Source organism: Oryx dammah, unplaced genomic scaffold (genome assembly GCF_014754425.2).
Source record: "Oryx dammah isolate SB20612 unplaced genomic scaffold, SCBI_Odam_1.1 HiC_scaffold_21, whole genome shotgun sequence".
Lineage (NCBI taxonomy): Eukaryota > Metazoa > Chordata > Mammalia > Artiodactyla > Bovidae > Oryx > Oryx dammah.
This window is the reverse complement of record NW_024070205.1, coordinates 4932295-5004383: the sequence shown is the minus strand read 5'-3', so window position 1 is coordinate 5004383 and position 72089 is coordinate 4932295. Positions and strand designations below refer to the sequence as shown.

Below are 72089 nucleotides of genomic sequence, written 5' to 3'. Positions count from 1 at the left end.
ACTCCAGTACTCTTGCCTGGAAAATCTCATGGACGGAAGAACCTGGTAGGCTGCAGTCCATAGGGTCGCTGTGGGTCAGACATGACTGAGCGACTTCACTTTCACTTTTCACTTTCATGCATTGGAGAAGGAAATGGCAACCCACTCCAGTGTTCTTGCCTGGAGAATCCCAGGGATGGGGAAGCCTGGTGGGCTGCCGTCTATGGGGTCGCACAGAGTTGGACACGACTGAAGTGACTTAGCAGCAGCAGTCATTCTTTAAATTAGCTTTCACACTCATCTCCCCTTTTCTCCTTCTGAAAACTCAATAGTTCACAAGTTAGTTCTATTGATGCTGCTCCATAGATCATATAGACTTTCTTCATTCTTTTTTTGTTTTTTATTTTTTTGTTGTAGTTGTTTTATTTTCTTTTTATTCTCCTCTGACTGGGTAACTTCAATATGTCATCTATCTCACAGATTATTTCTTATGCTTGTTTCATTCTGTGGTTGATGCTCTCTAAAGCATTTTCATTTCATCGTTGAATCCTTCAGTACCACAATTTCTGGGGGTTTTATATGCTTTGTTTATTTTTATTAAACTGCTCATTTTGTTCATTTATTGTTTTCCTACTTTTGACTGTCTTACTGTATTTTCTTGTAGCACATGGAGTTTTTTAAAACAGCTATTGTTAAATCTTCATTGGGTAAATCACTGGTCTCCAGTCTTTTGGTGGAAATGTGCATGCATGCATGCTAAGTCACTTCAGTTCAGTTCAGTTCAGTTGCTCAGTCATGTCCAACTCTTTGCGACCCCATGAGCTGCAGCATGCCAGGCCTCCCTATCCAACACCAACTCCCAGAGTATACTCCAACTCAGGTCAATTGAGTTGGTGATGACATCCAACCATCTCATCTTCTGTTGTCCCCTTCTCCTCCTGCCCTCAATCTTTCCCAGCATCAGGGTCTTTTCAAATGAGTCAGCTCTTTGCATCAGGTGGCCAAAGTACTGGAGTTTCAACTTCAACATCAGACTTTCCAATGAACACCCAGGACTGATCTCCTTTAGGATGGACTGCTTGGATCTCCTTGCAGTCCAAGGGACTCCCAAAGTCTTCTCCAACACCACAGTTCAAAACCATCAATTCTTCAGCACTCAGCTTTCTTCACAGTCCAACTCTCACATCCATACATGACCACTAGAAAAGCCATAGCCTTGACTAGATGGACTTTTGTTGGCAAAGTAATGTCTCTGCTTTTGAATATGCTATCTAGATTGCTCATATCTTTTCTTCCAAGGAATAAGCGTCTTTTAATTTCTTGGCTGCAGTCACCATTTGCAGTGATTTTGGAGACCCCCAAAAATAAGGTCTGACACAGTTTCCACTGTTTCCCCATCTATTTCCCATGAAGTGATGGGACCAGATGCCATGATCTTCATTTTCTGAATGTTGAGCTTTAAGCCAACTTTTTAACTCTCTACTTTCACTTTCATCAAGAGGCTTTTAGTTCCTCTTCACTTTCTGCCATAGGGTGGTGTCATCTGCATATCTGAAGTTATTGATATTTCTCCCAGCAATCTTGATTCCAGCTTGTGCTTCTTCCAGCCCAGAGTTTCTCATGATGTACTCTGCATAGAAGTTCAATGAACAGGGTGACAATATACAGCCTTGATGTACTCCTTTTCCTATTTGGAACCAGTCTGTTGTTCCATGTCCAGGTGTAACTGTTGCTTCCTGACTAGAGTATGCCAACTCCCATTAGTGTCCTGGGAGAGGTGAGCTAGAAGCCAGAATAGGTGGTAAACCTGGGAACTGGAGGCTATTATTTCATTCACTCTGCACTGAGCTGGTGAGAGGAGCTGTGCAAATGCATGCACCCTCCTTCAAACCTTGTGCTCTTTGAAACCATGATTCAGCTCTCTGTAGTCCCCAGGCACCAAGCAAACTCTGGGCTTCATCAGCTCTCGGGGACGGGTTAGTTAGAAGCCAGTTCCTTGGGCAGTAGCTGAAGAAGACGAGCATCTAGATGTGTGGTGTGACTCTTCCATGAAGAAACTGGGAGCTGCTCTCTCCACATGTAGCTGGGAAATGACTTGTGAGGAGTGCTGGCACAGCCATTCATAACTGCTATTTCATTCTCTGTAATCCCAGGAAACTGGAAATGCTGGGCCTCCCGGAGGCAGGCAAGGAGAAACCAGACCCTGGAATAGCAGCTGCATGGATCTCCTTACGCATATTAGTCATCTGAAGTTTTTATAAATTTTCTTGTCCTAGAATCCCTAGTGCAATGAGTGTAATTATGCTAGTAAGAGAATATAATTAATAGATGAAACCATTTTAATTTGATTAAGATAAAATATTATTTATACTTTTTTTTCATTTCAAGTGAAACCTTGTGATTTTCCAGTAATAAAACATGGAAGGTTATATTATGCATTTAAAGGATACTTTCCAGCAAGTGTAGGTCAACAGTTTTCCTATCGCTGCAATCGGTATTTTGTGACTCCTTCACAAAGTTCCTGGGATTACATGACTTGCACCCTGAAAGGATGGTCCCCAGAAGTGCCCTGCCTCAGTAAGTAAACCTCTTTAATTTTATGTGTATAAATCTTTCAAAGTGTGAAGAGACACTAGTACTCACTAGTAAGTGAGTACAATTAGGTCTTGTATACAACAGGAAGGCTGAGGAACAAGTTCTGTGAGTAAAAAGATCCAAATAGGTCTTCCTTTCATGAGGAGCTCTTCATGGAAGTCACAGGAGAATTATAGAGACCTTACAAGAATATCTGCATCATTTATACGCATTTTAATTATAAAAACTAAAGATAAATGACATGGAGTATTCTTTTTTTTTTCCTTTTTAACAAGTGTGGTAGCAACTTTCATTTTTATTAAGTTACATGATATTTTAGAATACTAATGCATTGTCAGGTAAATACTATAAAGTTAATTTTTACTGTGCTCTTTTACCAAATATATGTTATTTTCCCATTCTATTGCTTTTATGATCCTTAGGACAATGCACTTTCAATTATTTGGAAAATGGATATTACACAAATTCCCAAGAAAAGTATTTACAAGGTAAAACTGTAAGAGTCCGCTGCCATGATGGCTATAGTCTTCACAATAATCAGAACACCATGACTTGCACAGAGAAGGGCTGGTACCCTCCTCCAATATGCATCCGCGTCGGTGAGTAAACTGGGCTCAGACCCCCGTATCTTCATAAGTTTGTAAGACTCAGCTGTATTACCCACTGAAAAATGTTTAGATCAGCCTCTTATTTTGTCAAAGGACCTATTTAATTTTATTGTTTAACAAGCATGTGTGAGTGTACTGATTCCTAGATAAGTGTATAACAAAATAAATGTGACTATTGATGGACATTAGTCAAGAAAATGAGAAGAACCACAAAGAAGAAACGTGTAATAACAGAGTGAAGTTAGAAAGATGGCAGAATAGGAGTTTTACTGTCTCTCCTGATACAAACACAGGCTTTGACAGTCACGCATGAATGAGAGCGTCTTTGTGGGAGGCAAGGAGTCTAGCAGAGAGATTACAGCAGATATTCAAGACCTGGCACCTCACAGAGGCTTAGAGGAACAGCCTCACCTTTTCTGTGTCACCCTCCCCTAAAGTGGCACAGCTTAGTGCCAAGAGAGACCGCGCAGCAGAGGATTTTACCTGTGGGGGAATAAGAGCATCTGACCAAGGGTGGCTTCCTCAGCTTCCAACACTGATGAGAAGGTGCACTTCTCTCCCCCCTTATCCAGGACATGGGGGTCATCTGCATGGCTGAGGGGTGGGGAGAGCCCAGCTGTACAGCATCCAGAGCTAGAACTCATTGAGGGACAGGGATCCCACTGACCATGTTGGAGACACTACCAAGAAGCCCACCCTCTAGGCATTGCAGACACCTTGCTTGTGGGTCCTGCTCACCCATGGGCACCTCAGCACATCCATGTCCCCCTGCCCTAGGGCCAGCTCCCTGTGTAGGTCTTCACGGTGGTGTTCTAAGCCTTTGATCTGTGAGACATCCAGAAGCCAGTCTGACCCCGTGGGACTGAGAGAAAGCACACAAACTCAGTATTCAGCATTGCCCCAGGGAAGCAGCCAGGAAGCTGTCAGCACAGAGACTGGCTTTGCTGGGCTGAAAGAAGCATACGAGCTTCAAAATTCTCTCCCAAGACGAACTGAGATATGTGGCCAGGTGTATCCTTAAAAGAGGTCTGGAAAAGCCTCAAAATCCTATCAGTGACAGAGCAACTTCTCTCCCCAAGGCAAGTCTGTAAAGACTAGAGGAAGTGACTGCTGCTTTAAATGCAAACACAGCATGCTTTAAACACAAAACGAACATGAGACTGTAAGGAACACAAAAATCAAGGACTGTAACACAAACAGAAGAACATAATAATTATACAGTAACTGATATCAAATAATGAAATGATGGATATTCACTAAACTTACTGTTGTAAACATATCATTATATATATAAGTCAAATCGTTACACTGTGCGTGATCAGTCACTTCAGTTGTGTCCGACTCTTTGCGACTCCGAGGACTGTAGCCCACCAGGCTTCTCGGTCCATGGTTCTCAAGGTGGGAATACTGGAGTGGGTTGCCATGCCTTTCTTCAAGGCATCTTCCCAATCCAGAGATCAAACCCACGTCTCCTGCACTGGCAGCTGGTTTCTTTAACACGATCGCCACATTTAACACCCCATAACCTGTGTAGTACATATTAAGATCTACCGTAATTTTTAAAAATGTATCATTTTCCACAGCCCATGAAAATACAGATGATTCAACAGGCAGGAAGAACTTCACCTACTATCTTGAGATGTTTTATTGAAAATTAGTATTTTACATTACTTCTGGAGCCAGTTCATACCTGGTCCCACATAAAGCTATGGACATATTTGTCAGGTGATGAATAAAATAACTTACCATGAAACTACCAACAGAAAACATTTAGGGATAGTGTAAGACATTGAACTTTGATATTTACTAAACGACACATTAACCAGCTTCACTGTAATACACTTAATTTCGGAGTCACATTTGGGAACTGCAAATGAGGCAGATTTTAAACCTCACATGGTGCAACTGGAATATTTGTGTGACTGTACCATCGAGAAAATCTAACATGCTGTTACTAATCAATGTCCTTCTCACTTTGTGGGTTTCCACTGCTTAAAGACAGGGTAAGTTGAAATTGATTCAAACACTCAGTCTTCCTCCTAAATATAATTTTATCTACTTTCATGTGCATATATTTTTGATTGAATCTCCTGGTAGAAACAACCTGCAAGGTGAGATACCTATAAATAATACCTTAATGAAAAAATTAACATGCTTACCTAAGGGGGAAATAAAATGAATTGTTTTCTATATTCTGAGTACTACAGGGCGAAAGGCCACTGAATATTGCTTATGAGGTCATGTGAATATGCTCATGAAAATGTGAATAGAAAATATGTCACAGAAAAGCTAGAGTACGACTCAAACATGTTTGGGGGATTCTTGTTTGTAATATGAAGAAACTTTGGGGAACAATGGTTAATTTCATAATCTTGCATAGGGTGATGATTTTGCAGATTCAAACTTCATCAACTCCTATATTTAAGTATGTTTTGTTGACTATATTTCAAAGTCATTAACAACGCTGTCATGCTAATGTTTTAACAAAATTAGATTTAGGTAACGGGCATATCTCTTTTCACAAAATGTAGAATATATTCTTAATTTTCAGTGTAATATCAGCATATTTAAATGCCAGTTCATTTAAAAATTGTTTTCAGAGAGCATTGAAAACATAAAAAACTGTTCAGTGAAAAACTCTGGGGCTGCAGTCCTGACACTGTCCTAAAGATTGCCAAGGGATTCTGTGCACATTTCAGTCTAGGAGCCATGGCTACAGCCTCTTGTACCTTCAGTTCAGTTCAGTCATTCAGTCGCTCAGTCGTGTCTGACTCTTTGTGACCCCATGAATCGAAGCACGCCAGGCCTCCCTGTCCATCACCAACTCCCGGAGTTTACTCAGACTCATGTCCATCGAGTCAATGATACCATCCAGCCATCTCATCCTCTGTTGTCCCCTTCTCCTCCTGCCCCCAATCCCTCCCAGCATCAGAGACTTTTCCAGTTAATCAACTCTTCGCATGAGGTGGCCAAAGTACTGGAGTTTCAGCTTTAGCATCATTCCTTCCAAAGAAATCCCAGGGCTGATCTCCTTCAGAATGGACTGGTTGGATCTCCTTGCAGTCCAAGGGACTCTCAAGAGTCTTCTCCAACACCACAGTTCAAAAGCATCAATTCTTCGGCACTCAGCTTTCTTCACAGTCCAACTCTCACATCCATACATGACCACTGGAAAAACCATAGCCTTGACTAGATGGACCTTAGTCGGCAAAGTAATGTCTCTGCTTTTGAATATGCTATCTAGGTTGGTCATAACTTTTCTTCCAAGGAGTAAGCGTCTTTTAATTTCATGGCTGCAATCACCATCTGCAGTGATTTTGGAGCCCAAAGAAATAAAGTCTGACACAGTTTCCACTGTTTTCCCATCTATTTCCCATGAAGTGATGGGATGGGATGCCATGATCTTCATTTTCTGAATGTTGAGCTTTAAGCCAACTTTTTCACTCTCCTCTTTCACCTTTCTCAAGAGGCTTTTTAGCTCCTCTTCACTTTCTGCCATAAGGGTGGTGTCATCTGCATATCTGAGGTTATTGATATTTCTCCTGGCAGTCTTGAGTCCAGCTTGTGCTTCTTCCAGCCCAGGGTCTCTCATGATATACTCTGCATATAAGTTAAATAAGCAGGGTGACAATATACAGCCTTGACATACTCCTTTTCCTATTTGGAACCAGTCTGTTGTTCCATGTCCAATTCTAACTGTTGCTTCCTGACCTGCATACAGGTTTCTCAACAGGCAGGTCAGGTGGTTTGGTATTCCCATCTCTTTCAGAATTTTCCACAGTTTATTGTGATCAAAGGCTGTCAAAGGCTTTGGCATAGTCAATAAAGCAGAAATAGATGTTTTTTCTGGAATTCTCTTGCTTTTTCCATGATCCAGCGGATGTTGGCAATTTGATCTCTGGTTCCTCTGCCTTTTCTAAAACCAGCTTGAACATCCGGAATTTCACGATTCACGTATTGCTGAAGCCTGGCTTGGAGAATTTTGAGCATTACTTTACTAGCATGTGACTTACATCCCCTCAGTCTCACTGAGGAATTATACATATCACTTACTGCAGTGTCCTAAAGCATTTGCCCAAAATATCATCAAAGAGTAATTTGTAAATTATGCATTTATTTTTCTGTTATTTTGTCAGATCTTCTGTTTGGATCTTTTGGTCATCTTCTTCCTTCAACTGTGTTATTCTTCAATGTGTGTTAATTCCAGATTTTTAAACTAATGAACTGGCAACAAAGTCATGAGACAGACTCCTTTACTCAGTATATAAAATTTTGTATATATTATAGCACTTATATGTAATTTATATATTAATGCATTTAATTAATTTTTTCATGTTCAAATCATTCTTTTTCTTAATTTCATTGGTTCCATATAGAATCACTTTTAATTTTGGCAATTTTTTTGTGTTGGTGCTGGATGTATAACAAAATTAAAACTTCTTATTCATATCAGTAAATGTATTCATAATTCGACTATTCATAGAAGTTGCAGTGTTTGCATTGCCACCAAGTTTTTTCCCAAAAAATGTCCTCTGTCCTTCCTACAATGTCCCTTCTAATAACTTACAATATTTAACACTCCTTCTAAGATGATGGAATCTCAGTGTGCTTTTCTTTAATTACCCATGACTCGTTAGAGAGCACAGATAGTCTCTTTCATATATTGGTACTTTTGGTTTCAAGTTCTTGCTTATGTGGACAGCTGGACACACATCAGAATGGTGATTTTAGGACACATTTGTGCACTTCTGTGTGATGTCATGTAAACTCCTGTAAAACCATTTATTACTTTCAGTTAAACTATCAAATATGACAAGCAGTACATAAGTTAAATTTCAGAGTTAGTGAAACATAAAATCTCTCTTTCATTTATTCCTAGGTCTTCCCTGTGGACTTCCACCTTCAATTCAGAATGGTGCTGTACGTCACAAGAAAGACAGTTATCAATATGGAGAAAAAGCCACATACACCTGTAACGAAGGATTTAGGATTTATGGATTTGCATCTATAAGATGTTTAGGAGGGAAATGGTCCCGTACACCAAAATGCATAAGTATAGTGCATTTCATTTTATTCTAATGCTGATAAATATCTTTAATTAAGACCATAGATGGTACAAATATGAAACTAAGCAGTAATTCTAGAACTTTACAAGGGATCTTGTGAAAGTTCTGAATTCTAGTAGGGAATTAACAATCCTAGTAATAACAAAAGTTTGAAAACAGGAGCTAAATTATCTCATTTTCACATCAACTTGGGTGCAGTTTGGACATCCTCTGATAAACATTCTCAGATCTGGTCTTTGTTCCACATGACTGTATCACAGTTGACCTCTGCTCATCAGTCTTACCACTACTCAATGTACTGTTAATTTATCAATCGGTTCTTTATAATACACAATTTTCTAAGACATGTGACGTAATTCAAGGTAACAGATTTTGATACAAGAAACAGAAACACGTTTATAACGTAGGCAGCCTGCAATAAGGAAAAAGAATTTAAGTGTGAGAAGTATGCTCTCAAGCACCACATGCAGCCCGATCTCTTTGCATGTCACCATCCCCATGTCGTACTTCTGATGAATATAGAGACGCTCAATGTGACTAGGTCAAGATGGCTGACATTTGTTTTAAGTTATAAGAGAAATTTGTGCAATATTCATTGGTTTGATATGTACATATCTATTTTTTCTGGAATATAATAATTGGTCACTATGTATTTTTAAAGATGGACTAAACTAATATACATTCCCTTTTTTTCAGGCACAGATTGTTTTAACTTGCCCAGCTTTGATGGTGCTGTACTCACAAGCAAGAAGAAGAAATCATATAGGTCAGGAGAAAAAGTGGCTTTTAAATGTCAACCATATTATCAGCTGGATGGATCCAACACGATACAGTGTGTTAAGAGCAAATGGATAGGAAGGCCAGTGTGCAGAGGTACTTTGGTAAAATTTTATTATTTAAGTTTTATTATTTTATTATTTTAAGTTTTATTTATTTTATTTAAATTTTATTATTAAAGTATCTTAAGTAATATAACATTCACCATCATTAAATGGCCATAGATTATTCATTGTTCTTATTGTTGTTCAGTCAATAAGTCGTGTCTGACTCTTTGTGACCCCATGGACTACAGCACACCAGGCTTCCCTGTCCTTCACTATCTCCCAGAGTTTGCTCAGACTCACGTCCATTGAGTCCATCTCATCCTCTGTCATCCCCTTCTCCTGCCTTCAATCTTTCCCAGCATCAGGGTCTTTTCCAGTGAGTTGGCCCTTCACATCAGGTGGCCAGAGTATTAGAGGTTCAGCTTCAGCATCAGTCCTTCCAATGAATATTCAGGGTTGATTTCCTTTACAGTTGACTGGCTTGATATCCTTGCAGTCCAAGGGACTCTCAACAGCAGCACAGCTTGAAACCATCAATTCTTCAGTACTTAGCCTTCTTTACAATGGCACCCCACTCCAGTACTCTTGCCTGGAAAATCCCATGGATGGAAGAGCCTGGTAGGCTGCAGTCCATGGGGTCTCTAAGAGTCAGACATGACTGAGAGACTTCACTTTCACTTTTCACTTTCATGCACTGGAGAAGGAAATGCAACCCACTCCAGTGTTCTTGCCTGGAGAATCCAGGGACGGGGGAGCCTGGTGGGCTGCCGTCTATGGGGTCACAGAGTCAGACGCGACTGAAGCGACAGCATCAGCAGCACCCATCCTTAAACGACTACTGGAAAAACACATAGCTTTGACTATACTGCCCTCTGTAGGCAGTGATGTCTCTACTTTTTAATACGCTATCTAGGTTTGATACAGCTTTCCTCCCAAGAAGCAAGCATCTGTGAATTTCAGGGCTGCACTCACCATCCACATTGATTTTGGAGCCCAAGAAAATCAAATAAGTCACTGCTTCCACTTTTTCCCCTTCTATTTGCCATGAAGTGATGGGACTGGATGCCATGATCTTCGTTTTTTAAACATTGACTTTCAAGCCATCTTTTTCACTCTTCTCTTTCACTCTCGAGACTAGTTCCTCTTTACTCTCAGCCATTAGAGTGGTATCATTTGCATATCTGAGATTGTTGATATTATTCCCAGAAATCTTGATTCCAACTTGTGATTCAGCCAGCCTAGCATTTCACATGATGTACTCTGCATAGAAGTTAAACAAGCAGGGTGATGATATACAGCCTTGTCGTACACCCTTCCCAATTTTGAACCAGACAATTGTTCCATGTCAAGTTCTAACTGTTGCTCCTTGACCCGCATACAGGTCAAAAAAGTTTATGTTTCAACATAAAAAGATATGGGATTGTGTTTTCAGTGTTTAGTGTTGTAGCCCAGTAATTCTAAAAGCACATCCCGGGCACAGCAATCTCAGCATGTTCTGGAAAACTGTAAGATATGCAAGCAGATTTACAGGCTCACTCAGACCTGTTGAATCAAAACCTCTGGGGCTGCAACTCCAACACTGTTTTAAGGAATCCCAAGAGATTCTGTGCACATTTCAGTTTAGGAGTCAAGGCTACAGCCTCTTGTACCTTACATCTCCTGAATATCACTGAGGGATGACCCATCACTCACTGTGGTGTCAAGCATTTTCCAAAAAATATCATCAAAGAATAGTTTTGTTTTCCAGATATGTTTGGATCTTTTAATTAATATTCTTCCTTCAATAATGCTATTCTTCAAAGTGTGCTAATTCTTGATCAAGTTTCTAAAGAAGTATCTACTGTGTTTATTTTTCTAGATGTCTTAAGTTACAGTTAATAAACAGAATGACTGTAAACCAAATCCTGATGATTTAAATCAAATCCATATGATCTTATTATTATGACTTTCTTATGGTTTATAAATTCATTATGAATTTATTTAACACTGATTTTACTAAACTCAGAAAGAGTTGTCCAGAAAAGCTCTCATTTTCACTGGCCTCAAATCATGTATTAACCTGCTAGTGAAGGCTGGGGCAGAGATTTAAGGTAAAAAAGCTTAATTTGCACTGAAAAATATTGCTTTATCTCCTTTCCCTTAATCTTATATGTAAACATTGAATTTAGCAGTCTTTCATGACAGATTACCTATTGAATTTAAGTAACCATGGAATATATTTGACATTCACTCATTGGCTTATTGTTCATAAGGATCATTATCTTAGAAATACTTTTTTTTCAGATGTTTCCTGTGTGAATCCACCCAGAGTGAAAAATGCAGTTATACAAAGTGAGAGGCCTAGGTATCAAAATGGTGAGAGAGTACGTTATGAATGCATTGGAACTTATGACATTTTGGGGGACGTAGATGTGACATGTTTAAATGGAACTTGGACAAAACCACCTCAGTGCAAAGGTACAGTATCTTGTCTACCCACTCCTTGATTTAAGAGAAAGTATTAGGAATAAAATATGTTGATGTAAACAGATATTGAAGAAGTTCTTAGGGAATAATTTTTTGATTAAAAGAAAATGATGGTGCTTAACATCCCAGTTCTTTTGTAGAATGAATAAATAATCTCACATATATGTTTTATGAAATAGTTGACCAGATTTGCACGGTTGGAATCATGGAACATTTCCTGTCTTAAATATTAAGACAGTTATTTCTTGAAGAATAAATGTGTTAAAGATACCATAAGTACATTTGACAGCCCAAGGAATTTCACTTTGAGACATGGAATAGGCAACTGGGACCCGATAACAGAATGTGGTGTCTTTTGGCCATCTTCACATATGGGTGATATTTAAAGATATGAATGAGTTGAACTCATTCAGGGAATTAGTGTACACATAAAAAGAAAATGTCTGAAACTTGGCCTTAGGACAATTCAGTGTTTACAGTTCAGAAAAGAAGGGAATCTAAACAAGAAATTGTAAGTCATGTCCAATTCTTTGCGACCCCACGGACTGCAGCACACCAGGATTAGCTGTCCTTCACTATCTCCGAGTTTGCTCAAACTCACCTCCGTCAAGTCAGTGATGTCATCCAACCATCTTATCTTCTGTCACCTCCCTTCTCCTCCTGTCCTCAATCTTTCCCAGCATTACAGACTTTCCCAATGAGTTGGCTCTTCACATCAGGTGGCCAAAGTACGGGAGCTTTAGCTTCAGCATCAGTCCTTCCAGTGAATATTCAGGGTTGATTTTCTTTGAGATTGACTGGTTTAATCTCCTTGCTGTCCAAGGGACTCTCAAGAGTCTTCTAGTTTATCAAGTTAATTCTTGCCTGGGGTGAATTTTTGGCAAATCCTCCTGAATATGTTTCCATGTTTAAAACAGCACCCAGCTCAGCTTACAGTTTCTGTGTTCACCTACCACTCTGTCTTTAAGCTGAAGTGTTTAGACCATTTACATTTAAAGCAACTACTCTTAGGGACAGTGTCTGCCATTTTACTATTTGTTTTGTGTGTGTTTTCTCTGTTTCTCATCTCTTTTTCTTCACTGTGGAGTTTTGAACACTATAAAATAATTTAACTGATACATCTGCATTGCTTTCGAGTATATGCTTTCTCTGCAGGGCTTTCTTAATAGTTGCTCTAGGTATTAAGGTACACATAGGTAGTTTATCACTCCCTACTGTTGCTGACATTTTATCACCTCAGGTGAAATGTGTAAACTTTATTTCCATTTAGATTTATTTACCCTCCCCACATTTTTAACATAAATTCCTTAAATATTCCCTCAACATATACTGAGCACTATATCAAATGACACAATTTTGCATGACCATGATCTAATAAAATCATTAGGGAAAAGACAGTCTTATTATATTTACCCCTGAATTTTTAAAATCAATTCTATTATTTTTCCTTCCTTCCTGAAGTCTCAATCCCTTTTCTATTTCCCTTTCTATCTTAAGAATTCCTTTAGCAATTCTTTAAGTAGGTCTGCTGGCAACAAATTCTGTTTTCCTTTGTCTCGGAATGTCTTTCTTTCTTCCTTTAATCCTATAGGATGGTATCACTGGATATAGAATTTGGGGTTGACAATTCTTTTCTTCCAGGATTGGAAAAATGATGTCACTTTTTCCTGGCTCTATTGCCATGGATGAGAACTCTACTGATGCTTGGATCCTTTTGCTGTATAAGTATTGCATAATATCTATCTAGCTGCTTTTGAGATTTTTTTTCCTTTGGTTTCCAGCAATTTAGTTATGATGTATCTTGACATTAATTCCTATGGGTTTATACTGTTTGGAATTCTTCAGATGTTTTAATATGTAGACTTGTGCTTTGTGCCCTATTTGGGAAATATTCAGTCATTATAGTTATTTTTTCATCTCAATCCCCTTTCTTTTCACCTTCGGGGTCTCCAATCTTTTACTATCTTCCTATGATTGCCTGAGGCTCTGTCCATCTTTTTTCAGTCTATATTCAAAGTTAGTCTGTAGTTAAGCTTATTTATCCTTCTGTCATCTGCAGTGTATTATTGAGCTTATCCAATGTGTTTTTAAAATTATATGTCTATTTTTTTTAGTTCTATAAATTCAATTCCATTAAGAAAAACCATTTACCAATTATTTCAATATCTGTGTCATCCCAGTGTTGTCTTCTATGGATTTTTTTTTTCTTTTGAGGCTTTCCAGGTCCTTGGTATTATGAATGATCTGTATCCTAGACTTTTGGGGTATTATGATTTTTGAGACCCTAGATTTTATTGGAATCTTTCATTTATCAGGCCTCCATTATTGCCATGCAGGGTGCAAGTCCAGGGTTCCCACCTGGCCTCCACTGACTCAAGGAGAAAGGGCAGAGGTATCTTGCTTCCCAACCATGTGAGTGGAAGTCTGGGCTCCTTGCTTGGCCCCTGCTGATCAAGGCAGGGAAAGTTAGTCTCAGGTTTGCGTTATGGTGTATTTCTAGAGTAAGTCAGTATTATAGAAATTCTTTGTCTCGCTGGCCTGCTTTGTTTCTGGGCTCCCCCAGTGTCTCAGCAGTAAAGAATCCCCCCACGGTGTAGGAGCTGCAGGAGATGGAGGGCTGGTCCCTGGAGGAGGGAGTGGCAACCCACTCCAGTGTTCTCGCCTAGAGAATCCCATGGACAGAGGAGCCTGGCGGATTACAGTCCATAGCGTTGCACAGTTAGACACAACAAGTGACTTAGCAGGCATACACATACCACTTTCTGGGCCTCTGATGAAAAAGATGAAGTATTTCTTGAGAACTTTTTTTTTTTTTTGCTTGAACTTGTTATCATTTCTGGGTGGTTGTCTCAGTGGCTTGACCAAGATACACAGAAAGCAAATTGAAACCCAAGCCACTGTCTGCAGTGTAATTTCTTGAATCTCAAGGTCTCTAATCAGACTGACATCTTCTCTACATCTTTTAAAATTTTCTGTGTTGGTTTTTATAGTATGTCAGGATTTTTAATTAGCAGAAGGAATACTTCACAGATGTAATAAACGTCTCAACGTGTCCAAGAAAGGAAGTCCACTATTCAAATCTGTAATTGCTTGAATTTTACTTAAGGAGTTGATGGAGCTAATTTTTTTTTGTAACAATTTGAAAATCAATAAAAATGACTAGAGATTCAAGACACTGCAGTATGTTGTACATAAGGACAAAAGAAATGTTTTATTTCTCTTCAGTATCCATCTGCCTAGCATACATTCACTAAGAAAATGTATTTTAATACCAGAACCCTGCACAGAAGACATATTTGTGAATGTGTTATGTGTGATTTCAAGTGGGGTAAAAGTAAAACTTAAAAATGTGCCTTTCCTGTTAAGTGATTGGATTTTCTTCAATAAATCATTTCTGTCATCAGAAGTCACAACTCTCGATATTACATAGTAGGCTACATTTTTTTCCTTTATTTTAAACTGTGGGGGGTGGTGGTTTTTCAATAAATCAAACAACACAGATTTTAGACTCTCAAGGAAAATGTGGGCCTCCTCCAACAACAGACAGCAGAGGCCTTACCTCACTCCTCACACCTGTATGTCCTCTCGGTCAATCGTGGGGCATCAGTGCCTGGCCTACTGTGAGCTCCAGGGAAAGAGAAACAGTGTGGGTGAGAATGGAGAGTGGGCTAAGCCACCAAAGTGCTTGGGCAAATGCCCCAGTCTGCTCGTGGATCCTGGGGAAATCTCTGTATTGGGCATGAGGCTTAGCTGTTTATAATAGAGTTTTCATGGACTAACAGACCATTCTGTTGCATGCTTGATTACCAAATATTCCTATGTGTGGACATAAAGTCTGAAAATTTTCTGGTCAGGAACAATAGCAACAAGAAGTTCCTTAATGAAATCTTTCATAAGGGAATTGACATTGTAAGTCTATGATTATAACATTTAATTATTACATTAAATATAGTACCTCATTCTAACATTTAAAATGATGAAACCTGCATAATAGATTTTCAGTGAGTTGGTTTGGAAAAGGTTTTGAGAAGGAATTTTTGGACTAGAGTAGAAGATTCTACTTGAAAGCTTTAAATTCTGTGAAAAATATTTGTTCACTATATAATGTTTTATGTTTATATTTTTATCTTCAGAGGCCTGTGAAATTTCAGAAGAAATGATGGAAAAACATAACATACAGTTAAAATGGACAACTTCAAAAAAACTTTACTCTAAAACACAGGATCGTATTGAATTTATATGTAAACGTGGATATCATCCAGTGACACCATATCGTACATTTCGAACAGCTTGTCAGGAAGGAAAAGTGGAGTATCCTCGCTGTGGGCAAAACACTGGTTAGATGCAGTTGTATGTGCGTGCGTTGAGAATTTTCCATTATTAATCCAATTCTGTTTATTTTATCAAGTATTGTTTAACTCATTTTGATTCACAAATCAAATTGTTCTGGGGATGATGAAATTATAATCAGGAAGACTAATGCATCACTTCTTTAAAGCACGTCATTAAACTTGGCAAACCAAGTGCTGTGTCCTGTTGATAAAATACCTGAGGAAGGAATTAATGCAATCACTTCAGTGCCTCTTCTATAGATCAGTTGCCTAACTTTCTCAAAGATTTCTCCGTAACTTCTGAGGTTTTCTGAGACTCCTTCAGGAGAAAAAGGAAAAGAATCCTTGTTGGTATCTTCAAAATAATATCATTTCCAAACATGTAAAGAGCGAACTATGTCATACATAACCATTTACAATATGCATATCTAGCACACAGTAATTCAAAGAAAGAGGAATTAATTGGGTACGTAATGATTATGACATTAAAAGTGATTAGAGTGATTAAAAACATTTGACATCTATAAACACACATGCACATAAACACACTATGCTTTAAACACTGAATGCGTTTTTAATAGAAAAATATTAGCAAGAAATGTAATAGAATATTTAGAATAACTATAGTTGAATTTAGAGATAATGGGGTAAAATGTGGTGTTTAACTCCTTTTTGTGTACACACATTCTTGAATTTTTCTGTCTTTAATGTATATCACCTTTGAAACATAGAATATGTTATTTTAACATAAAGACATATACAAAGTAAGGGTATATATTCCTTGGTGGCTCAGTGGTTAAGAATCTACCTGCAATGCAGAGACGCAGGAGATAAGGGTTCAGTCTCTGGATCAGGAAGATGCCCTGGAGTAGGAAATGACAACCCGCTCCGGATGGATGTGCTTTCCCTGCACAATGCATCAGCCAAAACAACCCTCTGTGGAGGGTGGTGGTCTACAGAGCAATGCTTCCGATCAAGGAACTCATGTCACAGCAAAAGAAATGCAGCAGTAGCCTAGTGAATTTTGGGATTCACTATGGCACCCACTCCAGCACTCTTGCCTGGAGGATCCCATGGACGGAGGAGCCTGGGGGGCTGCAGTCCATGGGGTCACTGGGAGTCAGACACGACTGAGCGACTTCACTTTCACTTTTCACTTTCATGCATTGGAGAAGGAAATGGCAACCCACTCCAGTGTTCTTGCCTGGAGAATCCCAGGGATGGCGGAGCCTGGGGGGCTGCCATTTACGGGGTTGCACAGAGTCAGACACGACTGAAGCAACTTAGCAGCAGTGAATATATAGGCTCCAGCAACCTGAAGCAGTTCGATTGATAGAACAGTGGTAGAGCAGTTGGAAAACTCAGTTTCAGTGAATTTCCAAGGTGTCAATCCTTTGCCAGGTTGTGGCCATTTTCCCTCTGCTCTAAGTCAGCATCTGATATATGGTGTTGTGTCTCCTTGGATAAGATTAACAGTACCAGGAATCCAGTGGAAATGGGAGTGACACACTCTTGTGCTGTGCTGTGCTTAGTCGCTCAGTCATGTCTGACTCTTTGTGACCCCATGGACTGTAGCCTGCCAGACACCACTGTCCATGGGGATTCTCCAGGTAAGAATACTGGAGTGGGTTGCCATGCCCCCTCCAGGGTATCTTTCTGTGCATCTGAATATATTTTTAAATTAAAAGGTGCCTCAAAGCACATTAAAGAATATTTAATGTCAATAATATGCTGAAACTCTTGTACTCACTACTGTTATCTCAAGTGAATTGTTTTTTGTGTTTTTTTTTTTTCAAATTGGTGCTTCCCTAAGCACCAGCTTCCCTGGTGGCTCAGATGCTAAAGAATCTGCCTGCAATGTGAAAGACCCGAGTTTGATTCCTGGGTCAGGAAGATCTCCTTCAGAAGGAAATGGCAATCCACTCCAGCATTCTTAATCTGGAGAATCCCATAGACAGAGGCTGGTGGGCTATGGTCTATTGGGTCTCAAAGAGTCAGACATGACTGAGGGACTTTCACTTTCTAAGCACAGGAAAGTATACATGGTGGAGTAAGGTCCAAAGACACGTTGGTTTTCATAGACCCCCAAGCAAAGCTGGGTGAAAGGACATGAGAAAGTGATAGTGACATGGAATCAGTTATTCATATACACTTCACCTGGCTGAGAGAGAACTTCAACGATTTTTGAGAAGTGTTTAATTTAAAAATTAGATTTTTATATCACTTTTGGAGCCAGTCTGTTACTGTCTTAAAAAAAAAAAAGATTTGTAAAAGCACATATCAGGGAATGAATTCAAGAAACTGTTGTGAAACCACTACTAGGAAATCAGGGATTTTTAAAGCTCTTTGAACTTTGATATTTACTAAGTAACCTCACTTAACTAGCATCATATTGATAGAAATCCCCTTAAATTCAGTCATACTTGATGAGCCGCTAATCAACCAAACAACACAACTGGAATATTTATATGAACATGCCCTTGGGAATATCTAATATACTGTTACTACTCAATGTCGTCCTCCTGTGCTCATGGAAAAAGTTGAAACAGATCTGAACATTCAGTTCCCCTCTTAAGTGTAACTTCATGTTTATCTACTTTCATGTGCCTCTGTAGAAATCGTCTATATTGTGTCATCATGATGGAGAGTAAACATACAGGAAAATTACCACATACTTTCCTAAGGAAAAAGAAAATTAATTAATTATTAATTTTTCTGTTTTTTGAGTTGCACATCAAAAGGACTCTCAATACTAATTATGCAAACAGAAAAAGACAAATTCCACATGATATCACTTATATGTGGAGTCTAAAATTTGACACAAAGGAACCCATTTATGAAACAGAAATGACTCACAGACGTGGAGAGCAGACCTGTGGCTGCCAATGGTGTGGGGGAGGGAAGAGTAGGGAGAGTGGGGTTAGCAGACACGAGCTAACATTACACATATGAAAGATAAACAACAAAACTACTGTATGGCGCAGGGAACTGTATTCAGTATTGTGAGATAAACCACAGTGGAAATGAATGTGAAAAAAGAATATATGCATAACTGAACTATTCTGCTCTACAAGAGAAATAAACACAACACCGTAAATCAACTCTACTTCAATAAAAATATATTTTTTAAAAGGGTCTATTTTGTTTACCAACCAAAAGGCAACTGTCACCTCACTCTTTCTGGGGAAAACTTCTCTTCCCTGCTGAATTACATTGGTGCACACAACGTAATCTCTGGGTGGGTATATATTTCTGAACTCTCTTCTTTCTACTGATCAATTTGACTATCATTAGCCAACTACCACACAGTGATAAACACAATATCTTAATTATAAATCTAGATATCTGGTATTATGAATCTTCTTTTACTTTCAAGATTGATCTGGCCATTGGCACATGCATTTTTAAATCATACTATTAACTTTTGGAGGACAAATTAAAGAATCATCATCTACTTCTTCCTTGATTTGCATTTTAACATTTTTCTCAGTTTTGTTTTACAATTTGCAGTGTAGCACTCTTCAAACATTTTCTCAAATTCATTTAAGAAAGTTTTTAAAGTATAAAAGTCATTGTGGCTTTTAATATTTTTTCAATTTTTGTTTTTATATGAAGTTTTTAATATAATAGGTCTAATAGCCTTTTTTTGGTGGAATCCTTAATTTGTAAACATTACATGCTATAATTATGTTTTACTCTGCTCTTACCACTTACCATTGTAATGGTTTTTTTCCTTTTGCCTTGGTGAATTCAACATCATCTGGACTATTTATTATTATAAAACACTCTTCATTATTATATGGTAATTCTCTTTTTAATTTTATCTGATTTTGGAGTTTCACCCCATAAATACTCATGTGGATTTTGTAGATAACTTAAGGAGAAATATGAAGATTTGGGGGAATTTCCCCCCAAATGGGTAAATATAGGTCCCAGTTTGGTTCCATTTTTTCAAGGGTTGGACACTTAACCATTTTCTGCTTTCTTTCAGTATGTCAAGTACTCATTGCTGTAGTTTATAATATTTCTTTATAGAAAGGTTAGTTGCTATAAGCTATTTTTCTATTTTTCTATTCTGGAAGCTTACATTAATAAATAATTTAGTATTTTGAAACTATTATAGTTATATTATGTAAGTAAACAATAAATAATTTCAGTGCATTAACTCTTTCACATTGGTGACTGATCTATTTTCTTCTCCTTTCTAGTAGTATTATATTTTCCATGTTAATTATCTGCTTGATAATTAGATAATAGAATTTCTTGATAATAGAAATTCTCTTCTATTAAAAGAATTACATTTTAAATGATGACAAACATAATTAGTTATATAAATACACATATAAACAAAATAAAGAATAAAAGCAATTAATAAGTCAGTGAAAGAACAGATAAAGATTCTTGAGTTATATTCCTATAAAAAGAGGATTATCATTATGTGCATCTGAATATGTTTTAAAATTAAAAGGTACCTCAAAGTACGTTATAGAAAAGGAAATGGCAACTCACTCCAGTATCTTTGCCTGGGAAATCCCATGGACAGAGGAGCCTAGCAGCTAGAGTTTGTGGGGTCACAAAGAGTCGGACTCAAGGGAGCACACACACAAAGCCCATTCAATACTTCATGCCGAGAATACACTGAAACTCCTGTATTTATTAGCATGATCCCAAGTGAGTTTCAAAAACACTGGTGCTTTCCTAAGCACAAGAAAACATAGAGGGTGGAGTAAGGTCCAAGTACACATCAATTTTCGTAAATCCCTACCCCACACAAAGCTGGGAGAAGGTAAGTAAAGGCTGTGAGAAAGTGTTAGTGACATGGACTCGGTTACTCATCTGGCTGAGAAAGAAATGGTGTTTTTTTGAGAAGTGTTTAATTTAAAAATTAGTGTTTTATATCACTTTAGAGGCCAGTCTAGTACTCTCCCTAAAAAGAAACAAACAAACTCATACAGCTACATTTGTTGTCGTTTAGTCACTCAATCGTGTCCGACTCTTTGTGACCCCATGGACTGCAGCACACCAGACTTCCCTGTGCTTCACCATTTCCCAGAGCTTACTCAAACTCATATCCACTGAGTTGGTGATACCATTCAACCATCTCGTCCTCTGGGGTTCCCTTCTCTTCCTGCCTTCTTGATAATTAGCAGACACGAGCTATTACACATATGAAAGATAAACAACAAAACTACTGTATGGTGCAGGGAACTGTATTCAGTATTGTGAGACAAACCACAGTGGAAATGAATGTGAAAAAAGAATGTATGCATAACTGAACTATTCTACTGTACAAGAGAAATAAACACAACATTGTAAATCAACTCTACTTCAATAAAAATACATTTTTTAAAAGGGTTCTATTTTGTTTACCAACCAAAAGGCAACTGTCACCTCACTCTGGGGAAAACGTCTCTTCCCTGAGTTACATTGGTGCAAACAGACAAGTACATATCTGGGAATGAATTCAATAAATTGTTTTGAAACCACTACCAGGAATTCAGGGATGTGGCAAAGTTCTTTGAACTTTGATACTAAGTGACCTCACTTAACTAGCATCACGTTGATAGATATCCCCTTAAATTCAGAGTCACGCTTGAGGAGCTGCTAAACAGCCAAACAACGCAACTGAAATATTCGCATGAACATGCCTTTGAGAATGTCTAATGTGCTGTTACTCCTCAATGGCATCCTCACCCTGTGGGTTTGCTGTGCTCACGGGCAAGGTAAGTTGAAACAGATCTGAACACTCAGCTTCCCTCTTAAGCATAGCTTCATGTTTTACCTACTTTCATGAGTCTTTGTATTTTAATAGGCGACTTGTAGAAATTGTCTGTATTGTATCATCATGATGGAGAGTAAACTTATAGAGAAATTACCTCATACTCTAAGGAAAAAGAAAATACATTATGTTTTCTCTCTCTTCTTTTACCCTGTATATTGTCAATATTAGAAACACTTCCAAAGAACATGAACATCCTGTGTTTCTCCAGGACCTTTACACCCTATTAGTTATAGACTGTCCCAGACCTCTATCACTAGTACACGTGGGATAATTAAGCTAAGAAGAATAATAAATTCATCAATGGGATTATTAACATACAAAGAACTATTCATTAATGTAGGATAACTATTTTTTTTCCTTAAGGAAGAATGTGTGATTTTCCAGAAATAAAACATGGAAGCATATATAATGAAAATAGATATAAAAAAATCTTCCCAGCTGATGTAGGGAAATATTTCTACTACACCTGTGAACACAGCTTTGTGACTCCTTCACAATCACTCTGGACTCGAATAAATTGTACAGAGGAAGGATGGTCCCCAACACCAAAGTGCCTCAGTGAGTAAGCACCCTCCTCATCACCGGGATGAACTATCAGTGTGTCCAGTGGGTGGAGAGGCCATGCCTGAAGGAATTGCAGGGTCTGGACAGTCGCAGCAGTGGAGACCAGAGGAGCCAGCAAAGACAGGTCGACCTAAGACAGTCACTGTGAGAAGATGTCTGTGGAAAGTGACTTTACAAGTGAAAAATGTTTTCATTATACAAGTTGGAATTAATGACATGGTGTATTAATTTTTTACATGCATGGCCAAATTTTTAAGAAGCAAAATTTTTGTACTTGATTTCTCTTTGGAACTTCGCAAAATGTCATACTCTTTCAATGCAAAATGAGTACCAGTCATTTTTTGCCTTTTAGGACAGTGCTTTTTCCCTTGGGTGGAAAATGGTCAATCTACATCTTCAGGACAAACACACCGGGAAGGTGACATCGTTCACATTGTGTGTGATGCTGGCTACAGCCTCCCAAACGGTCAGAGGAGCATTACATGTGGAGAAAGTGGCTGGTCCTCCCCTCCTGAATGCCGTCGTGTCTGTGAGTAACACACTGTGCTCTCGGGTCCGGTATTCATTTATATTTTATAGAGAAATAACAATATTAAGTACAGGCGATATTGCTGTTGCTACTATCATCACCTTTTCAGTTCAAGGTTCCAACTCTGGCTAAGTAGAGCTGCAAATATCTGGGTCATCACTAGAAAATCATTTTGTCTACTTACATAAATTAAATGTAATAATAGCAAACACTAGCCAAGAACACGGTGAAAAACTGTAATTCTCACATTATATAGTTTCTTCAGTAAATGATTTTTATCAGAATCAACAAATCTTGGTAATGCATATTGCGCTGCTTTTGAATATACAGCATTTTAATGTAAATCTCAATAGCTTCACAAACTATAACAATGCATCAAAAGAAGCAAATCAAAATATGGTTCTCTCATGGAACTTTAAAAGGCAGCCAGTTGACTCTGACAAGGTCCTTCAGCAAGTAAGTAAATGATACATAGGGAGGAAACAAAGGGAAGGAAAACTAGCCTTTTTCAAGGTCAAAATCAAATTTGTCAAATTGAATATTTCAGTTACCACACGTGGCTTTTACTTCAACTTAGGACAAGCCTAGTTATAATTGTTGAAATAGGCCATTCCAGTTGTTTAATGATCTTTCCTATTACAATGATGCATGTTTTCCATGCTGCTGCTGCTGCTAAGTCTCTTCAGTTGCGTCTGACTGTGCAACCCCATAGACGGTAGCCCACCAGGCTCCCCCGTCCCTGGGATTCTCCAGGCAAGAACACTGGAGTGGGTTGCCATTTCCTTCTCCAATGCATGAAAGTGAAAAGTGAAAGTGACATCACTCAGTCGTGTCCGACTCTTAGCGACCCTAACATGAAGCAATTCCCTGAAACTGTCTAACTGGAAATACTGTCAGTTCCCACAGGCAGGTGCTCAGGCCCGCAAGACTTCTTCCTCCCACCGCCCACTTCACAAGTCAGTCACCAGTCTAGCTTGTCATCTATGCTTTTGTCTACGGGCTATGTGTTAGAGGGTCCCAGGACCTCTTCTTCAGGTTCAATTAATTTGCTAGAGTGGTTCACAGAACTGAAAGAAACATTTGATTTCCCAGATTCCTTTAAAGAATATAAAGAACATAACTGAGGAACACTCAGGTGGAAGAGAGGCACAGGGTGAGGTGTGAAGAAGGCGAGGAACTTTCAGGCCCCTCATAATAGCCACTCTTCCAGCACGTCCACTTGTTCACCACCCAGGAATCTCTCAGAATCCCATCCTTTTTTTCTTATGGAGGTTTTATAACAGGGGCAAATTGATTAATCCATGGGCCATCAGCAGTTGATGTGATCTGCAGCCACTCTTCCCTCCCTGGAGGCCAGGGTTGTGGGACTGAAACTTTTAATCTTCTCATCACAAAGTTGGCTTCCCTGGCAACCAACTCAGGTGTTTTCCATTGTATATATACAATGGAATACTACACAGCCACAAAAAAGAATGAAATAGTGCCATCTGTAACAACATGGATAGCCCCAGAGAATATAATCCTCGGTGAAATGCACTCAACTCAGAAAGTCAAATATTCTATGATATTATTTATATATGGAATCTAAAAAATAATATAACTGAATGTATATGCAAAACAGAAACAGACTCACAGATATAGAAAAAAATTCATAGTTACCAAAAGATGGAAGGAAGTAGGGAGGGGCAGGTTAGAGGTATGGGATTAAGGGGTACAAACTACCATGTATTATATAGAGCAGATATGCCACAAGGGTATATGGTATAGCAGAGGGAATTATAGTCTCTGTCTTAAACTACAAAGGAGTATAATCTATAAAAGTACTGTATCACCATGCTATACACCTGCAACTAACACAGTATTGGAAACCAGTTGTACCTCAGTTAAAAAAAACCAATCAACCTGTTTGTTAGTGAAGATTCAACTGGAACTCTCACACATTGCTGGTGGGAATGTAAGATGGTACAATCACTCTGAATATCAGTACGGCAGTTTCCTACAGATTTAATCATGCATGTATCAGATAGCCCAGCAATTTCACTTTTAAATATACAGCAGGAAATAGTAAATACATGTTTACTCGAAGACTTGAGTTCAGGTGTTCATAAATAGGTCAATTATAACTGCCACAAACTGGAAACACTTCAAAAGACAGTCAACAGAGGATAAAATGGATAAACATACTTACATTTATATAAAGCTACCCTGCTCCACAGTGAAAAGGAGTGAGCTAATGATGTAAGACACCACAGAGCAGACGGGGCCCGACATTTGATGACATAAAGCAGCCAGATGTAAGAGAAGGCATTTTGTATGAATCCATAAACAAAGTTGTAGGAAGGCAGTGTTGCTCCGTAGGGGCAGAAAACATGGGCTTCTAAGCAGAGGAGAGTTGTGGGGGAGGGGTGGAGTAGAAATGGAACAGCAGAATTGTAAAGGGAGAAGAAAACTGCCCCTAGTTGGTTGGGTTTGTAACAGCTACACATTGTCACATCATTGGCTGACGTGTGGATTTTATTGTATGTAATTCAAATCTGAATAGAGGTGATTTGAACAATTTTTTAAAATCACCTTTATTGGGTGATTATGGGAAATGAATCTAAAAAAGAGTTGATATATGTATAAGAGATTCACTTTGCTTTGCACCTGAAACTAACATAACATTGCAAATCAACTATACTGCAATAAAAAAAATTTCCAGGAAGAGATACATGTATATGCATAACTGAGTCACTTTACTGAACACCTGAAACTAGACAGCATTTTTACTCAGCTGTGCTCCGATATAGAATAATTTTTTTTTTAAATGAGCATTTGCAAATCAAACATATAGGTGTCTAAAAAACTGTAATGTGATTGAATTATTATTAATTGAAGAAAGGAAGCAGAAGCAATCTGCTAAACAGAGATTAATAAAATAGTGAGGGAATATACAAAATTATTAGAAATAAGAAATTCCAAACAGAAAGAAGAGAACAATTATGAAATACAGACAAAAATAGCACGGAGGTTAGAGTGATGTCAGCAAGATAAAGGATAAGATGCTCCTCCTGGTATCCCACCTTCAATAATAAAAATTTAGCATCTATCCACAAAAGTAACTTTATGGCAGATGCAAGATGCAGATTCCAGGAGACCATGAAACCCCCACGGTGCAGTCCAAACACAAGGACAGGCATCTTGTTCCCTTCCAGCATGGGTGAAAAGTCTAGACTCATCAAAGGCCCCTGTTGATCAAGGTGAAGAGAGGGTTAGTCTTAGGTTTCCTCTGTGATGTTTTTCTAGACTAAGTCCTGTACTATGAAAAAAAAATGTTTCTGCCTTGCTAGGTTGATTCTTTCCTGGGCCTGTGCCTAAAGAAAGCAGAACCTTCTTGTGACCTTTTTGTTTGTTAATTTTGCCTGAATGTGAGATCATTTCTGGGTTGCAATCTCAGTGCCCGGTCCTGATACATACAAAGCAAAGTGAAAGCTCCAACAACCAGTGCATTGTAACTCCTTGAATCCCAAGGTCTCAAAACAATCTACTTCTTTTCTACACTCTTCACAACCTCTTATGTTGGTTTTTATAATTCTGTTCAGGAGTTTTAGTTAACAGAGGGAATATGTAGCAGAAGAAATAAGCAGAAATGTTCCCTTCTCATTTTGTCCAGACAGAAAGCCTGAAATTCCCTTCACATTATACACATTTGTAATTCCTTGAATTTTATTTAAGAAGTTGATGTTTCTCTTGGAAAAAAAATGAAAATCAATTTTTAAAATTACTAAAGATCCAATAGCCATGGCAGTATGCTTAATACCTAAGACCAAGAAACTTCCTTTGTTTATGGTAGCAATCCATCTTTCTAGCAAACATTCATTAAGGAAAACATTTTTAAGTACCAGAATACCACAAAGCAGACATGTTTGCTAATGTCTAATGTATGCTTTCACATGGGGTGAAAGGAAGGCCTTAAAATTCGACTCTCAGTTTAAGTGATTAAAATTCCTTAAATGAATCATTTGTGTCATCAGAAATCATAAATCTTGATATTACATATTGTGGTATATTTTTGTTTGCTTTCTTTAACTTCTGTTTTTCTTTGGTCTCTCAATAAGTCAAATTATGTTTTTAGACCCTCAAGGAAGATGTGGGCCTCCTCCACCAATAGACAATGGAGACACTGTCTCATTCCCATTACCACAGTACCCTCCAGGATCAGCTGTTGAGTACAAGTGCCAGGCCTACTATGTACTTCAGGGAGACAGACACATAGTGTGTCGGAATGGAGAGTGGTCAGAACCACCAAAGTGCTTAGGTAATACTTCCATCTTCTCGTGGGTCCTGGGAAAATCCGTGTAACTGGTATAATATTTTGTTGTTTAGAATAGAAATTTTATGGATTAACAACAATTCTATTGAATGTGTGACTAACAGATAATAATATACGAGAAAATAAAGTTTGAAAAACTCTTGTTCAAGGAATCATAGCAATGAAAGATTATTTAATGTAAACTCAATGTGATATTGACTTCATGAATCCCTCATTGTAACACTTAATAAATTAAATGTAGTACCTCATTTTAATATCATTAATTGGAATCTACATAATGGATTTTCAGTGAGTTGGCTTGGAAAAGGTTTTGAGAATGAAATCTTGGACCAGTGTAGAAGATTTTACTTGGAAGTCTAAAATCCTGAGTGATAAGTTTGTAAACTACTTAATGTTCTATGTTTCTTTTTAACTTCAGATGCATGTGTAATTTCAGAAGAAATGATGAAACAACACAACATACAGTTAAAATGGAGACATGATAAAAAACTTTATACTAAAACAGATGACAACATTGAATTTATGTGTAAACATGGATATCGCCCAACGACACCAAATCGTACATTTCGAACAACCTGTCACGAAGGAAAAGTGGTGTATCCTCATTGTGAATGAAACATTGGTTAAAATGCAGTCATAAAACTGAACTTTTCATTATTAATCCAATTCTCATTTTATCAAGTAAATCAGAATTTGTGGTAAATATTATGTGGATGGTGCAATTATAATCCAGGTGACCAACTAATCACTTCTTAAAAGCACTTTAACACTTGTAAAGTCAAAATACTACATGTCCTATTTATAAAACATCTTTGGGAAGAAATTAGATGCAATCACTTCAATGCCTCCTTCTTTCCATCATTTTAACTTTCTAAAATATTCTCCATAACTTCTGAAGTTTCCTGAGACTTTATTTCATAAAAAATGCTTATCTCCATCCTCATAATATCATTTCACAAACACATAAAAACCTGTGTGTCATACCTACATTGGTCAGTAGATCCAGTTTATTAGATTAGTAATTAGATTTTGTTTCTTTTTATGACTGTGTAATATTCCACTGTGTTTTTGTAACACATCTTCTTTATCCATTTATCCGTTGATACCCATCTAGGTTGCTTCCATGTCTGGCCTATTGTAAATAGTGCTCCAATGAACACTGGAGTACATGTGTCATTTTAAGTTATAAAATTTTAAATCCCTGGTTTTCTCAGGGATATCCCAGCAGTGGAATTGCTGGGTCATATGGTAGTTCTATTTTTACCTTTTAAAGGACCCTCCATAGTGTTCTCCACAAAGATGTATCAATTTACATCCCTAACAGTAGAGCCAGAGGGTTCCCTTTTCTCCACACCCTCTCCAGCGTTTTTTGTCTGTAGATTTTTTGATGATGGCCACTCGGACTGGTGTGAGGTGATAACTCATGGCAATTTTGATTTGCATTTCTCTAATAATTAGTGATGTTTAGCATCTTTTCATGTGCCTCTTTCATATATGTCTTCTTTGAAGAAAGGTTTATTTAGGTCTTCTGCCCATTTTTTGATTGGGTTGTTTGTTGTTTTGATATTGAGTTGGATGAACTATTTGTATATTTTGGAGATGAATCCTTTGTCAGTTGCTTGAGTCTGTCATGCAGAGTGAAGTAAGTCAGAAAGAGAAAAAATATCATATACTAATGCATATAGGTGGAATCTAGGAAAAATGGTACAGATGAACCTCCTTGCAGGGCAGGAATAGAGACACAGTTATGAACAAACATGTGTACACAGTGGGGGAAGAGGAAGGTAGACTAAATCGGGAGATTAGGATTGACATATATACACTACCATGGGTACAACAGGTAGCTAGTGGGAACCTGCTGTATAGCACAGGAAGCTCCACCCGGTGCTCTGTGACAATTGAGATGGGTGGGATGAAGTGGGTTGGAGGGAGGGAGGGAATATGTGTAAACATATGGCGGTTTTACTTTGTTGTACAGCAGAAATCAACACAACACTGTAAAGCAATTGTATTCCAATGAAAAAATCAGTTGATCAGAAACATTTCAAATTTCTACAAAAATATGAACATTGAAAGATGAAAATAAAGATATAAAATAAAAATATTTTAAGGTAATACTTTGTTACTCTTTTGTTTAAATATCTATCACTATACATTGTTATAAAAACTTTTTTCTTGTGATAAGAAATTTTAAGATCTACTGTCTACAACTTTAAAATATATTATTTTAACACATTATTAGCTGTGCTTACCTGCTGTATGTTACCTCCCAATGACTTTTTTTTTCCCACAACTGAAAGTTTTAACTTTTTCTTCACCCATTTTGCCCAACTCCCTATTCCATCTCCAGACTCTGGCAACCACTAATTAACCCTTGGTATCCTTAAGCTCAGTTTTTTGTTGGTTTATTTATTTGTTTTTATGGTTTTGTTTTTGATTCTACATATAAGTAAGATCATATGTTCTTTGTCTTTCTCGGACATTTCATTTAGCGTAATGCCCTCAAGGTCCATCCATGTTTTCACAAATGGCAAAATCTCATCTTTTTAAGGCTGGATAATATTTCTCTGAATACATATACCACATTCTCTTTATCCATTCTGCCATCTATGAATACTTAGGTTGCTTCCATATCTTTGCTACTGTAAATAATGTAGTGGACACTGGGTCGCATGTATCTTTTTGAATTAGTATTTTCATTTTCTTTGTATAAGTGGAATTGCTGGATCATATAGTAGTTCCATTTTTAATTATTTGAGGAACTTCCATACTGTTTACCATAGTGCCTGAACCAGTTTGTGTGTGTGCTAAGTTGCTTCAGTCTTGTTGGACTCCTTGTGACTCCACAGACTGCAGCCTGCCAGGCTTCTCTGTCCATGGGATTTTCCAGGTAAGAATACTGGAGTGGGTTGCCACACCTTCCTCCAGGGGATCTTCCTGACTCAGGGATCAAACCCACAACTCCTGCACTGACAGGCTGGTTCTTTACCACTAGCGCCACCTGGGAAGTCCAACCAGTAAACCAGTTTACATTCTACCAAGAGTGCTTGAGGTTTCTCTTTTCATACCCCTGCTGCTAAGTCACTTCAGTCGTGTCCAACTCTGTGTGACCCCATAGACAGCAGCCCACCAGGCTTCCCTGTCCCTGGGATTCTCCAGGCAAGAATACTGGAGTGGGTTGCCATTTCCTTCTCCAATGCATGCATGCATGCTAAGTTGCTTCAGTCATGTCTGACTCTGTGCGACCCCATGGACAGCAGCCCATCAGGCTCCTCTGTCTACGGGATTCTCCAGGCAAGAATACTGGAGTGGGCTGCCATTTCCTTCTCCATCATACCCCTGCTGACACTTGTTAACTTTGTCTTTTTAACAACAGCCTTTCTGGCAGGTGTAGGTGACATCTCACTATGGTTTTGATCTCTTCATCTGGCTTGTGATTTGTAGTCTTTAATGTCCTTGGTAACAAGCTGATAATCTAGTGAGTGAGCCATTTTAGTAAATTAATCAAACCCAAGGAGGGGAAAATGGGAACCTCTGAGTTATAGCCAGTCAGTCAGAAGTACATGTGACAACCTGGACCCTGACTGGCATCCTGAGTTGGAGGAGGTTGTAGGAACCTCCAGTTTGAACCGGTTGGTCAGAAGCACAGGTAACAAACTGGGTTATAACTAGTGTCGAAAGTATAGGGTGATCTTATTGGAATAAGCCCTTTACCTGTGGAATCTGATTTTATCTCTGGATAGTGTCACAATTAAATTGATTTCTTGGACACCCTGCCAGCATCTGGGAACTGCTTATTGGTGTTAGAAAGGCTTTACACAGGCACGCAACCACAGTGGAATGGGTTCCAGGAACTCTTTTAGTGTGTATCCTTGTCCTTCTTGATGATAGACAAAAATACTTTCAGCTTTTCATCATTAAATATTATATTAATTGTGCCATGCATGGCTGTTCCCTGTACATCCACTTTATTGATAGAATTAACATAAATGGATGTGGAATTTTGTTAAATGCTTTTTCTACAACTATTGCAATGATCTTATGATTTTTATCCTTCATTGTGTTAATGTGTTATATCACAGTGGTTAGTGAATGTTGAACCATTTCCACATCCCTGGAATAAAAGCTACCTGAGCATCAGCAGCAGATCACACCCTATGATCCTTTAATGTGTTGATAAATTCAGTTTGCTAATATTTTACTGAAAGTTGTTATATTTGTATTCACCAGGGATATTGGCCTGCAATGTTCTTTTCTTGTGGTATCATTATCTGGTCTTAGTATCAGAGTAATGTTGGCCTCTTAAAATGAGTTCAGAAGAGTTTCCTTCTGTGAAATTGTGATTTATAAAAATGTATGTATAATTTGACATTCAGAGGACCAAACTATTTCTCATACATTTCGTCTGCCTACAAGGTTCGTGCTTCACAGTTCTAAACACCAGCATAACATAATGGATGGGATTTTTTTTAATGCTTTTTCTGCATCTACTGCAATGATCTTATGATTTTTACTAAGTGCTGAGAGTGATAAATGTGTGTATTGCTATGTTAACGAGGTGACTTTGGGAAAGCCCCTAAAACTGGGGTCTGGCTGCCAGTTTTGGCTGGCAGAACCAACCTTATGATCAGAGGATCAGAACATTCAGTCTTATCTCATAACCTCCAGGTAAGACCGCATTGACTAAGGTTGAGGTGAGGTGAAGTCGCTCAGTCGTGTCCGACTCTTTGCGACCAAGTGGACTGTAACCTACTAGGCTTCTCCGTCCATGGGATTCTCCAGGCAAGAATACTGGAGTGGACTGCCATTTCCTTCTCCAGGGGATGTTCCCAACCCAGGGCTCGAACCTGGGTCTCCCGCATTGGAGGCAGACGCTTTAACCTCTGAACCACCAGGGAAGCAAATGGCAACCCACTCCAGTACTCTTGCCTGGAAAATCCCATGGTCAGAGAAGCCTGGTGGGCCACAGTTCATGGGGTTGCAAAAGAGTTGGATACAGCTGAGTGACTGAGCACATTAAGAAGTAGGAAAGCTGTGGGGCCTAACTTATTTTACATATATAAAATTTGTAGGAGCAAAAGGAGAAAAAGCAAGACTGTTTTATAATTGTCCTAATGGTTCAGGATGCCAGGCACAAATAAAATTCATTAAAAATTTCTTTAGTCTGTAGGCAACTATTTATGATTAAAAAAAAAAAACTCAACAAAGTGGTTATAGAGGGAACATTTATCAACATAATAAGAGCATCCAAATTGGAAAAGATGAAGTAAAACTGTCACTATTTGTAGTGCTGTGTGGGACACCTAATTCTCCACTGCTGTGTAACAAATTAGACCAATTGTAACCACTTAGAACAACAGACATTTATTACCTGACAGGTCCAGTGGGTCCAAAGTCTAGTGGCTAACCTGGTGGCTCTGGCTCAAGATCTCCCCTGGGGCTGAGGTCAAAGTTCATGGCAGTGAAGTCTCCAGAGACTGTGCTGGAGCAAGCTTCACCTCCGAGCTCACTTCTGGGCCTGGGTTCTCCCCACATGGCCTCTCTCCACAGGGCTGCCCGGTGATGGGCAGCTGGCTACTCCCAAGAAAAAATAAGAAGAGTGAGAACACAGGCAGGATTTAAGTTGCAGGCTTTTATAACCTAATCTAGGAAGAGATACCATGTCACTTCTGCCATTGTGAATCCCTAAGTCCACACCACCCAAAGACACAAATTATTTTCCCTCTTGAATGAAAAGAGGAATGGCTAAGACTTTTTAGACACATTTTGAAAACCACCATGGATTCTTTTGTTCTAGAAGAAGCATTCCATTGTTCATGGGGACGTACAGCCTCCAGACTCAGAAAATACATCTACTCCAGAGAGGACAATACCACCTTGTCCATCATAGAAAGGGTTTAAAGTAAACCACAGGCCACAAGAAGTTGGTTGGTTCCTACCATGTTAAAAAGAGTTGAAACAAACATTTCAGTGACTTGAGCTTAAGAAGGCTTATATTTGCAATGTTAATGTGATGAATAACATTGCAGTATGAAATAATAAACATAAATTTAGTGTATCAGAAAGTTATCATCGTTCACATTAACATTTTGCTTAAAAATTATAGTGTTCTCATTGAGAATCAATCCTAAGGGATTCAAAAATACCTTTATAAACATTTTTGAATAAGTATTGTCCAGGTGGCACTAGTGGTAAAGAATCCACCTGCCAAAGCAGGCAACACAGGTTAGATCCCTGGGTCAGGAAGATCCCCTGGAGAAGGAAATGGCAACTCACTTCAGTATTCTCACCTGGAGAATCCCATGGACAGAGGAGCCTGGCGGGCTGTGGTCCATAGGGTCACAAAGAGTCAGACAAGACCGAAGCGACTTAACATGGAGTGTTCTCATTGTGAATCAGTCATAAAGGATTCAAAAACACCTCTATAAAAATTTTGGGATAAGTGTTGTTAAGTTAAACAGGGTTCAACATCAGGTCAAATTGGGTGTCCGTGAATACAATTTCCGATCTCACTTTCCTCATTTTGGTTTTCCTCTCAGGGAGTTTTCTTTTCACGTATTCTGTGTGGCTGTACGCACATCCACAGGTTATTTTTTAGTCTCCTCCTGTCTTTAGAGGCAGCGCGGGCAGCGGGGACAGCAAGAGGAGCCGAACCGCCGGTGCCCCTCCTGGCCTCGCCACTCCCAGCTGGCCGGGCCGGCCTCGCTCTTCTGTGAATCACGAATAACGGTCCCTTCCCCCAGGGTGGAAGGGAAGGTGGAGATAAATACGTGCAGGGCTTAACAGAACCCCTGGCAGAGAGTAACGTGTAGGCTACAATCATTATATCAGATATCTACAACTAAAATGAAAACCGAGAAGTTATCTGTCGAGGGCCATGCCCGTCAAGACCACCGCTTATGAATTACTGGGAATCTCGGGTTTGGTTTGTTTACCTGGTTTTGCTCCCAGATTCCCGAGGTAAGAACCAGCAGGTAAATTACTGCGCCGCTGCACCGACACCACGCGCTGACATCAGCACGTCCACACTAACTGTACATTTAATTTTCATTTCCCTCATTTTCTCCCTTTTGGGCCCAGGAAGTGGCGGAGGGATCCTGGGCGAGTACTTTGATCTCCTTCAAAGTACTGTGAGGGAATGACCGTGCCGGCAACCGCCAAGACAGCTGCTTTTACGGAGGAAGAGCTGTGACTCTCTTCCCTTCAACCGAAGTGAAGTCGCTCAGTCGTGTCCGACTCTTCGCGACCCCATGGACTGTAGCCTACAGGCTCTTCCGTCCATGGGATTTTCCAGGCAAGAGTACTGGAGTGGATTGCCAATTCCTTCTCCAGATCTTCCCGACCCAGGGATTGAACCCGGGTCTCCCGGATTGTAGGAAGATGCTTTACCATCAACCAACCTGTTCACAAAACCGAAAAGCGAATTCCAAACCTAATCCCCAGCCCTCAGAGGCCGCCGAGACCCCGCTGCCCTCGCTCTCTCCTCAGGGAAAGCGACGCGCCAAGTTTAAATAAGGTGCCGTCTCCTCATTGGCTGGCGCTGCTGCTCGTTGATTGGCTCCGCGCGAAGGAGGGAGGTACCGGGCGCGCCCATTGGTGGAGGCGGGGATTTTAAATTGGTCGATGCTCCTGCGCCATTAGGTCCTCTGCAGTTTGAGAGTCTCTTGGCTCTGCTATCTTCCTGGGACTCGGTGATCCGAGGAGAAGGGGCGAATTCTCTCTCGATCCCCGCAGCTCCTCGAGGGGACGCAGTGCGCGTTCCTTCGGAGGCCGCTCGGAGCATCCCGGCGGACCCGAAGGCCTTGGTGGCGACCTGACACCGGGGGCGCTGCTGCTGGGAGCGAAGCCCGCCAGAGCCAAGGCCACGGGCGGGGCAGAGAAGGCGGCGGCCTCGCCCGTCCTGTCCCTCAGCCACTTCTAGGAGCACTTGAGCATCCTGTTTGCACATGTGCTCTTCTTCTGGGTTAGTCAATTAAATGTTCAGCTCCCTGGTGGCTTAGACAGTAAAGAAGTGAAGTGAAAGTCGCTCAGTCGTGACCGACTCTTTGCGACCCCATGGACTCTCCAGGCCAGAATACTGGAGTGGCTGGCCTTTCCCTTCTCCAGGGGATCTTCCCAACCCAGGGATCGAACCCAGGTCTCCCACATTGCAGGCAGATTCTTTACCAGCTGAGCCACCAGGGATGCCCAATAATGCGGGAGTGGGTAGCCTTTCCCTTCTCCAGGGGGTCTCCTGCATTGCAGGATGATTCTTCACCAACTGAGCTATCAGGAAAGCTCCAGACAGTAAAGAATTTGCCTGCAAATGCTAGAGACAGGAGTTCCATCCTTGGCGGGGAGGTGGGAGGGAGCAATCGCTGGAGGTGGGAAAGATCCTCTGGGGAAGTAAAAGGCAGCCCACTCCAATATTCTTGCCTGAAGAATCCCATGGACAGAAGAGCCTGTCTGGCTACAGTCCATGGGGTCACAGAGTTGGGACACAACTGAGTGACTAGCACTTTTACTTAAGGAAGAAAAGAATAGTACTACATTTTGTCATGCCTTAAAAAAGGAAATAGACAAACTAAAACACCTTTGCAGCCCCCAAACATACACCTAAGTAATGTTTATAATTCAAATCTGCTAAATAGATTTTCATTTCAATGAGAAAGTCATAACTGAAACTTCCTTTGACTCCATAGATAATGTTAATGGCCAAATTAAAGAGAACAGTAAACTTATTCTTACCCCAACTATTCTTCAACTTTGAACATCATACAGTCAAGGACATTTTCTATCTTCAGATTTTTTTTGGGGGGGGGGGGGAGGGGGTGTGAATAATAGCTGTGCAGCTAATAATCAGAATTAGTGGAGAGTCTTTCACCAGATATATTTGTAAAAAATTATTCAAAGACTATTTGGAATCAAAACGTGTGCATGAGATTCACTGGACAATTGTAAGTCCAGATTCTTTCATAAATGATAATTACAGACTAAATTAGGATCTAGAATCAGGGTAAATTAATCCAGTTCTTTCCGCAAGTCAATATGTAAAAGATACCATGGCATGTGTATATGTATATTTCAGCAAATATGTAAATTGTCACCATCATCAAATGGAAGTTCTTTGATTTGAACTCATAGTCTTCTCAGGATGAGACGAAAAATGAAGTTTTACCTTGATTCCTGAATGTCAGGGTTCAAAATCTCCAAAAGATATTTTTGAAAAACCCAAAATCTCCAAAAGCTACTTTTGGAAAACCCAAAGCTTTAGAAATGAAGTAAGATTGTTACACTTTTAAATGAACAGTACCAGAACTGAAGTTTCTGCAGTTCAGGATATCTCCAATCACAGCCGTAATAAACAACTGAAGTGCTGACTGCATGAAATGACCTAAGATACAGGACTCTGACAGTGCCTGAAACAAAATATTCAACTACTAGCCATCACTGTCATTTTTAATATTGTTGAATTCCTTCCTTCCTCTTCCAGCCTTTTTGTCTTGCTTTTCTTGTCTGTGTTCTTGGCTCCAGGCACCACCGTGCAGTTCAGTCAGAGGCCCTGTTCCTGGTGCGTCACGTCCACTGCAAGGTCAGCCCAGGGGCACTCCTGCCAGGAGGCTGTCTGCCTTCCAGATGACTCAGCTTTCCCTCGCCTGTACTAGACCCAGAACGTCCTGAGAGAAGAAAATAAGTGTTTTATAAAAATTCAAATTGCATTTCAAAATTTAATTTTAACAAATCATATTCTTTAAGGGCTTACCTTTTAATTTATAAAGCCAGGGAAGCAGAGAGACCAGATAGGAGGCTGTCTCCTTAGTCTGAGTTGTGTGTGTGTGTGTCTGTGTGTTATGCTCACTCTTGTCTGACTCTGCCACACCATGGACTGTAGCCCACCAAATTCCTCTGTCTGTGGAATTTTCCAGGCAAGCATACTGGAGTGGGTTGCCATTTCCTCCTCTAGGGGATCCTCCCGACTCAGGGATCGAACCCAAGTCTCTTGAGTCTCCTGTATTGGCAGTCAAATTCTTTACCAGTGTGATACCTGGGAAACGCTAGTCTGGGTTAGAGGTGACCATATTTGACCATGTTTGACCACAGCAGTGGAGGCTATGAGGAGTGGTTAGACTTGAGATGCGGTTTGCAGATGTATCTCGAATATGTTAGTCACTCAGTTGTAACAGACTCTGTGGCCACATGGACTGTAGCCTGCCAGGCTCCTCTGTCCATGAAATTCTTCAGGAAAGAATACTGGAGTGGGTAGCCTTTCCCTTCTCCATGGGAATTCCCGACCCAGGGATTGAACCCAGGTCTCCTTCATTGGCAGGCAGATTCTTTAACACTGACCCACGAGGGAAGCCCAGAAGAAAGATTACACTATATTAAAGAAAGACTATAAATGTATTATTTCGAATATACTTCTATGTTGGGTGAGTTTATTACTGGTGAAGTTAGGTAAATTTCAAATTCACTATCTTGTTACCTGTAATTATCCCAAAGTTTCAGTAGATGCCATGATAACAATAGAGTGACATTCTTAATTTAGTTTTAAATATATACATACATAATGTTACAACCTATGATTTTTGCAAATAAAACCCATACTTTTACATTCTTGGAAATTTTTATCTATGCATTCCTAATCGAAGTCAAGTGAGCCTTAGGAAGCATCACTATGAACAAAGCTAGTGGAGGTGATGGAATTCCAGCTGAGTTATTTCAAATCCTAAAAGATGATGCTGTTAAAGTGCTGCACTCAATATGGCAGCAAATTTGGAAAACACAGCAGGGGCCACAGGAATGGAAAAGGTCAGTTTTCATTCCAATCCCAAAGAAAGGCAATACCAAAGAATGCTCAAACTACTGCACAGTTGCACTCATCTCACACACTAGCAAAGTAAAGCTCAAAATTCCCCAGGTCAAGCTTCAACAGTACATGAACCATGAAATTCCAGATGTTCAAGCTGGATTTAGAAAAGGCAGAGAACCAGAGATCAAATTGCCAACATCCACTGGATCATCGAAAAAGCAAGAGAGTTCCAGAAAAACATCTACTTCTGCTTTATTGACTACACCAAATCTTTTGGCTGTGTGGATCACAACAAACTGTGGAAAATTCTTCAAGAGATGGGAATACCATACCACCTTATCTGCCTCTTGAGAAATCTGTATGCAGGTCAAGAAGCAACAATTAGAACCGAACATGGAACAATGGACTGGTTCAAAATTGGGAAAGGAGTACATCAAGGCTGTATATAGTCACCCTGCTTATTTAACTTATATGTAGAGTACATCATGTGAAATGCTGGGCTGGATGAAGCACAGATGGAATCAAGATTGCTGGAAGGAATATCAATAACCTCAGATATGCAGATGACACCACCCTTATGGCAGCAAGTGAAGAGGAACTAAAGTGCCTCTCAATGAGAGTGAAAGAAAAGAGTGAAAAAGCTGGCTTAAAACTCAACATTCAAAAAACAAAGATCGTGGAGTCTGGTCCCATCACTTCATGGCAAATAGATGGGGAAACAATGGAAACAGTGACAGACTTTATTTTGAGGGTCTCCAAAATCACTGCAGATAGTGACTGCAGCCATGGAATTAAAAGACACTTACTCCTTAGAAGAAAAGCTATGACCAAGCTAGACAGCATATTAAAAAGCAAAGACATTATTTTGCCAACAAAGATCCATCTAGTCAAAGCTATGGTTTTTCCAGTAGTCATGTTTGGATGTGAGAGTTGGACTATAAAGAAAGCTGAGCACCGAAGAATTGATGCTTTTGAACTGTGGTGTTGGAGAAGACCCTTGAGAGTCCCTTGGACTGCAAGGAGACCCAACCAGTCCATCCTAAAGGAAATTAGTCCTGAATATTCATTGGAGGAACTGATGCTGAAGCTGAAACTCCAATACTTTGATCACCTTGTGCGAAGAACTGACTCATTGGAAAAGACCTTTATGCTGGGAAAGATCAAAGGCAGGAGGAGAAGGGGACAACAGAGGATGAGATGGTTGGATGGCATCACCAACTTGATGGAAATGAGTTTGAGCAAACTCCGGGGTTTGGCGATGGACAGGGAAACCTGGCATGCTGGAGTCCATGGGGTCGCAAAGAGTCCAGCATGACTGAGTGACAGAACTGAATGAATACAGTTTATTATCCATACTGTTTTTTGATTTTATGCTTGAGAGCAAGAAATTGACATTGTGCATTCTGTACTGAAAATTATTGAATTTTTCTCAGTAGGCAAGTGATTTTTTTGAAGTGTTATTGTCTGTATAGCATCTAATTTTTGTTTATAGCAATGAAAGACTAAGACATTTAAAAATCTTTACTGATTAAGAAAAAACTGCCTTTTGGGTAGCTTGTTGCTAGTAGCTAGGCTTGCTAACAGGCTTTATTTTAATTTTTATATTGTTCACTCAGTCAAGAAAGAATAATAATCTACTGTAGTTCTGCTTTCAACCAAGAGGGAGAACTCCAATGAAAGTATTTTACTTATGACTTCTTTATCAGAGGTACAAATAGTGCAGATAAATATTTATTTACAATTTCTATTTGATTGTATATATATTTGTTGCTATGTATAAAATATTTCAGCCTACGTAAAGGAAGAAGGAAATAGTCCCAAAACTTGCTTATTTCTAGGAATACTTATGGGGGCCTACCTAAAATAGTGGTTTTTCATCTCGCATAAAGTATGGACCCTTTTTTCCCCTCCAATTTTGCAAAAGCCTACTTCAGGAACCAGTCTTAGAGGGTAGAGTTTTATTCTATGAGTAACATTCTATCATTGCTACAGATAACTTTTATATTTGGTATACTTATGGTTTATTTTCAATTACCTAAATGAGGAGGCGTAAGAAACATGGGTTTGAGCCCTGGGTGGGAAAGATCCTCTGGAGGAGAGCATGGCAACCCACTCTAGTATTCTTGCCTGGAAAATCCCATGGACAGATTCTATAGTCTATGGTGTCGCAAAGAGCTGGACATGACTGAAGCCACTCAGCACCCACACACACGCACCTAAATGAGAACAAAACAAAATTTGACCTAAACTTTGTGTTTCCTTTGCCAAAGCATCGTTAAGCTTCAACCTGCCGAGCATTGTAGGAGTATTAGAAACAGGCTCTTCCTGTTGTCACTAGTCGTGATTGATCTTTATTGAGGTACATTCAAAGAATAGTCCAGTGACTTTTATGTTTATGTTCAGTTCAGTCAGTTCAGTTCAGTGGCTCAGGTGTGTCTGACTCTTTGCGACCCCATGGACTGCAGCACACCAGGCCTCCCTGTCCATCACCAACTCCCGGAGTTCACTCAAACTCACGTCGAGTCGGTGATGCCATCCAGCCATCTCATCCTCCATTGTCCCCTTCTCCTCCTACCCCCAATTCTCCCCAGCATCAGGGTCTTTTCCAATGAGTCAACTCTTCGCATGAGGTGGCCAAAGTTAGCAATGTTATTAAGGACATGGGTTACTCGGTGTCTCCCTCTACTGGTACTTTCTCTGAGGCTCTCTGTGAGCCATGGCCACTTTCCTATAAGCCCTCTCAATGCCACGTGTGTCCTCTCTCCTCTAAAGTAGGTGATGACCTCCTGTACAGGCAGCAGCCCTCTGCTTCCCTCACATGCAGGCGGCTTTTGAGTGAAAACGCACCCTGATTTGTAGCCTTGCTGTCAGCGTGCAGATGTTCGTTCTTCAACAACCTCCATCCTCCACATTTCGAGATGCTCTTTATTTCAGGGTTTGAGGTACACAGTATTTGATTTGCCCAAGACTCAGAATGTACACCTAAAATTTCTACATTTCTTTCTAAATTTCAAGTCAAAAATCATCTGCAAAACTGCTGAGTAGAATTAATGATATATTTGCTTTATTGTTTAGAGGAGCACACACAAATACCATTTACTTTTCAATGTGTCAAACAAGAACAGGTGGATAGATGAATAAAGACATGATTTTATAAGTATAACAAAATGTTGATGGTAGAATCTAGTGGGGGAGGTTACGTTTAAAACTGGTCAAATTAAAAAATAATCAAAATAAGCAGAGGCCGTCTTTATACCTTAATTGGAAGTCACTTAAATGTACAGGAAGAGTAGAATGGGTAGGTAATCCGTGTCACATTAGCAAAGTGGAAAACTACTCAGGGAAGGAGTTATTTACTATAGCCCCAGACCAGGGTGAATCTCACAAGCAGAATGTTAAATGAAAGAAGCCAGATATTAAAAAAAAAATACTCTAGGATTTCATATATGTAGAATAAAACTGGGGGCTTCTCGGGTGGTGCAATTGATTAAGAATCTGCCTGCTCAACACAGGAGACACAAGAGGTGAGGGTTCGATCCTTGGGTTGGGAAGATTCCCTGGAGCAGGAAATGGTACCCCAATTCCAGTATTCTTGCCTGGAAAATCCCTTGGACAGATGGGCCTGGCAGGCTACAGTCCATAGAGTTGCAAAGAGTCAGACATGACTGAGCACGTATGCACAACAGCCATCACAAAATAAAACCAGGCAAAACTGACCTATGCTACTAGAAGTCAAAATTGCATTTATCCTGGGAGTGGACCTTGGCAGTGACCTGGGGTGGGAGGGAATCAGAGGGATGGTGCATCCTGTCTCTTGTTCTGGGTGCAGGTTCACAGGTATGTTCAGCTAGTGAGACTTTTGATCTGTGTAGAAATGGTTCATGCACTTTCCTATTGCGTTTTAAATAAAATTTCCAAAATTGAAATAATAGGACTTCCCACCTCACAGTATTATTTTGTAGTTTAAACTAAAGCCCGTTAGAATGTAAACTCCATGAGGGCAGTCATGAGAATCTGTTTCTGTTGTTGTTGTTGTTTTTTTACTATTGCTGACTTTAAAAAATGCACAATGTGGGGGTTGTGAGTTAAGTTTTATTGGGGCAAAATGAGGTCTACAGCCCAGGCGACAGCATCTCAGACAGTTCCGAGAAGTTGCTTTGAACAGGTAGTGAGGAAGGTGAGTATATATGTGATTTTTGGTGAAGGGAGAGTACATGCAATCAAGCCTATATTTTTTGCAGAAGGTTTCTGCTAGTCACAAGGAGTAGATGTCACCATAAAGGATCTCAGTGTACTCCTAGATATGAGACAATACAAGAATTGGGCTCATAAAATCAACTCTTGAAAACATCTAACAGTCCGATGACGTGTTCTGCCAGTTTTCCCAGAGCACAGAGTGCCTCATTTCTGCTCTCCACCCTGAGCTCCCTCCCAGGAGTGTTGCAAGTCAGCCCCTGCAGCAGCACAGGAGTTAATCCTTGTGGAGGTAGAGGGCAAATGCCAAGTGCCAAAGGGCAAGTGCCAATTAGGAGCTGACACTACAAACACAAGACTAAAGCATGTCCTGGCATACACCGGACTCTCAAAGCATTCCTCATAAATGACAATTCAGCACCCCGCTTGTCTCATCACCTGCCACAGGATACAAACTCTCTCGACATGAGACTTTGCAAGCAATACTAATATTCTATCACCACTCAAAACAGGGCCACTTTTCCCTTTAGCTGCTCGGTCTATACAACACTATTTTCATATCGGATTCATTAACTCACAGACCTAAGTTCAACCCGCCAATTAATCAATGGTGGTGAAGAAATCAATGGCGACCAGTGAACTTTACTCCGTGGACTTACAATGGGATGTTAAAGTTGAAAACTTAGCCTGCTTTTTATGCAGCCTGGGTTAATTATTTTGCTTTTCTTACTGTTGCCCTTATTGGTGATCATGTTCTAACTGGTCTGTGGCATGAAAAACTACTGTCCATTAACATGGCTGGGTATTTTTAGTATTATCCTAAGCTATTTTAAATCAATTATAAAAGTTGTTACAAAGGGACTTAGACAGATGTTGTAAATAATTAACTTTTTTCCCATGAGAAGTATTGTGTACTTAATGAGGAGTCCCTAAGTACTTTTGAATGGTTAAAACCTCTATAAAACACACCACAGAAGATGAAGTCAAAAGGCTTGGCTTTGATTATCATATTAATCATCTCAGGAGAACTCCATGCAGAAGGTAAAACTAATTTTTAATATTCTTTATTCTCTAAAAATTATAAAGTGAAGTTGCTCAGTCATGTCCAACTCTTTGGGACCCCGTGGACTGTAGCCCACCAAGCTCCTCCGTCTATGGGATTCTCCAGGCAAGAATACTGGAGTGGGTTGCCATTTCCTTCTCCAGGGATCTTCCTGACCCAGGGATCGAACCCAGGTCTCCCACATTGCAGGCAGACGCTTTAACCTCTGAGCCACCAGTGAAAATTATAAAGGGAAATTCTAATATTACTTCTCTTGAAATTTGAATATAGTCTTTCATTTTTATGTATCAATATTATAAAAAAAAGATTCTTATCAGTTGTTATAATATTTAGACAAACTTTTTGCTTTGGGAAAAACTACTAAACTATTCCTAAAATAACATAACTTAGAAATCCAAAACAAGACAAAAAAAAGAAAGAAAACCTTTAGCCTCTCTAGTTTTGAGGGCATAAGAGACCAGGATATAAATACCTTAAAGGATATTTTAGGCTAAAAGTATCACCATTTGAAGTCAAGTTAACCTTAATTCTAGTTTTAGACTAGAATCCATTCCTAACACTGCGAAGCTTGTATAATTTTAATTCTCTGTCCTTACAGTGAGAGCTTAATGTGGGAAATTTGAAAAAGAACAAACCACAAATCACCAGCACGATTTTTGATTCTTGACGCCTTGATTTTTATCCTGATTTACTCTTCGGTTGAAAGATCCTGGAGGGGTTGCCATTTCCTCCTCCAGGGGGTCTTCCCGACCCGGGGACGAACCCACGTCTCTTGCATCTCCCGCATTGCCGAGGGGATTTGTTTTTAAATCACTGCGTCACCGGGAAGCCCTTGATTGGATACATTAGGTAGTACAGACAATTAGTAGGACCATACGATTGACTACGTAAACAAGGACACTTCTGAGAATGAAAGTGGGGTTTAGTAATACTCATGTAGGACAGCAGGGCTTAATCGGGACTGTCCAGAAAACGGTACCTGTGGGCTCCCTGTTAGAAATCTTCCTGCCCGGACTGCCTCATGTCGCGAAGTGAGTGTGAGTGAGGAAGGCAGTGCACAAGTGTGGGCCCTTTAGGAGTAGTTCACGGTGTTCTCGGGCTGCAGGGATGAGAGACCAGGCAGGTCACTGAGTATCAGCAAGAGGAATAAACAGAGCAGGAAACCACGGCCATAATGCTCTTTTAAAACACCAGAGGGAATTTGTTGACTAAAATAGCCTACAGATTATCTACAACCGCTTTTAGTTGAATAGCTCGCTACAAATTTTCTGCCGAAAGAGGTTTTGCAATTAAAATTATGAAATAGAATTCATCTGATTTGATGCATTTAATTCCGGGATAAGATAATTTTTGTATGAATAGTTTCCTGTTATTTTTCTGTCTAATTAGGAAAAAAACAGCTGATATAATTGTCTATTAACTGTACCATGAGACATTGCAATATTTTAGCTAATTTTGTAATTATTGTGTGGTTATAATCTTCTTTCACACAAAGAAATGTCAGCTGTGTTCTATTTCTATTAGAACATGCTGCTTGACAAAGCTAGGGGATGCCTCTCTGAGGAAGTGGCCTACCCAGACTAATTCTAACAACTGGGATTTGGGGTTGCTAGCAGACTAATTCTGATTGAAAAGTATTGTCACAAAAATACCTTAAAACGTTAAGTAATAGTAAGTACTGGCTACAGTGTCTGCAAACACTTTGAAATTTAAAATCTATTGTCACTTGCTCACAAATTGTATGGTTTTAAATGTATTTTTCAGTGTGCAGCTTATTGTTTACTCATTTCAGAGAAGCCCTGTGGTTTTCCTAGTGTGGAGAATGGAAGGATTGCCCAATATTACTATACTTTTGAAAGTTATTACTTTCCAATGAGCATAAACCAAAATCTGTCCTTTTCCTGCTTGGTTGGTTATACGACTGCGACTGGAAAACGTGAGGCGCGGACCACGTGTACGGCGGCAGGCTGGTCTCCAGAACCACAGTGCTTCAGTAAGTCAGTGGTAGGGCCGCTCTCATGTGATAACTCACAGATTAGCTGGTGAAACCAGGGGCCCCAGAAGGCAGGTGTCTGAACCTTTCGGCAGATATGGGCAAAATTATCGGCCCTCGGTCTTTTCTACAAAATGAAAGCATATTCTGAAATTCTATAAGCCATGTTTTTCACTAAAATGTTGTCTTCCTTATCTTTCTGCAAGCAGTTTTAGTTATGTATTTATTTTTGGCAGTGCTGGGTCTCCGTGCTGCGTGGGCTTTCTCTAGCTGCCGTGAGTAGGGGCTACTCTCTAGCTGTGGTGCATGGGGTTCTCATCGAGGTGGCCTCCCTTGTTTCAGAGCAGGGGCTCTAGACACATGGGCATCCATAGTCATGGCATGTGGGCTCAGCTGTTGAGGCTCCCGGGCTCTAGACCACAAGCTCAAGTGGTGGCTCGTGGGCTCAGTTGCTCCTCAGCGTGTGGGATCTTCCCAGATCAGGGATCAAACCTATGTCTCTTGCACTGGCAGCTGAATTCTTTACAGCTAGGCCACCAGGGAAGCCCCTTTATCTGTTCTTTTTTTTTTTTTCCTGTTGTTGTTATATTTTATTTACCAAGTAATACTGATTAAAAATATTTACACACCTACTTTAAAGTCCACAGTTTAGCACTCTTATTTGTATGGCTTTAAAAGTTATAGCACAAGATCTTTACATTAAGGACTGGGGGAAAAGATTCATTCAAAACAAAGCCTGATATATTATATACATGTTTTTCTCTGTACTTTATTTTAAATACATTAATTTTTAAATGATGCTCATCTTGTTTTCATCTGGTGGTAAAATATTAGTGCAACTTTTCATCAAAATAAAGTTTACCACAGATATAAATGAATTTTCCCAATTGAAAATGGCCCTTCAGCTGCCATTAAATGAAATTTCTCAACCTAAGTGAAAAAGAATTGGTAGCTCTCATTATAAGAAAAAATATATAAAGTACTACAGCATCACCTACACTGCTTACAACACAAATTTTAAAAGAACTAGAGATGCTTTATAGAAGTTTAGTTGGTTTTGAAAAGGCACATGGGTGTATGTGTGTGTGTTTTTTAAACATTTTAGCAATTTGCCACCACCGTTTGCAGAGATGACGTCTATGACCATCAATCAGGGCAGACAAGAATGTTGTTCAAACTAAAGGAAGCCAGAAGCCAAAATTTAACTGCACAGTAACAATGCACTTTTCTTCATGCAGTCTTGTTTCCTATATATTCAAATTTTCTAACATGCATCAGAATACATCAACTTGTATTCTAATGATTTTACGTTTGATTTTACAACATGGGGGGGCGGGGAACTTGAGGAAGGACATGACCAGGGAAAGAGAGTAAGAACTCTTACCACAATGAAAATATACATTCGTACCCAACTATATAATAAGAATATAATCCATTTAAGTTTTCCAGAAATATACTTCTCAAAGCTTCCCATTCACTTATGGGAAAGATCCCTCCTCTGTGGCAAGTGGGGGGAAATCAGTCTGTTTCCATAGAAACAGTTCAGCACAACAGGAAAGAGTTTAACTTTGGTCCACATGTCTGTTAGCGTAAGGACAGTCACACTGCCCATCATCAGTTCAAAAACCCAACACATAAATTTAAAAATATATGCATTTGTTATTTCATTCTAAAACTGGCATAGGTGTTCTGTTCTCATTTCCTGCCTTTTCAGCTTGGGAATCCACTGTTGATTTGGTCTCTAAATCCTCAGCATCTTCGTGTTCTTCTATAGCAGCCTCGGCAGCATCTGCGTGGGTAGGCTCTCTCTCCTCCTGGTTCATGATTTCAGGGGTCACTTGATCCAAGTCTGCTTCTAGAAGCTCAGTTTGTTCTTCCACTGGCATCTGATTTACCCGTTCAACATGCAGCTCCTCTACATGGACTTCAGTACCTTCTTCAGTCTGAATTCGCCCCACTTCTAGGTAACTTACCTGGACCTGCTCTGGAAGCTCACTCATGTGTGGCTCGTGCCCTTGGCTGTCTTGGAGCAGATCTGGATGGACCTGTTCCACAGTCACTTGAGCTGAATCCACCTGAACCTGGAGCAGTGGTAACACATGCACCTTCCCAGCTTGTTCTATAATAGTCATTGACGTCACAGGTTCAGTTTGCACACGTGTTTCTACTGAAAGAACTTCTTCAGTTACCAGGCGCTCTGAAATACTATGAGTATCACTGAGATGCCTCCTTAATTCATTTCCTTGCATAAACCACAAGTCACACAGAGTACAATGGTTGGGTTTATCTCCAGTGTGTATCACCAGATGATCTTTGAACTGGTCCCAGCTGTTAAACACACTATTACAGACCTGACATTCATAAAGCTTCTTTCTCCCCTTTTTCGCTCCCACTCCAGTCTGGCATGCAGTCAAGTGACATTTGAGGGTACTATTTCTAGCAAATCGTTCATGACAATTTGGACATTCAAAAGATTTTTCACCTGTATGTTTTCGAAGATGCTCTTTAAAATGTCCAAAGTGGTCAAACTGCTTCTCACAGTACTGACATATGTGTATTTTTTTCCCAGTTCTCTGCTTCTTACTGACTCCACCTTCTTCAAGGTGGTAACAACTGAGGTGCTGTTTCCATGCGCTCTCCCGAAGATACCTTTTATTGCATATTTCACACTTGAAACTCTCAGTGGAGTGTGATTTCATGTGTTCCTTCTACCTGTTTGCTTGTGGGGTCAGAGGCACAGCCGTCTTCATCTTTAATCTGTCCCTTTCTATCGCCTTGGCGGTACTTGCTGGTAATATCTGCCAACAATGCCAGAGCGGAATCATCAGAGGAACCTGTGCTCTGAATGTACTTTATGGACTGCTTGGCAGAAGCCATTTCCTCCAACGTTTCGATGCCTTCATCTTCCACTTCGATGGTGCCTTCGGCCATCTCCACCTCAATTTCAACAGGTTCAGATTCTGCAGATGGCAACGACTCTGATAACATTTGAAGTTTCTGCAATCTTTCTTTTTTTTGCTTCACTTTTCCCTGTGGTATTTTCCTCTAGTGGAGCTGAGTTTTCTTTGTTTCTGACTTCAAGGGCTTTGATAGCTTCTAGCATCTGTAGAAATTCTGCTGCTTTCCATACATCATTGGCTTCTTCTTCTCCTTGTATCATTAACTTTGCTGTATATGTGAACTCAATCAAATGACGAAAGGCCATTTTACTAACACCTTCTATCTCCACCAAAGGTTCCTGAGTAAATTCCTGAAAGAATTTATAGAAGAACTTGCTGCAAGCAGCCAGAACAGCCTTGTGGGCCTTAAAATGGTGTCCATCGACAATCAGGGTGATGTCAGTAAACCGGTCCTGCTCTCGCTGTTCATTCAATCGGTCCAGGATCATTTTATGATGTTCAGGGAACTCCTGAAGGCATTCCATCGTCTCTTCGGCCTCCAAGGCCGTCGGGCTGCTCTAATTGGAGTTGGGAGACGCGAGCTGGAGCGGGGTGGGCACAGCGCCGGAGGCTCCGAGCGCCGGGCGCGCAAGTCCGGCAGGGGAGGAGACCCTACAGCCGCCGCGGCCCGCTAACGGCCCGCCAAGCCCCTCGGCCCGTCCCTGGCTCCCGCCTTCCCGGGACCCGGTCCGGCCCGCGGCCCACAACGACTCCCGGGTCGCCTCTCCCTCCCCCTCCCTCCCCCTTCTCCCCCTCCCCGACCGGGCCGGCACTCACTCCCCTTTATCTGTTCTTAATAATACTCTGGGAAGAGAATAAGGGTAATTATTGAAATTGTTATCATCACATGGCAAGGAACAGACACACCATCTAGTTACTTTGAGGAATGAGGAACTTATACAGAGAATTCTGCGGGAGCCAGAAAAATATCTGATGCTGGCCTTAGAAGTATAAGGTTGTTACTTTAGTATTTTATCATTTGAAAGACTCCTCTCTCCTTTGTATGACTTCTCCTTGCATAATATCCATTGAACAATCTGTTTTTCTGAATTTTTGAGTTTAAATTCGTGGAAAGGAAATCTGTTTGGCAGAACCCAATATTTCATGTCAGGCTACACTAGAAACACTAAAGATTATCTGCTGGTTTCCAGGGGGTCAGGTGACCTCTCTCTGTTGACACAGTTCCCAAGCTCTATCTTGCAGAGTAAGGGGCTTTGGTTGAGTCAATTTCATTTAGAAGAAGTACGATGTTTATTTACAGTGGTTGATATGTCCAGTAAACATATCCATGTGGGATAATTATCTATTCCATGACTTGTGGATAGATCACCAATTTAACTTTTACACTTTTTAGTGTTAACACAGATCATAGATTAGCTGCAATAAATGAACCTCATTCATAGCTGGAGGATAAAAGTAAATTAAACATCTGAGATGAGATGTTGTGAGAGCAGTGAAGTAGGAGCTGGAAGAGGATGAAGAGAGTCAACACTGCAGGGTCAGGGCTGAGACATACCCTCTGCGGCCAGACTGCCCTGGTGGATCCTCCTCTACCACTGGGAAGTGGCTTAAACATTCTGGGCCGAACTTTCTCATCTATAAAATGGAAATCACACAACTTCAGCGAGATAATCCATATAGAGTGCTTCCACACAGCTAGTATGACATATTTAACACTAACCTTGGACAAATCTCTTTCACCTTTCTGAACTGGTTTATTATGAGGGTCCATTAATCATGCTCAAAAACTGATTGAACTGCATTTGATGCTAAGATAAATGTCCTATTCAACATATCACTGTCCCAGGTATTTACTAAAAATTAGTTGTGTGAACTCAAAGTAGCATGTCTGTGACTCACGTCTACATAGACTGACGAAGGAGTCTTACTGAGCTCTTAGGCAATCAGAGGCTGAAAAAATAGATGAACACAATTTCCACAATAACCTGTCTGCAGGATTATATAAGGATTCATAGAGTAGGTACATGTGCTTTAGCTACATGATGTGAAAAATTATGTGAAAAATTATCAAATGCAGTGGTCTCAAAAGTATTAGGAAGTAAACCTAAAAGAAAATCCTTCTGTTTCCCATTAATGATAATTAGAAGCAGATCTCTGGATATATTTTCTAAAGTAGATGAGGTAGGGGTGGGGATGACTGAGAAAATCGAAGTCAGTGCATACCAAGAATTTCAGTATCAAACTGAATCAGCTTTTAAAAAGATACTTCCAAAATTAAATTAAATCAAGGAATTGTGAATTCCTTAACATTCACAAAAAAGCGAATTTTTTTTCTCCTTAAAACTCCAAGAATAACACTAAACTTTTGTATTGTTAGTTTTACAACTTAAAAAAAAAAAGCTTAATTTCATCAATTTAGAAAAGAAATATTTTTCTCCCCACAGAAAAGTGCCCTAAGCCTGACTTGGAGAATGGTTACATCTTTGATTCAAAATTATCTTACAAAATACAAGAGAACATGCGCTATCATTGCACATCAGGATACAAAACCATCACAGGGCAGGATGAAGAAGTGGTTCAATGCCTTGCTGATGGGTGGTCTTCCCAGCCAACCTGTAGGAAAGAACACGGTACGTGTTTAAGAATCATCTCCTAACCTGAAGACAAGAGCTTGGGAGTTCAGTCAGTTTAGTGCTTTCTTATAGTGACAGGTATTTTTATTGAAATATAGTTTATTTTTTAGTATATCTACCAATGCAGGAAGTTATTATGTTGTTTCCTTCAAATGTTAGGTGTTTCCTTCATCCAAGGGACCCCATCTTCCACAGGACACCTACTCCAGGAATTCCTACTTTCTGCTAGTAAAAAAAAAAAAGAATTGATGTAAGATAAAAGGAAAGAACTTTAATGAACCTGCTTTTTGCAACATATATAAATGATTTCCTTCATTAGACAAGAATTTGAAATAATGCACATTACTTTATTCTGCAAGCCAATATCAGATAAACTTAAAGCAATCATTTGAATATATGTGTGTGTGTATGTATATATATATATATATATATATATATAGAGAGAGAGAGAGAGAGAGAGAAATGCTGGACTGGATGAAGCACAAGCTGGAACCAAGATTGCCAGGAGAAATATCAATAACCTCAGATATGCAGATGACACTACCCTTATGGCAGAAAGTGAAGAGGAACTAAAAAGCCTCTTGATGAAAGTAAAAGAGGAGAGTGAAAATGTTGGCTTAAAATTCAACATTTAGAAAACTAAGATCATAGCATCTGGTCCCATCACGTCATGGCAAATAGATGGGGAAACAATGGAAACAGTGAGAGACTTTATTTTTTTGGCTCCAAAATCACTGCAGATGGTGACTGCAAGTCATGAAATTAAAAGACGCTTGCTCCTTGGAAGAAAAGCTATGACCAACCTAGGCAGCATACTAAAAAGCAGAGACATTACTTTGCCAACAAAGGTCCATCTAGTCAAAGCTATGGTTTTTCCAGTAGTCATGTATGGATATGAGAGTTGGACAATAAAGAAACCTGAGCACCGAAGAATCAATGCTTTTGAACTGTGGTGTTGGAGAAGACCCTTGACAGTCCCTTAGACTGCAAGGAGATCCAGCCAGTACATTCTAAAGGAAATCAGTCCTGAATATTCATTGGAAGGAGTGATGCTGAAGCTGAAACTCCAATCCTTTGGCCACCTGATGCGAAGAACTGACTCATTTGAAACGACACTGATGCTGGGAAAGATTGAAGGCAGGAGGAGAAGGGGATGACAGAGGATGAGATAGTTGGAAGGCATCACCGAATCAATGGACATGAGTCTGAGTAACCTCTGGGAGTTGGTGATGGACAGGGATGCCTGGGGTGCTGCAGTCCATGGGGTCACAAAGAGTTGGACACGATTGAGCGACTGAACTGAACTGAACTGAACTGATGTATCTATCTATCTATCTATCTATCTATCTATCTATCTATATATATATATATATATATATATGTAGTTAGTGTGGTGTTAGCTATTTAAATTATACAAACTTGCAGATTGGACATCATGAAAAACTTGTTAATGCACAAGCCTTCTGTTGAGTTGTGGCCTTTGGCCAAATACTCCAGAGTAGAATTTGAAGGATGGAAGACCAGTAGGGTTAGGATGCAGAATGCATGAAAAAAGGGACTCAAGAGACAAAGACAAACTTTGACTATTTTTCAGTTTTGCTGACAGTTGATTCTGTTATATGTTTGTTAAGATTCAAAGTAAATAAAAGTTGAAAATACTTTCTGAGATTTCCTTTTAATATTCTAGATTCAAGGATGAAGTCCATAAAACAAATGACTTTCTTTTTTTTTTTAGAAACATGTTTGGCCCCTGAATTGCATCATGGAAATTATTCCACAACACAGAAAACATTCAAAGTGAAGGACAGAGTACGATACCAGTGTGCCTCTGGGTACCACACAGCTTCTGGGAAGAGGACAGAGGAGGCAGAGTGTCACCCGTATGGATGGGCCCTCACCCCACAATGTACCAGTAGGTTTCCGCTTTGAAGACAGCTGCTTTCACTCTGAAAAAGTCCCTCCCAGAGATGGGTGCAAGTTGTTAGGCTAATTATGTTCCTTTTTCCATAATTTTGCTTTTTTTGCTTCTGATTTTAATGATGTTGACAGTAGGCTTTCCTCATTTCAAGCTCTCAAAGAAGAAAGAATCCTTTTAGCTCAGATACTTAAAATGAGTTTATTGATATTTAATAAATGTATAAATTGACAAGCTTTGCTGTGGATAATAGCAAAGTTGCTGAATTTGAATTCAGATATGGCATGTAAGTAGTAAGTGGATTTTGTTCTAGCAGGAAAAATAACACGTCTTTGTTTTTTATTTGTTCTTTCATTTTTAGAATTAAAATGCTCTTCTTTAAGAATAATTGAAAATGGTTATTTTCATCCTGTAAAGCAAACCTATGAAGAAGGAGATGTAGTTCAGTTTTTCTGTCATAAAAATTATTATCTAAGTGGCTCTGACTTAATTCAGTGCTATAACTTTGGTTGGTACCCAGAATCTCCTGTCTGTGAAGGTAACTTTTAAATTTTCATTCACAAATAAAATATTATGTCTGAATCAGCTTTAATTTCTATAAAAAATGTCTCTCATGATATGTAAGCGTTCTTCTAATTCCTATTTTTAAAAATAAATATTGTCTTTTAAATTACTGCTGTTTTCAGCAGTCTTTAATACATTTAATCTGAGTATATAATTAATATGCTTATTTTTTATGTTAGTCTGTAGAGTAGATATAACTTTTAAATATATTGTTAAAAATCTGTAATAAATTGTAAATCTTTTATTGTAATGAATCATTTTTCTTATTGGGAATTAACTAGATCCATTGTGCCAGGTGGCAGCCTTGTAAGGGTACTTTCTTATTACTGGGCCATATATTCCCTGATGTGAAAACACAGACTTCAAAATAGTGGGACAAAGTGCAGAAAAAGCAGCATAAAGTTACCAAGAGTGAAAAAGAAAACTGAAGTCATGCTGTAAGAGCGGCCCTCAAATGGGTCATCGGTTGTTTCATCTGTGTCACTGGCTGTGTTCAGGCAGGTGGGATGATTACCTGTTAGGAGATAGCAATTCGATAGTCATGTAATCACACTGCAGAGTTCCATGAAGAAAGTTCTGGTCTAGCAGAAGAAACAGATACAAGAGAGTAATTGATACAGTGTGAAAAATGGTATCGTAAAGTCAGGTATAAGGTGTTCAAACAAACACTGAAAGTTCTGACTGATGGTGTGGGACCACGTGTACAGAGGTGATGGATAATGTCTGATCTGGGCCTTAAAAGATAGGTAGGAGTTGGAGGATTGGGAGGGATGGGGAGATATAAAGGGCTTGATAGCCTCTGTTTTCTCTGTAACGTAGAAACTACAGAGCCATTACTAACAGGCAGGAGAAAGGCAGAAAAGGAAAGCTTGGAAGAGAGTAGTGACAATTTGAAACAGTTGCTGGGAAGAATGAAAGCTGAGTGACCAGGGGTTGTGTAGTGGGATTGCTCCAAACAGCCAGCAATCTTTAATTGCACTGAATAGTGATTTTAATTTCTTTTATTAAAAACATTCTTTCTAAACTTTTGCAGTGGTGCCTAACAGCCCTGGTCTAACAGTAGAGAGAAGATTGTTGGCAAATTTCCTATAGCATATTATTATTGAACTTAATGGCAGGGTCTTCCCTGGTGGCCCAGCGGTTAAGAATCTGCCTTCCAGTGCAGGGGATGTGGCTTCAATCCCTGATCTCAGAACTAAGATCCCACATGCTCTGGGGCAACCAAGCCCACATAGCACAGTTAGAGAGCAGCTCAGGTGCCCCAAGGAAGAGCCTGAGCGCCGCAACAGTGAAAAGACCCTGCCTGCTGCAGCTAGGACCCAATGCAGCCAGAATAAATAAATATTAAAAAAACTAAATGGCAAGCCTACCTACCTGTCACTTATTCCACACTCCTCTCCCCGCACCAAAAATCAGTCAGATGCCAATGTCCATGTTACTTTTTTCTAGTAAATAGTCCTTAGATGTAAGATGGGCAGTGTTGTAATCTGAGTAACGCCTCTCTGCCCCTCCCATCCCCCCAAAATACTCATATCCTATTCCCCAGAACCTGTGAATGTCCCCTTATGGAACGGAACAATGGAGACTTTGCAGATGTCATGGAGTTAGGGATCTTGAGATGGGGATAATATCTGGGATTATCCATGTGGACTTTAAATGTAATTGCAACCGCTATAAGAGGCGGGAATTGACTACAGAGGATCAAGTATGAGAGGTGGCAGTGGAAGCAAAGGTTGGAGTGGAAAAGGAAGGAATCACGAGCCAAGGTGAGCTGGCAGCCGCCAGGCGCTGCAGAGGCAGACAAGCCACTTCCTCCCTAAAGCCTCTGGAAGAACGCCGCTCTCCCGACACCCAGATCCCAGCCCAGGAAAGCTGACTCTGGACTTGGGTTTCCAGAACTGTAAGAGAATAAACGTGTGGTATGTCAAGCCACTCCATTGTGGTAATTTGTCCCAGCAGTCATGGAAAATGAATATAGTCAGTATTTTAGAACAGTTAAGAGGATGAGATTTTAATTCATATAGACACAGGTTCAGGAATGCCAAGATCCACCACTTATTAATAATTTACTTACTTCTTAAGTTCCTCTGTCTATAATATGGGAAATGAAATAGTCTCTACTTAACAAAATTATTTTAAGATTAAAGGAGATAATGAATGTAAAATTCTGGCTCTTTTTTTGTGTTCTATTGCATGAACTTAACAGCTTAAACCCTAGAGATGGAAATGGCAACCCACTCCAGTATTCTTGCCTGGGAATTCCCAAGGACAGAGGAGCCTGGTGGGCTACAGTCCACGGAGTCGCAAAGAGTCAGACATGATTAAGCGGCTGAGTAACAGCTTAAAACCACATACAAGTGTGGGTCAGCTATAGCTGTGTGTCCATGTCTGAGAAGCAATAGGCAAGCCGCAGTGTCATCTGAGGCTGGACAGGGGAAGAACCTTGCTCTCAAGCTTTCTGTGATCTGTGGCAGATTTCTGAGCTTGGCGGCTACTGAGCCGAGGGTCTTAGTGCCTGCTGGCTGGCCCCTGGAGGCAGCCCTGTGCCCCCTGCCCTGTGGTCCTCCTCCCTTTTTGGAAGCTTGCAGACAAGGCAGCTTCTCCTCCAGATCAGTAGGGGGACAGAGCCTCTCGGGACGAAAGGCCTTGCCACACTGCGTTGCATGGGCATGTGTGCGTGATCACACCTCCACCCTTGTGGCTGTGTTAAACACAGTCACCTCATCGCATCATCTCCGCTGTGTTCATCAGTTAGAAGCAAGACCCCGTTCCTGCTCCTGGGGAGGGCGTGACTCGAGGAAGTGACTGTCAGGATGTGGAGATCCAAGGGGTGACCCCAGTCTGCCTGCCAGACTTCTTTGGGTCCTTGGCACAGCCCAATGTGCTTGTGAGATCTTAACTACTATTTCTGGTGGCTATACAACTAAACATCCTGATGTTTTTCCGTAAGGAAGAAGAAATCGGTGTCCTCCTCCCCCTCTGCCTCTGAACTCCAACCTTCAAACGTACTCAACCACCTACCGGCACGGAGAAACAGTTCGCATAGAGTGTGCACTTAACTTCTCCATGCAGGGAGCAGAAGAGATACGCTGTGAAAACGGGAAGTGGACGGAGCCTCCCAAATGCATTGGTTAGCAGCACCTCGACTAAGCTTTCCCTGACGAGAAACCTGCGTGTGAAGCTAAATGGTCTCTTCTCTCTCAACTGTCCCCTTCCAGAGGACAAGCAGAGGACGACCTGTGAGGCCCCGCCGTCAGTGGGGAATGGCGCGGCAAACCCGCCCTCCGAGGTTTATCACAGTGGGGATAAGGTGGCATACGTGTGTGAGAGGGGCTATCACCTCCGTGGACCAGGAGAAATAACGTGCAACCATGGGAGATGGACTCTTCCCCCTGAGTGTGTTGGTATGTGTGCTGTGTGTCATATCCAGAGCTAAGCCTAGCGTGTAGAATTTTTCATTCTCTTTGTTTAATCCACACGCTTATAGCAATAGTCTGTGGCTTAGAAGAGTTTGACATGCACAGATAGAGCACCTACTCTGTCATTTTTCTGAAGCATATGAAGCTCTCTGTAGACTCATATTTTTAATCCAACATAAAGAATAAGAAAGCAAATAATTTTTGAATGTCCTGATTCTAATATTTTTGCATCTGTCCATGCTGACTCCCCCGCCCTCTGAGCAATAAACCTGGCCTTTCATTGAACTCAAGGATGCAACCAGGTTACAACTCTGGGATGCCACCCTTCCTGTCATCCTCATTTCTTGGCCAGGTCCTGGAGAGACCTCCACATGTTTACCAAGGATAACTATTGCGTAAGAGAAAAGCTGCTAAGGATGCTAGAGAAATTAGCAGAGTAAGAGCAAAACTCCTACAGACAAAAAATGGAACTTTTCATCCATGGGTTGACTGAGATCTGAGATGAAGAGGGAGGAGAAGGAAAAAATAAAACAGGATAATGACAAACGACAGTTTTAGAACTGACCGTAATCTTTAGGTTAAAACACTCTTACCTTTCTGCTCATCTTAAGAATATCTATAGCATGATTCCTTTGTAAGCCAGAAAAGCAAAAAAGACCCATACTTGTTCTTCAGCAAAACATTTGCTGTATTGTCTTGCTTAGTAAATTTTAATAATACGTAGCTGAATGATGTTTCTGTAATTTCTGATGAATTCAGAAATCAATTTTCCTAGATTACATAGTACAAATATTGAAGGACTATTGTCTGGGCAACTGTATTATGTCATTATGTTATTATAAGTTCATGTTAATCTAAAAGTAACCTCTTTTCTTAGAAAATACTGAGAATTGTAATCCTCCACCCAGTGTAATAAATGGGGCTATTATTGGTGAATTATTGGCAAGCTACCCAACAGGATCCTCTGTGGAATATAGATGCAATGAATATTACTTATTGAGAGGAGCAAAAATATCTCATTGTGAACAAGGAAGATGGTCATCACCACCTGTTTGCTTAGGTAAGACAGAGAACACGATGAATTAAAACAAAATTTTCCCCTGCTTTATTGAGGTGCAATTGACATATAGTATAGAGTTAAGGTGTACAGTGTGATGATCCTATACACAAACACACTGTGAAATTATTACCATGATAAAGTTGGTTTACATATCCTTCACCTCGAGTAATTTAGGGGGCTGTTGTCATGATGAGAGCATTTAAGATCCTCTCTTCTGGCGTCTTTTAAGTGTACCAAATAACATCGTTAACTATAGTCACCACAGCGCTTACCAGGTGGCACTACAGGTAAAGAACCCACCTGCCAGTGTAGGAGACGTAAGAGATGTGAGTTCAGTCCCTGGGTCGAGAAGATCCCCTGGAGGAGGAAATGGCAACCCACTCCAGTATCTTTGTCTGGAGAATCCCATGGACAGAGGAGCTTGGCAGGCTACCGCCCATGGGATCGTGAAGAGTCAGACATGACTAAAGCGACTTACCACACATGCACAGGCAAGCCTGTCCCAACCACCTTACCTAGAAGCATAACCTCCCTTCCTCTAGCTCTGTGACAGCCCCTCCCCTCCACTCTTCATTCTTCCGCTTCACTTATATATGTCGTTAAAGATGGACAAACAAGATCCATATATTTAGCACATTTATTGTTTATCGTATTGCGTTTCTCCCAGTTAGAAGGCAATCTCCATGACGTCAAGGAGCTTTGTTTTATTTGCTGATGAATATCAAGTGACAGGTGTCCCACAGATATAACACAATAAGTACATTTCCTGTTTGAAGGTTTTTATTTTATAGAAAGGAAATCATGATGAATCTAAGTGGTTGCTGGTTCTAAACAATATTTTTAATGTTTCAAATTAAGTTTTTATTTGGTTTTAATTGGTCTATTTGGTTTCAATTGGTTTTATTTGGTTTTAGTTTATAATATAACAGAGGTTATATGAAATACATAAATTCACTTGATAGTAATGTAATATATACTTTATTGTGTATGTGAAGAGCTTTAATAATACAAAGTGGTAAATATAAAATACTGCTTTTGATGCCTATCATAATTTTATTGTAAAAATGTATCACTCTCATACTTGTAAGATGAGAAAAGAATTTAAAACAGACTTTGTTTTACAGAGCCGTGTACTGTTAACGTGGGTGACATGCACAGAAATAATGTGGAGATGAAGTGGAATTATGAGGGAAAGATCTTACATGGAGATTTAATCGATTTTGTATGTAAGCAGGGATATGAGTTGTCTCCATCAACCCCACCCTCTGAATTATCTGTGCAGTGTAATAGAGGAGAAGTGAAATATCCTTCATGTATTAGAAAAGGTAAAACAACAGTGCTTCCTGACTTCCCTGATGGTCCAGTGGTGAAAGCCGGGCTTAATTTCACTGCAGGGACCTCAGTTTCTGATCCCTAGTCCAGGAAAGTTCTGCATGCTGCAGCCAAGAAAACAAACAAACAGTGCTTCCTGACAGTTTCTTCAGCCAGTCAGTTCAGTCAGTTCATATCACTCGTGATCAATATGGTTCAAAGGATAAGACCATAAGCTATCTACCACCCTCATCATCCACTCTATAGAACTGGGAATGAGCTGATCAGTTACCAGTTAGCACATACCCTTAAATAGGATGACGATGAGGACATCTTTTAACTTCATAAGTCAATTTTATAAAAGGAGAAATCATGAGATTTTGCAAATGTCACCAGACTTTCAGAGGATGGATCACTTTCTTGTGGGCAACCAGTACACTTGTAAAGCTCACCTCAGGGTGAGCCGGAGAGCATTGTCTCAGAAGGCAACCTGAAGCAGAGGGAGAGAATTTGTGGACTCCTTAGACAGGGGACTGTCACTTTTAATAAGGAAAAAAGGAAGAGAATGCATTCAGAAACATGGCTTCGAGACAGATCTTACACGCTTTCACTTTTGCAAGACAGAAAGGGGAAAAGTAAAATCATGACTGTTAATACTTGGCTAGTTTTTAATGTGTATTTAACGCTATGAGAGTCTAACTGCAAGCATAAATTTTATGTATGATGTGACAGCAGAAAATGCTTTTGATATTTAAAAATTACTTGAGAGTTGTCTTAAAAATGCTTTGACATGAAACATCTTGTTTTATTTCTGTAGCAGTTATGAAAGCACTGGCCACCTACTGCAGCAATTCACTGTGGACTTTAACAATTATTTTTGCAGAATCTAAAAGAATATGTGCATCTCCCCCAGCTATTAAAAATGGAGTTATTAAGAGTTCAACACTCAACACCTATGAGAACGGTTCTTCAGTGGAATACATATGTTTCGAGCACCATTTCCTTCAAGGGGCTAGGGAGTCCTATTGTTTAGAGGGCGTGTGGACTACACCACCTTCGTGTTTGGGTATGTAGTGCTGCGTGTGTCTATTTGTTCAAACTGAGCCCGATTTTCCACTTTCTCTTCTCTTTGAGTTGATGTAACACTAATATAGGATGAGATGGCTGGAAGGCATCACTGACTCAGGGGACATGGGTTTGGGTAGACTTTGGCAGTTGGTGATGGACAGGGAGGCCTGGCATGCTGCAGTTCATGGGGTCGCAAAGAGTTGGACACGGCTGAGCGACTGAACTGAACACTAATATAAAACTTAAGTTTGCATTTGTTTTATTTTATTAGTGTGCCTGATAATTTACTGGTCTCCACTCTTTGCTCTAGATCTGGTCATCGTGTGTGCTTATTCGCTCAGTCGTATCCAACTCTTTGCAACGCATGGGCTGTAGCCCTGCAGGCCCCTCTGTCCATGAGATTGTCCAGGCAAGAATACCAGAATGGGTTGCCATTTTCCACTCCAGGGGGTCTTCCCGACCCAGGAATCGACCCTGTGTGTCTTGCATCTCCTGCACTGGCAGATTCTCTACCATTAGTGCCACCTGGGAAGCGCCAGGTGAGCCTGTAGATCACCAACAATGGGAGTCCAGCCCTCCTAACACGCACTTCTTAAAACCATACACCAGGTACGGGGCTAGTAGGACCTACAGGCTGTGTAAGCCGTGCGGTATGTGTAACCAGGTATGTATAACCGCGGTCATCGTGTTATTGGTGCTGCTAGGAAATGCGCTGACAGCAGGAACAAATACAGGAATGGCCTCCTCGGTCTAGAAGGGGAAACATGTTCCTGCCTCGCTGGCAAGGCAGCCTATAGAAGCGACACCACTTCCCAAGATTCTCAGGAGGCGTCAAACAACATATTTTTAAATAAAAAGAAAAATTTCTTTGTGTTTATATTTATTTCATTTATTTTCTTATTTCACTGTCTTGGACTTTTGTACAAGGCTGAATAGAAGAAGCGGTGTGTATCCTTGTGTTCCAATCTTATAAGTAAATCTTCCAGTATTCTTCTTTAACTATGGTGTTACAAATACTTATAAAACTCAAAGATACAGAAGCCACCTATTTCTATTTTGTTAAGAGTTTAAAAAAAACCTCAGTGAGTTTAATTTTAGCTGTATCTGTAGAAACAATCATATGATTATTATCTTTGCTCTTTTCCCCCTAGAATTACGTTGCTTCTTTTTGAAGGTTAAAGTGTGTTTGTATTTCTGTAACAAATCTCACATGATTGTGATGCATTATGCTTTTTATATACTGCTGAATTTTATTTGCTAATATTCTACTTATGATTAATGTATCTTTGTCATGTGAGAGATTGGTTTGTTATTTTCCTTTTGATTTAGTTTCTGCTAACCTCATACAAGCTGAAAAGTATTGCCTCATCAATTCTCTGGGTTTTGTCTGAGTGATACTATTTATTTCTTAATAATTTTAAGAATTTATCAGAGATATCACCTGAGCCTTGAGGATTTTTTTAAGGAAAGATTTCAATTACAGCTTCAGTTTGTTTACTAAATACCAGGTTATTATCTCTTCTCTCGGTTTCAGTAGGAAGTGGTTTGTATTTGTCCACTATACCTAAATTATCAAATGTGTTGACATAATGTTCATAACATCCTTTTACACTCTTTTTAGTGCTTTAGTGATGTCTTCTGTTATTCCTGCCGTGAAGATGTATCTCTTTCTTGTCATATCTTGCTACAGGTCTATAAATTTTATTAGTCCTTTCAAGAGCCAATATCTTCATTTTTTGATGCTTTCTTCATATGTTGCTATTTAATTAATTTGTATTTTTGTCTTTATTATTTCCTCTCTTCCACTTTCTTGGACTGAGTCACTGTCAAGAGTCCAACTTGTTTCTACCTTTCCTCTGTCCAGCAATCAATCGTTTGTCCCATGGATATTTTATTTGCACTTTCTGAAGAAGAAAAAGGGAAAAAAACTATTTCAATGACTATTACTACTGATCAATATTTTTTAAAAACATCTTTTTTTTTTGCTGTCTTTGAAAACCTTAATGGCATAAAACTCAGTAACTGGTAGGATGTACCCTTTTTCCAAATTCAAGGCAACAGAGATAAATAACAGACTGCTTTCTGTGAGCTTTGAACATATTTTCTGACTTGAGTATTAGTTCCAACTAACTTACTTACTGCGCCAATGCCTGGGAATTTTAAGGTCATTATGAGAAAACAATACAATGGCTAATACTGAAAGGCATCAAGATAGTTTTGTTTTGTTTTCAGAGCCTTGCACATTATCTTCTGATACAATGGAAAATAATAATTTACTTCTGAAATGGAATTTTGACAATAGACCATATATTTTCCATGGCGAGTATGTTGAATTTCTTTGTAAGAGAGATACTTATATAGATGGGTTTCCGGTGTCTGCATCAGAATCCCGAGTGCAGTGTGACAGAGGACAATTAAATTACCCAAGATGTGTTCAAAGAGAAAGGTAAGAAGGAGCTTGTGCCTCTATATTTTTTTCTATTCAGACTTATTCATTATGCTATAAATTTCAGACATATCAGGTTCTGCAACACTCCTACTTTCCTCCTCATTATAGAGGGGGAAAATGTTTATTTTTTAAAGCAAGTGAACTTCAAGAAGCATTAGCTAATTCAACAAGATTTATGGGTAGTCTAAGATCAAAGTCCTGTTTGCTATTTGGTATTTGTAACTCTTTGGCAATTGGATAAATAAACCAATTTATATGAGTCACATCTAAATGTGGAAAAATTAACCTATATGTTCTGAGATAAAAGAAATCACATTTTCAACCATTTTCCATAGAAGCGCATGTATAAGCAACAATGATGCAAAGCACAACTGGACAAACTTTCTACTGAGGGAACAGCATGTTAATAACAATGATGAGATTATGGCATTTATTTTCAGGAACACATATCTATATAAGAATTTGGAAGTTTTTTCTGACATGCTGTTACATAACAATTTTGAAATATATTTTCTACTACTTGATCAATGGAAAACAATTCCGTTCTTTTTTTTCAGAAAAAAATGTTAAAATAATCCAATAAAATAATAGAATTAATTTTATCAGGTCAGAGTTGTGTCTCCTTTGAAGAGACATTGTAAAATGGGAATTATACTCTATATTCAACTAAGAATATTTTTAAATTACTTAATGGCAAAGTACACGTGGTACTCTTTTAGTGATTATAATGAGCTATATGAACTACATAAGAAGCATTCACAAGACACATAGGTGTAAAACTTTTTTCTTTTTTATTGCAATGAAAACCAGAGTGGAAAAAATTATGTGCTAGTTAAATATTTCATTATATCTTGCATTTCCCATTTCTAACACAAAAAAGAATATGCAACTTGGAAAAATTGCAGAAAATGGTGTTAGTGTAGTTAATGACATTGAGTTTTTAAAAAGAAATTGGTGGTATAATTTATCAGGGATGGTTTCTTGCTTTTATCAGTACCTCATTAAAACAAGGACTAATTATATGAAATAGTGAATGGTTAAGATTGTAATAAATACTTGACCAGAAATGATGCTTATTTCAACTCCTTCCCCCTTTTCTCTTTTTTCATTCTTATCAAGGATGTTGTCTTATCAAGAACCCTTAAGGACATAAAAATGAATGGCATAAGATGAACAGCATTTTGACACACTATAAAGTCTTTTATAAAGCATAATTTTTAGAAGAAAACTATTGGATAAAAACCGCTAAGTTTTTAGTTGCACGAAGATTTGACTCTAAACAGTTTACACCGGATATTTTCTATAAATAAAAGCCAGATATATTGTTTTATTTCTAGTTTGGTTGACTTGCCGTGTGACTTCATCTTTGCTGAATGTCTTCCATCTATTAAAAAATCGATCTACACATCAAAATATTTCTGGTTCCTAAAGCCCATTCACTGGGCTATACGGTCCTCAATATATGTGCAGGAATTCACATTTGTCTTTGTAATCTTTGTTAATATTAGTGTTTTCTGTTAATTTTAGTTCAATATTTATGTCAGTACAAAAGAACCAGTCTCACTAGAGCTGTGAAACTATACATTATGTTAGAGGATTTACTTTATTCAATGCAGATGAGACTGCCCTTCAGACTTTAGAAGGATAAAGAACTTTTAAAATCAACTGTACTATTAGCAACAAGGTTAGTAATCAAATTGTGAGTTAGTGAACCATCCACCTGTTCAAATGTTGTCCACAGAACACAGTTATGAAAAGAACACCACTTGCTGTTTTTATATTACACACTTTCAGTCATTTTCTAGATCAGGTCGCTATTGGAATCTTGCAGATTAGAAAATCTGAGATCAATGAGACCAACAAGATAGGCAGATCGCACACCAAAAGATAGTGTGTCAGTAAGACTAGGGTCTATTGGAGTCCTGAAACACCACACGGTCGCTTCTCAGTATGAAGGGAAGTGATTCGTCCAATCGCTGTTACAGCTTTTCACAAGCACCTCTGGTTCTAGGACCCTTGTTAGGACTGGTTGTTGACCAGAACCACACATTTTCCTCTCTAGAAGCTGTATAGTTCGTCTAACTCAAGAAGTTATTTTTCTGGCATGACGACATTCCAGACATTCAGCCCCGACGTATAATTCCTGCTGCTGGGTTAAGAGAGTTTCTCTGGGAATGAAGCTGTGGTTGGACCTAACTTTGTGGATTAAACACAGATTCATTTGATGTTAAACCATATATATTTCAGTCAAATTTCAATTTTATGAGATCCGCTCTGAAAACCTACTGTTGGAGATTAATGGAAATAATGAATATGGACTCGAGGAAGGATAGTTCAAAACACACACGGTTTGTTGTTGTGATTGTTAAGTCACTAAGTTGTGTCCAACTCTTTTGTGACCCCATGGACTGTTGCCCGCCAGGCTCTTCCATCCATGGGATTTTACAGGCAAGAATATTAGAGTGGGTTATTATTTCCTTCTCCTGGGGACCTTCTCAACAATATCAATAGGAAAGTATTAATCCTTTCCACTTAATTCATCAATTAATCCATTAAGAATGATATGATATCACGTGCTGTGTCGCAGCTAATGCAGGATTCAGAGATGAATAAAATTCAGCTCATTATGTCAAGGAACTCACAAAAGAAGAAATATCTAATTTAGTACAAGAGTTAAACTTGTATTATTTGTCATTAATTCAGACATAACAAGTGAATGGATGGTGGAGTTCTAAGGGTATTTGAGGGGAACTGCTCACGGTAAGCTTTGTTCAACCTGGGTAGCTTCCTATCTCCCTGATTTACTTCCTAGCGGTTTATTTTTAAATGTGGGTTTCTGCATTTAAAAAGTAATTTAGCAATGGTACATAATGTTTCATAAGTTAAAAAAAAGGTATTAACCTTTTCCAATGAGTTCGGCAATTGTTCTATTTATGAACAATATTGACCTTGCTTTATCCCAGGAAACAGAAAGTTCAGTCAAGGCGGATAATAGTCATGTGGGGATATTGTATCCAGTATTGGTATGTCGTCCTATTTGATAGTTGTGAAATCTGTTGATCTTTATATTTGTTGTTGATTAGTTGCTAAGTTGTGTCCGAACCTTTGTGATCCCATGGACTGCAGCATGCCAGGCTTCCCTGTCCCCCCAGGGGGTGGGACGCCAAAAGTTTTGTGAGCAATGTGGCTTATCAGCTGCCATTTTGTAAACTTCTAATGCTAAAAAAATAAAAGTGTGAACAGGAGAGCAATGGAGCATTTAAAGGAGTGGCGTTGAGGGAGAAGTAATTAACTTTTTTGGTATAACTGAGCTGTAGGACAATTCCTGGAAAAAGTTAAGTCTGGGGCTCACAAAACTAGGAAGATATTCCAAGTCGCAGGAATGGCACGTACAGACCCAAGTACTGGGCACACCCAGTGACGCTGTGCGCTGGACAGAAAGCGCTGAAGGAAGGCTCTGTGGGCCCTGTCTGGACTAAGCAAACCGAACGTCCATCTCAGTGTGATGTGAAGATGCAGGAGAAGCTATGTGCGGGGTTAGCATGAAGATGTGGGTCTCAGAAATGTTACCTTTAAGGTGTTTGTGGAGTAGTCAGGTAGAAATATTACGTAAGTAGTTGATTCTTACGGTCAGTGCTGTGATGAACCACGCAGACTGCTTTCAGAAACAAGAGGGACCTCTTAGCTGCTGAGAGCTCTCGGCTGTCAGCTCCCCAAGGGGGTTGGCTCAGGTGAAGTGCCCCCCCTTCCAGAGTCACAGCTTATCCCCAGGGTGCCTGCACCAATGACCATTCAGCAGGAGCTCTAAAGTTTCCCCTCACTCCAGCTCAGGACAAATCTAAAGAGTCACTCGTTTGCACAGCTCCCCACAGAGCTAGGTGATGCCACTGGTGGCAGCTTCGCCACAGCTCAGCTTCTTGTGTCTGCTTCCTCCTTTTCCCTTCCACAGGTATGGATTCTAAGAGTCCCCCCCCAAATCCTTTTGCTCCTAATTTCCACTTCATAGCCTGCTTCCCCAGGAACCCAGTCTGAGAGTGATTGTTGCTGTTCAGTCACTAAGTCAGGTCCGACTCTTGGCCACCCCATGGACTGCAGCACGCCAGGCCTCCCTGTCCATCACCAACTCCCAGAGGTTACTCAAACTCATGTCCACTGAGTCAGTGATGCCATCCAACCATCTCATCCTCTGTCATCCCCTTCTCCTTCCACCTTCAATCTTTCCCAGCATCAGGGTCTTTTCCAGTGAGTCAGTTCTTTCCATCAGGTGGCCAAAAGATTGGAGTTTCGGCTTCAGCATCAGTTCTTCCAATGAATATTCAGGACTGATTTCCTTTAGGATGGACTGGTTGGATCCCCTTGCAGCCAAGGGACTCTCAAGAGTCTTCTCCAACACCACAGTTCAAAAGCATCAGTTCTTCAGTGCTCAGCTTTCTTTATAGTCCAACTCTCACATCCATACATGACTACTGGAAAAAACCTTAGCCTTGACTAGATGGATCTTTCTTGGCAAAGTAATGTCTCTTCTTTTCAATATGCTGTCTAGATTGGTCATAGCTTTTCTTCCAAAGAGCCAGCGTCTTTTAATTTCAAGGCTGCAGTCAACATCTGCAGTGATTGTGGACCCCCCAAAAATAAAGTCTGACACTGTTTCCACTGTTTCCCCATCTATTTGCCATGAAGTGATGGGACCAGATACCATGATCTTAGTTTTCTGAATGTTGAGTTTCAAGCCAACATTTTCACTCTCCTCTTTCACTCTCATCAAGAAGCTCTTTAGTTCCTCTTTACTTTGTGGCAGAAGTGTGGTGTCATCTGCATATCTGAGGTTATTGATATTTCTCCCGGCAATCTTGATTCCAGCTTGTGCTTCATCCAGCCCAGCATTTCTCATGATGTACTCTGCATATAAGTTAAATAAGCAGGGTGACAATATACAGCTTTGACATTCTCCTTTCCCAATTTGGAACCAGTCTGTTGTTCCATGTTTAGTTCTAACTATTGTTTCTTGACCCACATACAGATTTCTCAGGAGGCAGGTCAAGTGGTCTCCAATGAATAGTCAAGGTTGATTTCCTTTAGGATTGACCAGCCTGATATCTTTGCAGTCCAAGGGACTTGCAAGGCTACACATCAGAGCCGAGCCTTGGGCCTGAATTGGAGTCATCAGTTAGTAGAAGTCTATTAAAGCTAATGAAATGGGTGAGTGTTTCAGATTAAGGTTAGAAGTATGTTTAGTTCAGGACTTTGACGGTATTCAGAGTTTGGTGACTGGCTATCGGAAAAGGTCTAACAAAGCAAAGTGATGAGGAAGGGCTGGACTGGCGGAATGAAAACCAGGAACACTGAGGACTGGCGATGCTTCTTTGATGTTACTGGTCCCCTGGAGAGGAGCAGCATTATTCCACGTGAGACTGAGACAAGAGCACGTTGAGGAAGAAACAGAGGGTCCAGAAACATGAGGGTGGTGGGCATGGCAGTAAGTGTCACAGTGAAAGGGAGAAGTGTGGACTGGGAGGTGAGGATAAGGAGGAATTTTGAATAAAGTGTGAGAAATCGGAACCTGTTCAAATGAAAGCGGATGGGTGGATAAAGAAGGACAGGTGGTGAGTTTTGTTAACATGGGTGGTGACATTCTCCTTGGATCTCTCAGTGCGGTAAAGCATGAGCGGTTAGATTTCCTCCATCAACTCTGTGTTGTATTGTACCTGTATATCTATTTGGGTTAACATCTGGGTATATTGTGCAGAAGTGTGTACTTTTTTTTCCAACCTATAAACACTTGGGTTTCTGTCCTCTACAGTAACTGATAGTGAAAAGAAGAAGAAGAAGAATGGATGGGAGATAATGGGGGAAAATGGCATAAGGATGCAGAGAAAAGAGATGGGACCCCGGGCAGAAGTAAAAGGCAGCTCCTAGCTGGGTGGGGGGAACTGGGTTTGTGGCTGGAAAGAGGAGCTTCTGGTCCCCTGGTTTCTATTTCCTCCATGAAGGAGGGAGACACCTGCTGAGAATGTGTCGGAATATGTGGGGAGAGAAGCTGAAGGGTTGAAGAGCCAGAGAGAGTTTGGAAAAGTCCTGTAGAGGCTGGAGAGGGAGACGGTAGCAGAAAGAAAAGACAAAGAAGGTGAGCCCGCAAAGTGATCTGGCAAACTAATCATTCATTAGTTACCACCTCAGTTAGGTGTGCGGGGTGTAGGGGATCGTGTCATTAATACAATGACCACCATTTTGCTTTTGGGCAAAAATTGTGTTGCGTGATCATTGTTTATCATGGCGCATATGAAAGGAAACCTGGCATAGGTGTTTTGCCTCCTTGTGGGACAAGGCGGCAAAGTCAAAAACCAAAGGATTGCTGACTTGGTGACCGCCCTAGGACTTCTCAAGGCTCAGAGCGGGGCTGCCCAGTGCTATACAGAGAAGCTTTCATGTTTCATAGGGAAATGAAGAATTCATTGATATCTATTTCTTCATAAAAAAAGAAAGATCAAAACACTGGAGAACATCACACATTCAAACTGAATTCAGGGAGGCACAGCGTGATTCCTTTGGAGGGAAACTGGAGCAAATGGAAGAGCATACAGTCAAACACAAGCTGAGAAGGAGTTTGCCTGAACACTTTTTCTCAGATACACATTGCAGACCAGCTATTCGACAACATACAAGGGTTCAGCTGGACAGGGTTTTTAACCTGTTTTTATACACTTTCAACATAGCTTTGTGAGAAAATAAAAATTCAGTTTTGTATTAGCATTCATTTTTCCTACAACCAGATATCTTAAGAATTACAGTTTTAAATAATTGATTATGTTTTCAAACATGAGAGCAGATCTTTAACACTGTAAACAGCTCAAATGATACCAATGTAATGGAGTAAAGAATGAAAGTTCCCTTCATTCTCCTCCTTTTACTATTTGTTTGCTTTTTGGCTGTTCTGATCTTCTTCCTGCATGGCTTTTCTCTAGTCACGGTGCTGGGGCTTCTCACTGCCGTGGCTTCGGGCTCTAAGGTGTGTGTGAGCTCAACAGTTGTGACACATGGATTTAGTTGCTCTGCGGCACGTGGGATCTTCCTGGATCAGGGATCAAACTCGTGTCTCCTGCACTGGCAGGCGGATTCTTTACCACTGGCCACCAGAGAAGCCCTCCTTTATTGCTCTGAAAACCCCAGATAAACTTCCTCAGTCTGCACAACTCTGAAAAGCATTTACTCTGTCTTCCAGATGCGGGACAACACTGAGCAGGCACGCATACGTCAGCTGTAACGAGGCACACAAGTATGTGTTTCCATACACACATGCATATTTTAATTTATATATATGAATTTATTGAGGCGTATATTATATATCACATCATATTTATTGTCCTAACCCTTTGGGGTTTTTTTTTGTTGTTGTTGATATATGATAGACCTATCACCATATCAGTATACCTAAATTGATCTCACTTTTCCTAATACCTGAATAGTATTTCACTAGCCTGGAGAATCCCAGGGATGGGGGAGTCTGGTGGGCTTCCATCTATGGGGTTGCACAGAGTCGAACATGACTGAAGCAACTTAGCAGCAGCAGCAGCAGCTGGAGGTAACACAGTTTAATTATTCTCCAGCTGATGGACTTTTAATTATTTTCCTCACTTCCCTCCTTTCTTCCTTCCTTCTGTCCTTCTTTCCTTCCTTCCTTCATAGGTTATAAGTGGAAATAGAGCAAAAATAATGTGAAGCTGAACTGTGGTGTTGGAGAAGACACTTGAGAGTCCCTTGGACTGCAAGGACATCCAACCAGTCCATTCTGGGTGTTCATTGGAAGGACTGATGTTGAAGCTGAAACTCCAATACTTTGGCCACCTCATGCGAAGAGTTGACTCATTGGAAAAGACTCTGATGCTGGGAGGGATTGAGGGCAGGAGGAGAAGGGGACGACAGAGGATGAGATGGCTGGATGGCATCACCGACTCAAAGGACGTGAGTCTGAGTGAACTCTGGGATTTGGTTATGGACAGGGAGGCCTGGTGTGCTGCAATTCATGGGGTCGCAAAGAGTCGGACACGACTGAGCAACTGAACTGAAAGCCGAAGTTAAATTGCAGAATTCTAAATATATTTAAAAGAACAAATAGAAAGGATTTTAACATTCAATAGACTTGCTTGATGGAGGAGAGGGAAGGAAGAAGAAAGAAGAAGATGTAAGCTGATTTTGTTTTCCATGAGAGGAGCAGTTAAATATTGCCCCAAAGGTGAGGCAGTATGGTGTTATTTAAAAAAATATTAGCATAATGATGACTTATTCTGTTGCTCTTTCTTCTCAGGAAATTCCAGGGATTTGGGGAGCTATGAGCCAGGATAAAAACCAAATATATACTTCTCATATATTTGATCGTCTGAATGACCAAATGTACTTTTTCCTATAAATGACACTATCACACTGTAGACTATATAGACCAAGAGTGAGCCCTAATGTAAACTGTGGACTTTGGGTGATATTGATGTGTTACTGTAGGTTCACTGATTGTAACGAATGCACCTCTCTGCTGGAGGGTGTTGATGGGGGCGATTGGGTGTTTGGGAGGGCAAGGGATATTTAGGAATTCTGTATTTTCTGCTGAGTTTTGCTATGAGCCCCAAACATAATGTTTACTTTTAAAAATGAGGTAACTTGTGCAATAAATTGTATGATCACTTTATGCATTCTCCACCATATTCTTCTTCATTTTAGTATTAGAAGATCACAATGTGTCTCTGGAGATAGGACTTCCTAGTAACAGGTTATGTTTCTAGTTTCCCTTGAAGCTTGTAGCCCCAAGAACACCTAGCGGTAAGTTTATTGCCTAAGAAGATGTCAGATTAAGAAAAACCAAATTCTAGTAACACCTGCATACTTATATACTATGCTTCAAAATGTGGTATAATTAATATGTGTGATCTTCACAAAGTCATTAATACCAAGTATGTTATTGTAAATATTTCACAGACGAGGAGATGGAAGCCACACAGTTCATAATATACCACTGAAGACCTCACATCTATCCATTCTTATGCCAGGGCTTAAATTCATGTTAGTCTGTCTCTAAAGACGGTGCCATTAACGACAACGCTATAGTGTGTCTCAAAGTTACAGGATAGTTTATATAGAATCCATATAACTTAACACAATCAAAAGAAGCAAGTCAACATATGGTTCTCTCATAATACGTCAAAAGGTGACACAGTTTGGTTGTCCTGACAAGATCAGTTGTCAGGTGTGTGGATGGTATAAAAAAAGAAACAAAAGTCAGGGGGGGAAAAACTAGCTTTGGTTCATTTGTGCAAACCAAGTCTGTAAAACTGAAGAGTTTCTGTTACCACGTGTGACTTTCGCTTTACTCCGACTGAGGGTCAGTCTGTTTGCCATCCTGACTGAAATATGCTGCTTGACTAGCTCAGTAAACTTTCTGACTAAGATGCGTGTGTTTTCCACACCGCCAAGTGACTCCTCAATACCAGCAGCGTGTCCTACAGCTCAACTCGGTTCTGACACTGTCTACTTGGAGGCAGTACCAGATGCCACGGGTTAAGGGCACAGACCCACAGGACTGCACCTCCCGCTCCAGAAACCCCCTGAAGGTCGAAGTTCTTACCTGTCCTTCTGACTAACTGGCTATAGATTGGAGGTTGCCATGACCTCTTTCTCAAGTTCGATTAC

General features: G+C 39.9%; 3 protein-coding genes and 1 pseudogene across 3 annotated transcripts in view; 3 read left to right on the top strand and 1 right to left on the bottom strand.

Annotated features, from left to right (window-relative positions):
• LOC120880426 (complement factor H-like) overlaps window positions 1-16059 on the top strand; it is an 18285-nt gene extending 2226 nt beyond the window's left edge. Inside the window, 7 exon segments of the mRNA XM_040263782.1 lie at window positions 2368-2556; window positions 2997-3173; window positions 8062-8235; window positions 11356-11529; window positions 15046-15126; window positions 15129-15227; window positions 15672-16059. Of these exon segments, the coding sequence (XP_040119716.1) occupies window positions 2368-2556; window positions 2997-3173; window positions 8062-8235; window positions 11356-11529; window positions 15046-15126; window positions 15129-15227; window positions 15672-15880 (1103 nt within the window). The 3' untranslated portion in view covers window positions 15881-16059.
• A 5408-nt stretch (window positions 16060-21467) lies between these two features.
• On the top strand, window positions 21468-27882 carry LOC120880391 (complement factor H-related protein 2-like). The gene is made up of 5 exons (XM_040263723.1): window positions 21468-21592; window positions 22015-22209; window positions 22568-22744; window positions 26859-27041; window positions 27475-27882. Exons 1-5 carry the CDS (start codon window positions 21508-21510, stop codon window positions 27669-27671), a joined length of 837 nt encoding a protein of 278 aa, XP_040119657.1. The 5' UTR covers window positions 21468-21507; the 3' UTR covers window positions 27672-27882.
• Window positions 27883-42994: 15112 nt separating this feature from the next.
• Window positions 42995-63750, top strand: F13B (coagulation factor XIII B chain). The gene is made up of 12 exons (XM_040263722.1): window positions 42995-43080; window positions 44895-45095; window positions 50440-50625; window positions 52364-52540; window positions 52905-53081; window positions 56058-56237; window positions 56326-56511; window positions 57404-57586; window positions 58711-58911; window positions 59781-59963; window positions 62198-62411; window positions 63534-63750. The coding sequence occupies exons 1-12, from the start codon at window positions 43017-43019 to the stop codon at window positions 63565-63567; spliced, it is 1986 nt and encodes a 661-aa protein (XP_040119656.1). The 5' UTR covers window positions 42995-43016; the 3' UTR covers window positions 63568-63750.
• On the bottom strand, window positions 45689-48531 carry LOC120880389 (annotated as a pseudogene).
• Window positions 63751-72089: the final 8339 nt, after the last annotated feature.

Bases quoted from the DNA above. Each gene is read 5' to 3' on its own strand.
- LOC120880391 (XM_040263723.1), top strand. From the start codon at position 21,508: ATGAACATGCCTTTGAGAATGTCTAATGTGCTGTTACTCCTCAATGGC. The intron at 22,745-26,858 runs GTGAGTAACACA...TTATGTTTTTAG, and splicing joins TCCTGAATGCCGTCGTGTCT to ACCCTCAAGGAAGATGTGGG. The intron at 27,042-27,474 runs GTAATACTTCCA...TTTTAACTTCAG, and splicing joins AGAACCACCAAAGTGCTTAG to ATGCATGTGTAATTTCAGAA.
- F13B (XM_040263722.1), top strand. From the start codon at position 43,017: ATGAAGTCAAAAGGCTTGGCTTTGATTATCATATTAATCATCTCAGGA. The intron at 56,512-57,403 runs GTATGTGTGCTG...CTCTTTTCTTAG, and splicing joins TCTTCCCCCTGAGTGTGTTG to AAAATACTGAGAATTGTAAT. The intron at 57,587-58,710 runs GTAAGACAGAGA...TTTGTTTTACAG, and splicing joins ATCACCACCTGTTTGCTTAG to AGCCGTGTACTGTTAACGTG.